Here is a 72,089-nt window from a genome sequence, read left to right as displayed (position 1 = left end):
CTGAAAACTCTAAGAAAGGAAGTTAAACAAAATGCAGGGTTTGGACACCAGTTCTTTGACTGGTTAGATAGTAAACTAGGAAGATGGGGAGCATGGCTGACCAAGATTGCAATAACCATCGGTATTATATTGCTAAGCTGTGCGGTTATTCTGTGCTGTTTTCTTCCATGCCTCAAGTCGCTTGTAGTGCGTGCTGCAATGAAACGGTTTCCAATGCTCCTGGAAATTATTGGGTCGAGCCCTACGGAGAAAGTAGCACCGATGATGTATTCGTACAGTCTACGAGATATGCAAGAACAGGAGAGAGATGAAATATGTGGGGATTAGACTGTGAAGGCTCCTGAGTCTTTTTCCCTGTCTCAAATATGAAGGGACGGGTTTTTGGCTCAGCGGCCTAGGGAGATAGGAAGAGAACACTTTGAGTCCTAAGCGCAGGAAATGATAGTTTAACCCAAATTTGGGAGTAAAATGCTGGGCTTTATTTGAGCTTTTTGTGCATGGACTCTCAGTCCTCTCTCTCTGTATGAGACCCTGTGGGTCTCAAAGGGAAAATTATATTGGAAAATGTAAATGCACACGTTGTATTTTCTATGTATTACAGTATTTACTCAAATGCACACATTGTATTCTCCACAATATTCTCTATGTAATCAATGTTAGCTCATTAGAAGGTATTCACTATGTAGCTATGACTTTTGACCTGTTCACTATGAATTCATGAAGAAAACTAGAATGAAACCAAGCAGAAAGATAACGGTGGCAGGTAGGATGATGAAATCTGTGGTAGTCTGTCAATGCAAGACCAATTAAGAAATAACTGTGGTTAGGGATGAGAAGACATATGGTCTAAAATGTAAACTGGGACATAATTAAGTTGGGGAATAAAACAATAGTGGAAAGTCGAGAGCGGATATATTGATGATATGTAATCACAGGCCGATTGGATATGATAATGTAGCTAAGATAGGAAAATTGCTATAAAAAATGCTGTGTACAAGCCTCGACGGGCAGTCAGCTACTAGCTTTCTGATTGTCTCAACTTTGATTTGCAAATTAAAGTTTAAAACGTCTTGACGGGTTTTCTGCATCTCCTTGTCGTTTGTGAGAAACGAGAAACCACGACAATGTCAGGGGTAATTTTTTTACTCAGAGAGTGATGAGTACGTGGAATGGGCTGCCGGCAGTGGTGGTGGAGGCGGAAATGACAGGGGTCCCCACCATTTTTGCACCGTGGACCGGTTTAATATTGACAATATTCTTGCGGACCGGCCAACGGTGGGGCGGGGGGGGGGGGTGTTCAAGTTCAACAGTGTGTGACAGGGAATGAGGAAGGAGCAGCTGACTCGTATCATTTCATATCGCCAAATCATATCATTTCCTCGCGGCCCGGTAGCACATGCTTTGCGGCCTGGTACCTTTCCGCGGCCTGAATGGATACATGGAGCTTAGAAAAATAGAGGGCTATGGATAAGTCTAGGTAGTTCTAAGGTAAGGACATGTTTGGCACAGCTTTGTGGGCCGAAGGGCCTGTGTTGTGCTGTAGGTTTTCTGTGTTTCTATCCTCATAATCCAATTCAGGCAACATCCTGGTAATCCTCCTAAATATTGAGGAAAAGTGATGATTCCATCGTAAGACAGATTGAAAATAGGAGGTTGTGTGATATAACACTCAAGGATATATCTAGCCAGGGTTATTGGCCCCGCATCTTGCCTGGAGGTAATCTGCCTTGATTTCAAGAAAAAGCAATAGAGTCATAGAAAAGTACAACACAGAAACAGGCTTTTTGGCCCGTCTAGTTGGTGCCAAGCCATTTAATCTGCCAAGTCCCATCAACCTGCACCCGGACCATAGCTCTCCATACCCCTCCCATCCAAACTTCTCTTCAATGTTGATATCAAAATCGTATTCACATGAGGTTACACATTGTATCGGAGGGATAGGAAGGTAGGCAGAGGGGGTGGTGTAGCTCTGCTGGTAAAGAATAGCACCAAGTCAGCAGAAAGATGTGGCATAGAATCAGAAGATGCTGAATTCTTGTGAGTTCAGATAAGAAACTGCAAGGGTAAAAGGACCCTGATAGCAGTTATATACAGGCCTCCCAATAGTAGCTGAGACATGGAGCGCAGATTACAACAGGAAATAGAAAAAGGTGTGTCAAAAGGGTAATGTTATGGTAGTCACGAGAGATTTTATCATGCAGCTCGATTGGGAAAATTAGGTTGGTAATGGATCTCAAGAGAGTGAGTTTGTTGAATGCCTAAGAGATGGCTTTTCAGAGCAGTTTGTCATTGAGCCTGCTAGGGGATCACCTATACTGGATTGGGTGTTATGTAATGAACTAGAGGCGATTAGGAAGCTTAAGGTAAAGGAACCCTTAGGAGTCAGTGAACACAATATGATTGAGTTGAACTTGAAATCCAATAGGGAGAAAGTAGAGTCTGACGTAGCGATATTTCAGTGGAATAAAGGAAATTTAAAAGATAAATAAAGTAAAGGTATGAGAGAGGAGCTGGCCAAAGTAAATTGGGAGGAGATGCTGGTAGGGAAGACAGCAGAGCAGCAATGGCGCACGTTTCTGGGAAAAAATGGGGAAGGTGCAGGATAAATGTATTCCAAAAACAAAGAAATACTCGAATGACAAAATGCTACAACCGTAGCTGACAAGGGAAGTCAAAACTAATGTAAAAGCAAAAGAGAGGGTATACAACAGAGCAAAAATTAGTGGGAAGATAGAGGGTTGGGAAGCTTTCAAAACCCTAGAGAGAGCAACTAAAAGAATCATTAGGAGGGAAAAGATGAAATATGAAAGCAAGCTAGCAAACAATATCAAAGTTGATAGAAAAAGTTTTTCAAGTATGTAAGAAGTAAAAGGGAGATGAGAGTGGATATAGGACCTCTAGAAGATGAGGCCGGAGAAATGATGATGAGGGACAAACAGATAGCAGATGAACTAAATGAGTATTTTGCATCAGTGGAGGACACTAGCAGTGTGCCAGATGTTGAAGGGTGTGAGGGAAGAGAAGTGACTGCAGTTACGATTACAAGGGAGAAGGTGCTCCAAAAGTTGGAAGACCTAAGGGTACATAAGTCACCCGGACCAGATGAACTGAACTCTCGGGTTCTGAAAGAGGTAGCGGTAGAGATTGTGGAGGCATTAGTAATGGTCTTTCAAGAATCATTGGATTGGACTCTTGCATGGTTCTGGAGGACGAGAAAATTGCAAATCTCACTCTACTCTTTTTGAAAGGAGGAAGGCATCAGAAAGGAAACTATAGACCAGTTCGCCTGACCTCAGTGGTCGGGAAGATGTCGGAGTTAATTGTTAAGGATGAGGTTATGGTGTACTTGGTGTCACAGGACAAGGTAGCACACAGTCAAAATGGTTCCCTTAAGAGAAAACCGTGCCTGATAAACCTGTTGGAATTCTTTGAGGAGATTACAAGCAGGATAGATAAAGAGGATGCAGTGGATGTTGTACATTTGGATTTTCAGAAGGCCTTGAACAAGGTGCCACACATGAGGCAGCTTATCAAGTTAAGAGCCCATGGTATTACAGGAAAGCCACTGGTATGATTGGAGTATTGTCTGATTGGTAGGAGGCCGTGAGTGTGAATAAAAGGATCCTCTTCTCTTTTCTGGTTGGCTGCCAGTGACGAGAGGTGTTCTGCAGGGGTCGGTGTTGGGACTGCTTCTTTTTATGCTGTATATCAATGATTTAGATGATGGAATAGACAGCTTTGTTGCCAAATTTTCAGATGATATGAAGATTTGTGGAGGGGCAGGTAGTACTGAGGAAACAGGACAGCTGACAGATTAGGAGAATGGGCAAGAAAGTAGCAAATGAAATACAATGTTGGAAGATGCACAGTCATGCACTTTGCTAGAAGAAATAAATGTCCAGACTACTTTCTAAATGGCAGAAAATCCAAAAATCTGAGATACAAAGGGACTTGGGAGTCCTTGTGCAGAACACCCTAAAGGCTAATTTGCAGGTTGAGTTGGTGGTGAGGAAGGCAAATGCCATGTTAGCATTCATTTCAAGAGGTCTAGAATACAAGAGCAGGGATGTGGTGCTGAGACTTTATAAAGCACTGGTGAACCCTCACCTTGAGCATTGTGAACAGTTTTCGGCCCCTCATCTTAGAAAAGATGTGCTGGTGTTGGAGAAGGTTCAGAGGAAGTTGACAAGGATGATTCCAGGAATGAAAGGGTTATCATATGGGGAATGTTTAATAGTTCTGGGTCTGTTTTTGCTGGAATTTAGAAGGATGAGGGGGGATCTCATTGAAACCTTTCGAATGTTGCAAGGCCTGGACTAAGTAGATGTGGAAAGTATGTTTGCCGTGGTGGGAGAGTCTAGGATAAGAGGGCACAGCCTCAGGATAGAGGGGCGTCCATTTAAAACAGAGATGCAGAGAAATTTCTTTAGCCAGAGGGTGGTGAATTTGTGGACTTTGTTACCACAGGCAGCTATGGAGGCCAGGTTGTTGGGTGTATTTAAGGGGGAGATTGATAGGTTCTTGATTGGCCACAGTGTCAAAGGTTATGGGGAGTGGGGCCGAGGAGAGGGGAAAATAAAGGATCAGCCATGACTGAATGGCAGAGCAGACCTCATGGGTCAAATGGTCTAATTCTGCTCCTACATCTTATGGTCCTGTGGTCTCACATGTACGTTCCAGTGGCTGTGCGCTCTGAGGCACTCCAGTGGGCCCACTTCTCACCTATCTCCAGCCATCCAGGCACAGAGATAGATACTTTATTGATACCAAAGGAAATGACAGTGTCACAGTAGCAGTACAAGTGCACAGATATACAAATATTAGAAGAGAAGTAAGAAAGAATAAAAATAAGTTACCCCAAACAGTCCAACAGGAGGGAGTCATCACTTCCCCGGCTATAAGTTGACTCATTATAGAGGCTAATGGCCGAGGGTAAGAATGACCTCATATAGCGCTCTTTGGGGCAGCACAGTTGTCTTAGTCTATTACTGAAAGTGCTCATGTGTCCAGCCAAGGTGGCATGCAGAAGGTGAGAAACATTGGCCAGAATTGCCAGGATTTTCCAGAGGGTCCTTTGTTTTACCACAGCCTCCAGTGTGTCCAGTTTGACTTCGATAACAGAGCCAGCCTTTCTGATCAGTTTATTGAGCCTGTTGGCATCACCCGTGTTGATGCCATTGCCCCAGCACACCACCGCATGGAAGATTGTACTGGTAACAATGGATTGGTAGAACTTGTGAATGACAGGCCTGCAAACTCCAAAGGACCTCAGTCTCCTCACGAAGTAGAGGCGACTCTGGCCCTTCTTGTACACGGCCTCTGTGGTGGTGCTCCACTCAAGTCTATCAACCAGGTGCACCCCCAGGTACTCGTAGCTCCTCACCGCATCCACATCCTCACCATCAATAGTAACAGGGAGCAGTCTTCCAAGAGTCCATCACGAACACCAAATGAATGACTCTGGAAGAGGGCACAAATGGGCCATCCTAGTTGCCAACTGTGCCAACTGCCACCAGGCTAACTGGCATCAGCACCCAGCCAGACCACTCCTGCCTGGGTACCGTGTCTGTCTGTCCGCCCAAGATCCGCCTCTGCACATCATAATGTAACACTCGCTTCAGCTAGCGGCTTAATATAGGGGATGATAACCCCCGGCCCGTCCAAACTTAAGAAATCTTGTTTGGGTGGATGCTGCACGATGTGTTCTCTGTTACAAATCAGCACCCCAAAATCACAAACAGTACACAATATGCGATTAAACGACTAAGCTTTATAACTCTTACTTTGACTATAGAACACAGAAGACAGAAAACATACAGCCCAATACAGGCCCTTCAGCCCACAAAGCTGTGCCGAACATGTCCCAACTTAGAACTACCAAGGCTTTACCCATAGCCCTCTATTTTTCTAAGCTCCATGTACCTATCCAGGAGTCTCTTAAAAGACCCTTTCGCTTCCGCCTCCACCACCACCGCCGGCAGCCCATTCCATGCACTCACCACTCTCCAGGGGTAAAAAACTTACCCCTGATATCTCCTCTGTACCTGCTTCCAAGCACCTTAAAACTATGCCCTCTCGTGCTAGCCAATTTAGCCCTGGGGAAAAGCCTCTGACTATCCACACAATCAATGCCTCTGACTATCTTATACACCTCTATCAGCCAACTCTCATCCTCCGTCGCTCCAAGGAGAAAAGGCTGAGTTCACTCAATCTATTCTCACAAGGCATGCCCTCCAATCCAGGCAATATCCTTGTAAATCACCTCTGCACCCTGTCCATGGTTTCCACATCCTTCCTATAGTGAGGCGACCAGAAGTGAGCACAGTACTCCAAGTGGGGTCTGACCAGGGTCCTTTCGAGCTGCAACATTACCTCTCAGCTCCTAAACTCAATCCCACGATTGATGAAGGCCAATGCACTGCAGGCCTTCTTAACCACAGAGTCAACCTGCGTAGTTGCTTTGAGTGTCTTATGGACTCAGACCCCAAGACCCCTCTGATCCTCCACACTGCCGAGTCTTACCATTAATACTATACTCTGCCATCATATTTGACCTACCAAAATGAACCACCTCACACTTATCTGGATTGAACTACATCTGCCATTTCTCAGCCTAGTTTTGCATCCTATCAATGTTCTGTTGTAACCTCTGACAGCCCTCCACACTATCCACAACACACCCAACCTTTGTGTCATTAACAAATTTACTAACCCATCCCTCCACTTCCTCATCCAGGTCATTTATAAAAATTACAAAGAGTAGGGGTCCCAGAACAGATCCCTGAGGCACACCACTGGTCATCGGCCTCCATGCAGAATATGACCCATCTACAACCAGTCTTTGCCTTCTGTGGGAACGCCAGTTCTGGATCCACAAAGCAATATCCCCTTGCAGCCCATGCCTCCTTACTTTCTCAATAAGCCTTGCATGGGGTATCTTATCAAATGGCTTGCTAAAATCCATATACACTACAACTTAATATCCAGGGATGGATATTAACTTTGCCTCCAACTTTCACCCTGCCCTCAAGTTTACCTGGTCCATTTCCAACACCTCCCTCCCCTTTCTAGATCTTTTTGTCTCCAGATCTGGAGACAGCTTATCTGCTGATGTCTACTATAAGCCGACTGACTCTCACAGCTATCTGGACTATTCCTCTTCTCACCCTGTCTCTTGCAAAAATGCCATCCCCTTCTCGCAATTCCTCCGTCTCCGCCGCATCTGCTCTCAGGATGAGGCTTTTCATTCCAGGACAAGGGAGAGGTCCTCCTTTTTTAAAGAAAGGGGCTTCCCTTCTTCCACCATCAACTCTGCTCTCAAACGCATCTCCTCCATTTCACGCACATCTGCTCTCACTCCATCCGCCCGCCACCCCACTAGGAATAGGATTCCCCTGGTCCTCACCTACCACCCCACCAGCCTCCGGGTCCAACATATTATTCTCTGTAACTTCCGCCACCTCCAACGGGATCCCACCACTAAGCACATCTTTCCCTCCCCCCCCTCTCTGCATTCCGCAGGGATCGCTCCCTACGCGACCCCCTTGTCCATTCGTCCCCCCATCCCTCCCCACCGATCTCCCTCCTGGCACTTATCCTTGTAAGCGGAACAAGTGCTACACATGTCCTTACACTTCCTCCCTTACCACCATTCAGGGCCCCAGACAGTCCCTCCAGGTGAGCCGACACTTCACCTGTGAGTCGGCTGGGGTGATACACTGCATCCGGTGCTCCCGATGTGGCCTTCTATATATTGGCAAGACCCGACGCAGACTGGGAGATCGTTTTGCTGAACACCTACGTTCTGTCCGCCAGAGAAAGCAGGATCTCCCAGTGGCCACACATTTTAATTCCACATCCCATTCCCATTCTGACATGTCTATCCACGGCCTCCTCTACTGTAAAGATGAAGCCACACTCAGGTTAGAGGAACAACACCTTATATTCCGTCTGGGTAGCCTCCAATCTGACGGCATGAACATTGACTTCTCTAACTACCGCTAATGCCCCACCTCCTCCTCGTACCCCATCCGTTATTTATTTATATACACACATTCTTTCTCTCACTCTCCTTTTTCTCCCTCTGACTATACCCCTTGCCCATCCTCTGGGTTTTCCCCCCTCCCCCTTTTCCTTCTCCCTGGGCCTCCTGTCCCAAGATCCTCTCATATCCCTTTTGCCAATCACCTGTCCAGCTCTTGGTTCCTTCCCTCCCCCTCCTGTCTTCTCCTATCATTTCGGATCTCCCCCTCCCAATTTCAAGTCTCTTACTAACACTTCTTTCAGTTAGTCCTGACGAAAGGTCTCGGCCTGAAACGTCGACTGTACCTCTTCCTAGAGATGCTGCCTGGCCTGCTGCGTTCACCAGCAACTTTGATGCGTGTTGCTGGAAGTTCTGCCGGTGCTTGATCACGCCCTGCCCCCTTAGTTACATACCACAATGCTTTGCGCAAAAGAAAAGGAATATAATTCCTTTTTGTAGTTCGTTCGTGTTGAGACGAAATGAACTTTGTGCTGCTGGGAGAAGGAATGTTCCTGCACTGTGATTTTGGTTACAAATGTAGCTGGTCGTATTTACTTTAGAAGGGTAAGGGATGTGTGAGGAGAGAATGGATGAGCTGGTTGCGGATCCAATCTGGGGTTCCGTTCAACACGTGATGTCGGGATCCATGGAAGTACAAGTGTTCGCACGTTTTGGACAGGTGATCCCCTGGTGGAACGGTGATCCATTTTCTGCTCCTGCTACACTTGCTTGACTTTGCTGCTGTTCTGTGTTGGTGAACAGAATCACTCTTCATCATCACTGCCCGGATTCTGTTCTTCGGTCCAGTCTTCACATGTCGGAAGGGACACCCACAACAAATCAATCCTGGCAGTGGCCGGAATGAGTTCCTCCAGTGTCTTTGCCATTATCTACATTACTCACAGCTAACTTTCTGTGACCACACCCCCCACCAGCTCTTCCTGTACAGTAACATTCTGTGATGTCTCTCTCTCTTTCTTGCTCTCTCTCTCTCTCGGATATTTTACTTTCCTGCACCTTTCACCATCATCATTATGTGTCATGTCATATGATGTGGGCAATCATGGTCTTTGGCACTGTGGGCAATGGCAAACCTCTTCTGGGCCAGTGTCTTTACAAGACAGGTGGCCCTAGCCATTATGAATTCTCTTCAGAGACTGTCTGCCTGGCGTCCGTGGTCGTATAACCAGGACTTGTGTTATGCACCGGCTGTTCATAGAACCAACCAACACCTGCTTCCATGGTTTGATGTGACCCTGATCGGGAGGGCTAAGCAGGTGCTATCCCTTGGCCAAGGGTGACCTGCAGGCTCGTGGAGGGAAGGAGCACCTTACACCTCCCTTGGTAGAGATGTATCTCCACCCCACCACCCAACTACACCTTTAACCACACATTATAGTCCAGCTCCCCTGTGGCATTTACCCTTCAGGGAAATATCTAAAATAACTCACACAAAATGTTGGAGGAACTCAGTAGGCCAGGCTACAGTGAATTCTAAATCACAACTGTCTATGTTAAAAAGAAATTACTTCATTGCCCCTCTGACCCAGGCCTAGGCTGAGTCCAGACTGAACAAGAGGCCTGAGCGGAAACCCAGGAACTGGAATCTCAGGAACCAAAGTGAAGAGATTTATGGCAACTTAAGAATTATCCTCAATCTCTTTCCTCCAGTTATGGACCCTCCTGCCGCTGAAAGCAGTTTCTCTTGACCCACCCTCCATTATTTGATTGCCTCTAATAAATCTGCCTTTATCACCTGTCTCAAAGGGGAGTAGCACTGGGGCTTCTCACATCTCACCGCATTAAATGGTCCCTTCTCCCTGGGCCAGCTGCTCACTGACCTATTCCGGTATCAGGAATGGCATTATTAGTGTCATGTTATTCTATAATATCATGGAAATAAATCTTTGACTACATCGTGTTCTTGTCACTGGTGCCATTGTCATGGATTCTTCTGCACGCCTCTCTGAGTCTCTGAGGCGAAACTGAATGGTATTCTGAGCGTCACAAGTTCAGGAAGTTCATCTGACACTGGCTGCCAAGATTTTCAAAGTTTTTTTTCTTCTGTCTCCTTCAGACCAGCCAAGTGCTAGAAATTGTCTCCAGCCCAAGCCAGCGAGCAGGCGGCTGGGAGGAGAAGAATGTGGGCCACAGCTGTGAGTTGTCTCCAGGCAGAGCACCTGACAGTGTCAGAATGCTCTCCACGGAAAGATTACGAGTGTATTGGTTGACATACCAAATCCCTTCATACTCCTGCTCTGTAGTTCTCAATTCTGTACTGCTGCCATGAAGAATTAAATTTCACCACATATGTGAGTGACAATAAACCTGATTCTGATGTGGGTGTTTATTGTGGACTGAGAGTAAGAAGGGGGCAGGGAGAGGGGAATCATGGTTGAGAAAAGGGAAAGGGAGAGGGGAGGGAGTGGGAAACACCAGAGGGACATTCTGTAATGATCAATAAACCGATTGTTTGGAATCAGATGACCTTGCCTGGTCTCTCAGGGCTGGGTGTGTTTGCACCTGCCTCCAGCACTCCTTCTCTGCCACCTGTCCCACACCCCTCCCGCAGTGCTCCGTCCTCACCATTCCCAACGTCCTTTACTCCCATCGGATTTACAAACTCACTCTCCGTTCCACATCGACAAATACAGTACTGTGCAAAAGTCTTAGGCACCCTACCTATATACAGTATATATACATATGTATGTGTGTGTGTGTGTGTGTGTGTGTGTGTATGTGTACATATATATACACACACACCTAAGACTTTTGCACTGAATTGTAGTTAAGCAGCATTTGTAAAAAAAGACAAAACTAGTCAATCCAGATTATTTCATCCTCTCCCCTCCCATCAGACAGATGGATAAAGTGCCACCCGGTTCCAGGTCAGTTTTTAATCTGCTGTTATAGGACTACTGAATGATTCCCTAACAGGATAACATAGACTCTTAACCTCACAATGTACCTCATTGTAACTATTCACTTTATTATCTGCTGGCATTGCACTTTCTGAGTAACTGTAATATATTCTGCATTCCGTTATTGTCTTCTCTCAAATGTGGTGTTGGAATGAAATATCTCTGCGGAGGCATGCGAAGAAAAGATTTTCACTGTCTCTTAGTTCATTCGTTATGTGCCGCGTCACATGACATCATCATCATGCGCCGTGTTGCATGACGTGGGCGATCACGGTCTTTCCATGACCAGGATTGTTCTTGGCAAATTTTTCTACAGAAGTGGTTTGGCATTGCCTTCTTATGGCCAGTGTCTTTACAAGACGGGTGACCTCACCCCAGCCACATTATCAATACTCTGAATTCAGAGATTGTCCGCCTGGCGTCAGTAGTCACATGACCAGAACTTGTGATCTGCACCGCCGCTCATACGACCATCCACCACCTGCTCCCATGGGTTCACGTGACCTTGATCGGGGGGTGGGGGCTACGCAGGTGCTGCACCTTGCCCAAGGGTGACCAGCAGGCCAGCAGAGGGAAGCAGCGCCTCACACCTCCTTTGGTAGAGATTCATCTCCACCCCGCCACCCACATGTCCCTCAGTACATGTGACAGTAGTAAGGGGTGGGACTCCACAGTAGTGTAGTGGTTCGTGTGAGGCTATTACAGCTCAGGGCATTGGGATTGGTGTTAAAATCCGGTATCCTCAGTCAGCACGTTTGTGTAGTCTTCCTGTGTGCTCGTGGGTTTCCCCTTGGTGTGCCGGATTCCTCACACAGAACAAAGACGGGTCAGTTAATAAGTTAATTCCCATTCCCACATGTCGATCCATGGCCTCCTCTCGTGCCAAGATGAGGCCACCCTCAGGACCCCCAACACTCATATTCCGTCTGGGTAGCCTCCAACCTGATGGTATGAACATCAATTTCTCCTTCCAGTGAACAAATTCTACCCCCCCCCCACACCCCCCTCATTCCCAGCTCTGACCTTTCACTTCTTCTCACCCGCCTTCCCTTTCTCCAATGGTCCACTCTCCATCTCCAGTCAGACTCTTCCTTCTGCAGCCCCCTTGACCTTTCCCACCCACCTGGCTTCACCTAGCACCTTCCAGTTAGCCTCTCCCCCCTCCCTCCCACCCCAACCCCACCATTTTATTCAGGCGTTGTCCCCCTTCCTTCTCAGTCCTGAAGACGACTCTCCGCCCAAAGCATCACCAGTTTTACTCCTTTCCATGGGTGCTGTCTGATGTGCGGCAGTTCCTCTAGCATTTTGTGTGTGTTGAGAGGTTGGGTTTAAAATTGGTGGGGGCTGCTCGAAGGGCCTATCTCGTGCTGTATCTCTAAATCGATAAACCGATTACTATTTTGTATTTGCGGTCGGGGGGTGCGGATTCTTACCTTGAAAATTCCAATCCAGTCGTTCTTATGGGGTGTGATCCTGGGGTCAAGGTGGAATTGCATTTTACAGCAACGTCTCTCATGTACAGCTTTTCTACGTTGACAGAGATTACTTGGGCGAAGGTGCTGGAGTACAGTGAAGACGTGCCAGTCAATGACTCTTCGTTCATGGTGTCCGGACTGAGCAACAAAGAGAGAAACAAAGTGTATTTAGCCACCGTGGCTGAGATCTCCTTCATAAGGGGAAAAAACACCTTTATGATGCAAGACCACAGATGTAGGAACAGAATCAGGCCATTTGGGACTGCAGTTGAGAAGGTGAGTACTTTCACGTTCCTCGGTATAAACATCACCGGAGATCTCACCTGGGTTGTACACACCGGCTGTGTGGCAAAAAAAAAGCACAACAGCGTCTCTTCCACCTCAGGCGACTGAAGAGGTTCAGCACGAGTCCCCAAATCCTCAAGACGTTCTGCAGGGGCATCATTGAGAGCATCCTGACTGGCCGTACGGGAACTGAACCAACCTTGATCGCTGGTCACTGCAGAGAGTGGTACGGACAGCCCAGCACATCTGTGGATGTGAACTTCCCTCCACTGAGGACATTTACAGCAGCAGGTGCAGGAAGGAAGATCATTGGGGACACCAGTCACCCCTCCCCCCCGCAACCATAAACTGTTTCTGCTGCTTCATTACCGCAGCATTAAAGCCAGGATCAATAGGCTACGGGACAGCTTCTTTCTTCAAACTGGTGGTGGCATCCGTTAGTCTCGCAAGACTACGGATCCGCACCTGGAAGGTTTCCAGGGCGCAGGCCTGGGCAATGTTTTATGGAAGACCGGCAGTTGCCCATGCAGCAAGTCTCCCCTCTCCACGACACCGACATTGTCCAAGGGAAGGGCAAGCACTGATACAACTTGGCACTGGTGTCGTCGCAGGAGTTGCCAGAATGAGGTTGAAGGCAGTGTCAGATTGCCTTAGGGACTCCAGCTCCGGATTTGTCCTCAGGGTTTACTCCCGAAGCCTTTCCCATGAGTGGGTATGGCTGCAAGGCAGCGGGGGTTTTCCCTCTCTTAGATGGACTGCCTTCCCAGGCTGATGAGCTCGATCTACCTGAAGCACTGGTTTTAAGGCGCCAGGACCCACCTTCGCCCCTTCTCCTGTCAGTAGAAACAGTTCCACTGGGCTTAGAGGCTAAGCCACACAAGAATGCCAGGAGTTGATCTTGGTTGTCAGAGGCTATTTGAGTCACATGCTGTAAGGAGCACCTTTAGGTAGTGAGAGCTTGTCCCCACTACCACTCTTCGGCTTGACAACCTGAGGAACCAAACTTCTTCAAACTGTTGGACTTTTAAATTCACATTGAGAACAACAGATCTTACAACACATAAGGAGTACATTATATATGTGTGTGTGAGTGTGTGTGTGTGTGTGTGAGAGAGAGAGAGAGAGTGTGTGTCTGTCTCTCTCTCTCACACACACACACACACACACACACACACACACACACACACACACACAGCTAGGGAGCTTAAAAATTTGCAGAGCACTGTAGTAATTTTATGTATTGTACTGCACCGTAGCCACACAAAATAAAACAAATTTCATGACATATATGAGTGACGATAAACCTGATTGCAATATGGGTCTCCATTGTGGACTGAGAGTGGGAAGGGGGGCAGGGAGAGGGGAATCATGGTTGGGAAAAGGGTGGGAGTGGGAGGCATCGGAGAGACATTCCGTAATGATCGATAAACCAATCGTTTGGAATCAAATAACCTTGCCTAGTGTCTCAGGGCCGGGTGTGTCGGTACCCCCGCCAGACACACCTTCTCTGCCACCTGTCCCCACACCCCTACGGCGGTATTCCACACACAAAATTCCCAACATCCCTTTGCTCCCGCCGGATTTAAAAGCACGCTCTCAGTGCACACTATCAAACACAGTACTGCGTGCAGAAGTCTCGGGCACCCCAACTATATAAAGGTGACCGAGACGTTTGCACAGACTGTAAACAGCAGAATTCAGCCATTCAGCCCATCGAGTCTGCTCTGGAAGAGGAGAGAAAACAGGGGTACAGTTGAGCAGGGATAGGATCAATGTTCATGCTGTGACACAAAAAAAGGGTGTACATTTCACAGTGTGCCCAACCTGCTGGAACACAGATGGAAAAATCATACAACTCCCATGAACGGAAAATCCACCAGGGTGGGGCAGTAAAACCTGTTAGCAGTAAAATATTATCTCAACAACTGCCCAACACATTAACCAAAGAGAATAAATGAAATGTCCAAATCACTTCTACTGTGGTTTTTGTGTGGGGGGGGGGATTGTGGATTGATGTTCAATCTGACGTTTCCCTATGCACAATCAGTTAGTTTTTGTGTGAGGGAGGGGATTGGGGTTTGATGGTCAATCTGACGTTTTTGTGCAGACGATCTGTTAGTTTTTCTGTGAGGGAGTGGATGGGGGGGGTTGGGATTTGACGGTTAATCTGACGATTCCCTGTGGACGATCTGTTAGTTTTTGTGTGAGGAAGGGTTTGGGGGCATTTGGGGTTTGATGTTCAATCAGATGTTTCCCTGTGGACGATCTGTTAGCTTTTGTGTGAGGGAGGGGATTGGAGGGGGGTTTGGGATTTGTTGGTCTATCTGACATTTCTGTGTGGACGATCTGTTAGTTTTTGTGTGAGAGAGGGGATTAGGGGCGGGGTTTGGGGTTTGAGATTTCTGTAATCCAACAAACCCCTCACATTCTTTCTCCTAGTTCTCCAACCTCACCTTCCAACAAACTCCCTCTACCTATGAATGGGCATTCTAGCTATGCCCAGGGTTTGGTCTCCTACCCGATGTATTCACCGAGAGGCCACCTCCTGTGTCAATACGTGTATACATACAGCACTCTATCTCCTCACTATACCAGACATGCATTGCCTAAGTATTCACATGGATTCAATGGCCTTCATCTGCTCGGCAGCCCAGCCACTTTGAACAATATGAACAACCTCAGCGTGTTTGGCAAGATGCCTCCAGTTTGTGGTGGATTCGTTGTGGGAAACTGCCTCTCCAATGCCATGATGAGTCGGACTGTGTTGCCCGTCGTGCTGCCTCCAGAAGAAAGGCAAAGGGATCAGGTTTCAGAACAGCCAAAAGATGTTCCTATCCCTGCTCCCACCCAGGGCCTCCTCGCCCATGCCTCCAGGGGTGGGCTGAAGGAGATGCCCCTCGCCTAGCCATCAACTTCAGGGACCTCAATAAACTCAGAACCACCAATGCATCTGAAAGTGGCCTCATGTGCTCCAGGGAGTGAAGAGGTGATGAATCTGAGCAAACCAAAGACCTCTTCTGCAGATCTCCCTGGTTTTCAGTCACTTCCTTACCCAGTGAAAAAACAGAATGGGAGGACTTCCGGGTCATCAAGGGAATGGCGGCGTAAGGAAAAGGTCTCTCGACAAAAAAGAAGGTAAACTGCCCCAAAATCGAATTTAGACAAATACTTAATATTGCATAACTATATTAATAAAAGGGGCAAGGATGATGTCTAAGAACAAGAATAAAAAGTCCGCTCCGAAGGCTGATAAACACAAAGAGATGCAGCAAGGCGACGGGCCTAGCTCCCCCACGGCAAGCCAGGATGGAGATAATGAGGGGGAATCGGTGACTCTGTCTTTGATTCTCGGAGAGATTCGCGAGTTCCGACAAGATAACAGCAAGCAGCTGGAAGATATTAAAGGAGAAATAGTAAAAACTAACTCGCGGATAGATGAAGCCGAAGCGAGGATTGTTGGAATTGAAGAGAAGCTACAAAATGCAGAGGAGGTGATAGCAGAAATGCTGAAGCTACAAGACCAACTCCAGTGGAAACTAATAGATCAAGAAGGCCGCTCGAGAAGGGAAAATGTGAGGATCTACGGAGTTCCCGAAGGAACGGAAGGTAAACCCGGATTGATGATTCCCTTCGTGGAGAAGCTGCTTAGAGAGAACCTTGATATACCGGCCGCAAAAGACCTACAGATAGAAAGGGCTCACCGCACGTTGGCACCACAGCCTCCAGCAGGCGCCCAGCCCAGATCGATTCTGATCAGATTTCTCAGTTACAGAACGAAGGAAGGGGTGCTTAAAAGAGCATGGCAAAAGAAAGGTTTCATGTGGAACAACTGTAAAATCAGTTTAGACCACGACTACGCACCGGGGATTCTTGCCAGACGGAAGGAATATACGGAAACACGGAGAGTCCTGAAGGAAAACAACATCAGATTCCAGACCCTGTATCCAGCTCGGCTGAGAGTCTTTTACGATGAAGGGACAAAAACTTACGCTACGGTGGAGGAGGCAACATCGGACCTGGCGGACCGGGGACTACCTATTAAAGTTATCACCCAACCGGAGTCGCTACTGGAGAGGATTCGGCAGAAGTCGTGGCAGTTAGTGGGGCGAGGACGCTCCACTTGAAACAGAGTGTCAAACTACAAGGAAAAGCTGCAAATATTCAGACGCGAATGTACAGAGAATACAGATTAATTAAGAGAAATGACTGAAAAGAGTAAATCGGACTTAAAAGTAAAATGAAAACTGGTAACTGAAAATAATCTAGGCGGAATAACTTGAATGATAGCAATATGGTCGAGACATAAATAGGAGAAAATTCTCTATGATTATTCAAACTGCTGAGGGCCCTCTAACACAGGGTGAAGATAGAGGTTATCCCTCTGAACTGAGGCGGGTCGGTGCTCAGGCCTCACTGTGGGAAGTCGGGGAAAATTTTCAAATGTTATACGTTCAGAAATGTCTAGGGTGTGGTTATATGTCTTGGTTTACTGTTGAGAAGGGATTGCTTACTGTTTGGTGAGAAAAGGAGAGTGCTTTTTTTCTACTAGAGAAAAATGCAAACTGAATTGGTAAAAATAATTTCCTATATAAAAAAAAGAAAAAACAGAATGGTGAGATCAAATATGAATGCAACGTGTGTTCGAAGCCCTTCGGTCATCCATTTAACCTAAAAGTACGTACTTTGTTTACAATCTTTCTACTTGTAGGAACTTGCACAGGCTTGCACTCTCAGCTGGAGCTACTCTTTGCATTGGAACTCCCATGTGCTTCCTCACTGCTGACAGGAGTGGGACATGCAGAAGTACATAACTACTTGTGTGAAGGGCATTGTTCATCCTTCCCTCCTCCAAGGAAGGGATTATTTGGGCCTGTTACACTACTGCCATTCAAACCCACCATTCCAGTGGGACTCAACTGTCAAACTGCTGGACATCAGTTCCCAGTTGTGGAGTCTTGGCTGTCAATGTGACAGGGGGTGGCTCGTCAAGAATCCTGTCAGGGCTCTCTCTCTCTCTCACACTCTCAATCTTTTCTTCAGAGGGAAAACGCTGGAAAACTCGGGTCTGACGTGGAGATTTCTCTCTCTCTCTCGCTGATCTTTCAGCAGAATGAAACGCTCCCTGAACGGGCTGTCCCAAGGCTCCTCAAAGGAGGGTCTTACAAAAGCGAGCTCGGGGTGCTGCGACTGTCAGCCACAGGGAAGATGGCTGCGAGATGCCACAAGATGCTTCCCAAACCGACACTGTAATTCTCTGCCATGCCCGTGAAGCACGGGCCAAGATGATTAGGCAGAAGAGGTAACGACCGAATAAATGGCAGGCAATCTGGTACTGGGTGGGTGGGGGTGCGTCCATTGCTGGTAGTGTTGTGGGCGGGTGGGAAGGTGTTTGTGAGTCAGTGCACTCCTCATCCAAGTCGAGTTCTTAAATTTAGCTTCAGAATAGACGGTCGACCCTTGGGAGCAGAGAAGAAGGAAAGCATTTCCACCATGGACTAGATGGGCCAAAGGGCTCGCTTATGTACTACAGTTCATAAGGAGGGGGGGTTTGGGGTTTGATGTTTAATCTCACCTTTTCATGTGGATGATCAGTTCGTTTTTGTCTGAGGGAGGGGATTCGGGGGGGGTGGCGTTTGGGGTTTGATCTTCAATCTGATGTTTCCATGTGGACGATCTGGTCGTCTTTCTGTGAAGGAGGGGATTCAGGGGGGCGGTTTGGGGTTCGATGTTCAATATGACGTTTCTATGTGGACAATCTGTTAGTTTTTGTGTGAGGGAGGAGATTCGGGGGGGGCGGGGTTTGGGGTTTGATGTTCAATCTGAAGTTTCCGTGTGGACGATCTGTTAGTTTTGTTTTTGTGTGAGAGAGGGGATGGGGGGGGGGGTTTGGGGTTCGATGTTCGATGTTCAATCTGACATTTTGTGCAGACGATCTGTTAGTTTTTCTGTGAGGGAGTGGATGGGGGGGTGTTGGGATTTGACGGTTAATCTGACGATTCCCTGTGGACGATCTGTTAATTTTTGTGTGAGGAAGGGTTTGGGGGCATTTGGGGTTTGATGTTCAATCAGATGTTTCCCTGTGGACGATCTGTTAGCTTTTGTGTGAGGGAGGGGATTGGAGGGGGGTTTGGGATTTGTTGGTCTATCTGACATTTCTGTGTGGACGATCTGTTAGTTTTTGTGTGAGGGAGCGGATTGGGGGTGGTTTGGGATTTGATGTTGAATATGACGGTTTCGTGTGGACGATCAGTTAGTTATTGTGTGAGGGAGGGGATTCGGGGAGGGGAGCTTGGGATTTGATGTTCAATCTGATATTTCTGTGTGGACGATATGTTAGTTTTTGTGTGAGGGAGTGGATTTGGTTGGTTTGGGATTTCATGGTCAATCTGACATTTCCGTGTGGACGATCTGTTATTTTTTGTGTGAGGGAGGGGATTGGAGGGGGGTTTGGGATTTGTTGGTCTATCTGACATTTCTGTGTGGACGATCTGTTAGTTTTTGTGTGAGGGAGCGGATTGGGGGTGGTTTGGGATTTGATGTTGAATATGACGGTTTCGTGTGGACGATCAGTTAGTTATTGTGTGAGGGAGGGGATTCGGGGAGGGGAGCTTGGGATTTGATGTTCAATCTGATATTTCTGTGTGGACGATATGTTAGTTTTTGTGTGAGGGAGTGGATTTGGTTGGTTTGGGATTTCATGGTCAATCTGACATTTCCGTGTGGACGATCTGTTATTTTTTGTGTGAGGGAGGGGATGGGGGGGTTGGGATTTGATGTTCAATATCACATTTCCGTGTGGACGAAGTTAGTTTTAGTGTCAGGGAGGGGATTTGGGGGGTGCTTGGGGCTCGATGTTCAATATCACATTTCCATGTGGACGATCAGTGAGTTTTTGTTTGAGGGAGGGGATGTGGGGTGTTGGGGTTTGATGTTCAATCTACCGTTTCCATGTGGACGATCAGTTAGTTTTTATGTGAGGGAGGGGATTGGTGGGGTTTGGGATTTGATGTTCAATCTCAGGTTTCCGTGTGGACGATCTCTTAGTTTTTGTGTGAGGGAGGGGATTTCGGGTGTTGAGGTTTGATGATCAATCTGACATTTCCGTGTGGACGATCTGTTATTTTTTGTGTGAGGGAGGGGATTCAGTGGGGGGGGGTTGGGATTTGATGTTCAATGTCACATTTCCGTGTGGACGAACAGTTAGTTTTTGTGTGAGGGAGGGGATTCAGTGGGGGGGGGTTGGGATTTGATGTTCAATATCACATTTCCGTGTGGACGAACAGTTAGTTTTTGTGTGAGGGAGGGGATTCAGTGGGGGGCGGTTTGGGATTTGATGGTCAATCTACCGTTTCCGGTCGCGAGGTGAACGCGAGAACAAAATGTCCGTTCAAACCGCCGTTCCAGGGGGACGGACTCAACCGTCAGACTGCTGGGCATCGGTTCAGTTCCCCGTTGGGGGGTCGGGACCCGTCGGTCGGTCGGTCAGTCAGTGTGACCGGGGGCGGCCCCATTCGGACCGAAACCGCAGCCGATCTGCTGCTTCGCCTCTCCGCCGCCGGCTTCACCCTCGCGGCCTCTGCGCGGGATTCCGCCGGCCTCGCTCTGACGGGAACGGCGTCTTCCAACGCCCCGGGGATGGAACCCTGAGGTGTGACCGGGGTCGCGAGGTGAACGCGAGAACAAAATGTCCGTTCAAACCGCCGTTCCAGTGGCACGGACTCAACCGTCAGACTGCTGGGCATCGGTTCAGTTCCCCGTTGGGGGGTCGGGACCGTATGTCGGTCGGTCAGTGTGACAGGCGGGGCGGCTCGTCGTCAAGGATCCCCTCAGGGCTCCCTCTCCCTCCCCCCTCTCCCTCTCTCCCTCCCTCCCCCCTCCCCCCTCTCCCTCCCCCCTCCCCCCTCCCCCCTCTCCCTCCCTCCCTCCCCCCTCTCCCTCCCTCCCTCCCCCCTCTCCCTCCCTCCCCCCTCTCCCTCCCCCCTCTCCCTCCCTCCCTCCCTCCCCCCTCTCCCTCCCTCCCTCCCTCCCCCTCTCCCTCCCTCCCTCCCTCCCCCCTCTCCCTCCTCCCTCCCCCCTCTCCCTCCTCCCTCCCCCCTCTCCCTCCTCCCTCCCCCCTCTCCCTCCTCCCTCCCTCCCCCCTCTCCCTCCTCACTCCCTCTCCCTCCCTCCCTCTCCCCCCTCCCTCCCTCTCCCTCCCTCCCTCTCCCCCCCCCCCCCTCCCTCTCCCCCTTCCCCTCTCCCCCTCCGTCTTTTCTCCAGAGGAGGAGAGACCGATCGGAGAACTTGGGTCTGACGGGGAGATTTCTCCCCCTCCCCCTCCCCCTCTCTCCCTCTCTCCCTCTCCCCCTCCGTCTTTTCTCCAGAGGGGGAGAGACCGATCGGAGAACTTGGGTCTGACGGGGAGATTTCTCCCTCCCCCCCTCCCTCTCCCCCTCTCTCTCTCTCCCCCTCTCCCTCTCCCCCTCCGTCTTTTCTCCAGAGGGGGAGAGACCGATCGGAGAACTCGGGTCTGACGGGGAGATTTCTCCCTCCCCTCTCCCCCTCTCCCTCTCCCTTCTCCCCCCTCTCTCTCACCCCCCTCCCCCCTCTCTCTCACCCCCCTCTCTCTCACCCCCCTCCCTCTCACCCCCCTCCCTCTCCCTCCCTCTCCCTCCCTCTCCCTCCCTCTCCCTCCCTCTCCCTCCCTCTCCCTCCCTCCCCCTCCCTCCCCCTCCCTCCCCCTCCCTCCCCCTCCCTCCCCCTCTCTCCCCCTCTCTCCCCCTCTCTCCCCCTCTCTCCCCCTCCCCCTCCCTCCCCCTCTCCCTCTCCCTCTCCCTCTCCCTCCCCCTCTCCCTCCCTCCCTCTCCCCCTTCCCCTCTCCCCCTCCGTCTTTTCTCCAGAGGGGGAGAGACCGATCGGAGAACTTGGGTCTGACGGGGAGATTTCTCCCCCTCCCCCTCCCCCTCTCTCCCTCTCTCCCTCTCCCCCTCCGTCTTTTCTCCAGAGAGGGAGAGACCGATCGGAGAACTTGGGTCTGACGGGGAGATTTCTCCCTCCCCCCCTCCCTCCCCCCCCCCCTCTCCCCCTCTCTCTCTCTCCCTCTCTCCCTCCGTCTTTTCTCCAGAGGGGGAGAGACCGATCGGAGAACTCGGGTCTGACGGGGAGATTTCTCCCTCCCCCTCTCCCCCTCTCCCTCTCCCCTCTCCCCCTCTCCCTCTCCCCTCTCCCCCCTCTCTCTCACCCCCCTCCCCCCCTCTCTCTCACCCCCCTCCCCCCTCTCTCTCACCCCCCTCTCTCTCACCCCCCTCTCTCCCCCCTCTCTCTCACCCCCCTCTCTCCCCCCTCTCTCTCCCCCCCTCTCTCTCCTCCCTCCCTCTCCCTCCCCTCCCCCCTCTCCCCCCTCCCTCCCCCTCCCTCTCCCCCTCCCTCCCCCTCTCCCTCTCCCTCTCCCCCTCTCCCTCTCCCCCTCCCTCCCCTCCTCCCTCCCCTCTCCCTCCCCCTCCCCCTCCCCCTCTCCCCCTCCCCCTCCCTCTCTCCCTCTCTCTCTCCCTCTCACTCTCGCTCTCTCCCTCTCCCCCTCCGTCTTTTCTCCAGAGGGGGAGAGACCGATCGGAGAACTTGGGTCTGACGGGGTGATTTCTCCCTCCCCTCTCCCCTTCCCTCCCTCTCCCTCTCTCTCTCCCTCCTCCCTCCCTCTCTCTCTCCCCCCTCCCTCTCTCCCTCTCACTCTCGCTCTCTCCCTCTCCCCCTCCGTCTTTTCTCCAGAGGGGGAGAGACCGATCGGAGAACTTGGGTCTGACGGGGAGATTTCTCCCTCCCCTCTCCCCTTCCCTCCCTCTCCCTCTCTCTCTCCCTCCTCCCTCCCTCTCTCTCTCCCCCCTCCCTCTCTCCCTCACTCTCTCTCTCCCTCTCCCCCTCCATCTCTCTCTCTTTTCTCCAGAGGGGGAGAGACCGATCGGAGAACTCGGGTCTGACGGGGAGATTTCTCTCTCTCTCTCTCTCGCTGATCCCTCTCCAGAATGAAATGCTCCCTGAACCGCCTGTCCCAAGGCTCCTCAAAGGAGGGTCTTCCGAAAGGGAGCTCGGGGGCTGTGACTGCCGGTCGTGGGGAAGACGGCTGCGAGAGGCCGGGAGACGCTTCCCAAACCGGTACCGTCATTCTTCGCCATTCCCGTAAAGCCCGGGCCGAGATGATGAGGCAGAAGAGGTAACGACCAAATCAATGGCGGGCAATCCGGTGTTGGGCGGGTGGGATCCGTCCGTCCGTCACCAGTAGTGTTGTGGGCGGCTGGGGAGGAGTTTGTGGGTCGGTCCGCTCCTCATCCAAGTCGAGTTCTTAAATTTAGCCTCAGAATAGACGGTCGACCCTTGGGAGCAGAGATGAAGGAAAAGATTTCCACCATGGACTAGATGGGCCGAAGGGCTCGCTGATGTCCTGCAGTGCTGCCTGAGGAGGGCCCTCCTCGGCCAGAGGGCGCCGAGTCTGGGGAATGCGCTGTCGCCACAAGATGGCGGAGGAGGCCGAGACCTCGGGTGTGTCCGAAGCGGGGTTGGTGCCGTCTTGTTGGGTCAGAGCTTCAGGGGTTATGGGGAGAAAGCTGGAGAACGGGGTTGAGAGGGAAAATAAAGGATCAGGGGTTAAAAATTACCTTTACCTGTACTAGCAACTTGTTTGTCAGGACTCAACATATCAAAACATTCAACGATTAGAAAGGATTGACTTTATTTCTTACATCCTTCACATACTTGAGGAGTAAAATTCTTTATGTCTCTGTCTAAATGTGCCATGTGCAAACTATACTAATTTATAATAAATAGTATGCACAACAATATAAAATGGAAATATTGGGGATCACTGGGGACCCAAGCCATCCCAACCACAATCTATTCCAGCTGCTACCATCCAGGAAGAGGGACTGCAGTATCAAAGCCAGGAACAACAGGTTCCAGGACAGCTCCTTCCACCAGGCTATCAGACTGATGAACTCACGCTGATTTGAGTATACTCTATATTACATTGACTGTTCTATTTATTATGAATGATTATAAATTACTATTATTGCACGTTGCATATTTAGATGGAGATGCAATGTATAGATTTTTACTCCTCATGTATGTGAAGGATGTAAGAAATAAAGTCAGTTTCATTCAATTCAATACACTTGTGTTATCATGAATTACACACCTGTCGCTGTAAATGACCTCTATAGTGGGAAGTTCACACGTACAGATGCACTGGATGTCAATAGACAATAGGTGCAGGAGTAGGCCATTCGGCCCTTCGAGCCAGCACCGCCATTCACTGTGATCATGGCTGATCATCCACTATCAATATCCAGTTCCTGCCTTATCCCCATAACCTTTCATTCCACTATCTTTAAGAGCTCTACCCATCTCTTTTTTGAAAGCGTCCAGAGACTTGGCCTCCACAGCCTTTTGGGGCAGAGCATTCCATGTATCCACCACGCTCTGGGTGAAAAAGTTTTTCCTCAACTCCGTTCTAAGTGGCCTACCCCTAATTCTTAAACTGTGTCCTCTGGTTCCAGACTCACCCATCAGCGGGAACATGCTTTCTGCCTGCAGCGTGTCCAATCCCTTAATAATCTTATATGTTTCAATAAGATCCCCGCTCAGCCTTCCAAATTCCAGAGTATACAAGCCCAGTCGCTCCAATCTTTCAACATGTGACAGTCCCCTATCCCGGGAATTCACCTTGTGAACCTACGCTGCACTACCTCAATAGCAAGAATGTCCTTCCTCAAATTTGGAGACCAACACTGCACACAGTACTCCAGGTGTGGTCTCACCAGGGCCCTGTACAGCTGCAGAAGGACCTCTTTGCTCTTATACTCAATTCCCCTTGTTATGAAGGCCAGCATGCCATTAGCTTTCTTCACTGCCTGCTGTACTTGCATGCTTGTTTTCAGTGACTGATGTACAAGAACACCTAGATCTCGTTGTGCTTCCCCTTTTCCTAACTTGACTCCATTTAGATAATAATCTGCCTTCCCGTTCTTATCACCAAAGTGGATAACCTCACACTTTTCCACATTAAACTGCATCTACCATGCATCTGCTCACTCACCCAGCCTGTCCAAGTCACCCTGCATTCTCATAACATCCTCCTCACATTTCACACTGCCACCCACCTTTGTATCATCAGCAAATTTGCTAATGTTACTTTTAATTCCCTCATCTAAATCATTAATATATATTGTAAACAGCTGCGGTCCCAGCACTGAACCCTGCGGTACCCCACTGGTCACCGCCTGCCATTCCGAAAGGGTCCCGTTAATCACTACTCTTTGTTTTCTGTCAGCCAGCCAATTTTCAATCCATGTCAGTACTCTGCCCCCAATATCATGTGCCCTAATTTTGCCCACTAATCTCCTATGTGGGACCTTATCAAAGGCTTACAGAAAGTCCAGGTGCACAACATCCACTGGCTCTCCCTTGTCCATTTTCATAGTTACATCCTCAAAAAATTCCGGAAGATTAGTCAAGCACAATTTCCCTTCGTAAATCCATGCTGACTCAGACCAATCCTGTTACTACTATCCACATGTGTTGTAATTTCATCTTTTATAATTGACTCCAGCGTCTTTCCCACCACCGACGTCAGGCTAACGGGTCTATAATTCCCTGTTTTCTCTCTTCCTCCCTTCTTGAAGAGAGGGACAACATCAGACACTCTCCAATCCACAGGAACTGATCCTGAATCTATAGAACATTGGAAAATGATTACCAATGTGTCCACGATTTCTAAAGCCACCTCCTTAAGTACCCTGGGATGCAGACCATCAGGTCCCGGGGACTTATCAGCCTTCAGACTCAACAGCCTATCCAATACCATTTCCTGCTTAATATAAATTTCCTTCAATTCATCCAGTATCCTAGGTCCTTTGGCCACTATTCCATCTGGGAGATTGTTTGTGTCTTTCCTAGTGAAGACAGATCCAAAGTACCTGTTCAACTCGTCTGCCATTTCCTTGTTCCCCATAATAAATTCACCCGCTTCCGTCTTCAAGGGCCCAATTTTGGTCTTAACTATTTTTTTCCTTTTCACATACCTAAAGAAGCTTTTACTATCCTCCTTCATATTCTTCGCGAGTTTACCTTCGTACCTTATTTTTTCTCCACGTATGCCCTTTTTAGTTATCTTCTGTTGCTCTTTAAAAGTTTCCCAATCCTCTGGCTTCCCACTCATCTTTGCTATGTTATACTTCTTCTCTTTTATTTTGATACTGTCCATTACTTCCCTTGTCGGCCACGGCCTCCCCTTACTCCGCTTTGGATCTTTCTTCCTCTTTGGAATGAACTGATCCTGCTCCTTCCACATTATTCCCAGAAACACTTGCCATTGCTGTTCCACTGTCATCCCTGCTAGGGTATTGTTCCATTGAACTTTGGCCAGCTCCTCCCTCATAGCACCATAGTTCCCTTTGTTCAACTGCAATACTGACACTTCCGAGTTTCCCTTCTCCCTCTCAAATTGAGAATTAAAATTTATCATATTATAGAAACATAGAAGATAGGTGCAGGAGTAGGCCATTCGGCCCTTCAAGCCTGCACCGCCATTTATTATGATCATGGCTGATCATCCAACTCAGAACCCCGCCCCAGCCTTCCCTCCATACCCCCTGACCCCCGTAGCCACAAGGGCCATATCTAACTCCCTCTTAAATATAGCCAATGAACTGGCCTCAACAGTTTCCTATGGTCACTACCTCCTAATGGCTCCTTTACCTCGAGGTCCCTGATCAAATCCGGTTCATTGCACACACTAAATCTAGAATTGTGTTCTGTCTGGTAGGCTCCAGTACAAGCTGTTCTAAGAATCCATCTCAGAGGGACTCCACAAACTCCCTTTCTTGGGGTCCAGTACCAACCTGATTCCTCCAGTCTACCTGCATGTTGAAGTCCCCCATAACAACTGTAGCATTACCTTTGCGACATGCCAATTTTAACTCTTGATTCAACTTACACCCTGCATCCAGACTACTGTTTGGGGGCCTGTAGATAACTCCCATTAGGGTCTTTCTACCCTTAGAATTTCTCAGTTCTATCCATACTGACTCTATGTCTCCTGATTCTATGTCCCCCCTCGCTGGTGCCCCGCTTATTAATGTGCAACCCGTCCCTTTTGTACAATTCATCCTTACCCCGAAACATACCCCAGTGGTCCAAGAATGTAAATCCTTGCTTCCTGCACCAGTTCCTCAGCCACACAGTCAGATCCATTATCTCCCTGTTCTTGACCATTCCAGCACGGGGAACTGGAAGCAAACCGGAGATCACCACCCTGGAAGTCCTGCTTTTCAGTCTTCTTCCGAGTTCTCTGAAGTCGCGCTGTAGAATGTCTTTCCTCTTCTTCCGCACATCATTTGTGCCGACATACACCACCACTTCCGAATGTTCACCTTCATTCTTGAGGATTCCCTGCAATGGGTCCGTGACATCCTGGAAATCAGCACCAGGGAGGCAACACACCATCCTTAAATCTCGCCTGTTGCCACAGAAACCCATTTCTGTACCTCTCACTATGGAGTCCCCTACGACCACGTCTCTGTCTGACGTCTGTCTCCTTGACTTTGCCTCAGCGCCAATTGTTGACTCGCAGACCCATCCGCCTCTCAGACTGGCACTGTCTTCTGTCCCGACAGCTTCCAAGAGGGAGAACCTGTTTACGAGACACACATCTCCCGGGGTCTCCTGTACTTCAAGTATCCTTTCGTTACTCATCGTCGTCCTCCTTCTCCCTTCCTGTATCCTGGGTGTAACGACCTCACTGTAGGTCCTGTCCAGAAAACTCTCGTTCTCCCGGATTAACCTAACGTCATCCAGTTTCCTCTCCAGTGCTGCAACACGGTCCTTCAGAAGCTGAATCTGGACACATTTTCCGCAGGTGTAGGATCCAGAGGCACCGTCAGTGTCCCTGACCTCCCACATCATGCACGCAGCCCACTGAATCAGCCTAGCAGTCATCTCTTCTCCACTTCTCACCCTCTCCAACTGTGGCGTAGTCTCCACTCTCAGCCTCCTCGCCGAAGACTCCTGAGCCAAAGACTCGCATTTTTCTCGCAAGGCACTTCCCTCAACAAGGCCGCTCCCCTAGAGCGAGCCTTGCATATATTAGCTGATAATTTAAAATCAGCCGCTCCTTCTCAGCCAATCCCCGCACTTGCTCCTTCACCTGCTGTGCCTCCTCCGACCTGGAAGGTGCCAGGGTCCGGGATATTTCTGATCGCGTCCAAGATATCCTGAAGTGGGAGGGTGAGGAGCCGGAGGTCGTGGTACATATAGGTACCAGTGACATAGGTAGGAAAAGGGAAGAGGTCCTGAAAGGAGAATATCGGGAACTAGGATGGCTCCCAGTCCTCAGGTGAGCCACTTTTTCTGGCTAATTTGTATGCTTCTTCTTTGGAATTGATACTATCCCTAATTTCCCTTGTCAGTCACGGGTGCACTACCTTCCTTGATTTATTCTTTTGCCAAACTGGGATGAACAATTGTTGTAGTTCATCCATGCGATCTTTAACTGCTTGCCATTGCATATCCACTGTCAACCCTTTAAGTGTCATTTGCCAGTCTATCTTAGCTAATTCACGTCTCATACCTTCTGATGTTGTGCAGAACTCCCCAATGGAACGACCATCCTCTTCCACTGCTGTATTTGAACAGTTTCGGGTTCCACTCCTATGCCTAAACGTGAAGATGACGAAGAGACCAGTGCTGATAATACAGCTCATGGTCAGGATGAGTCTTCAGAACATCAGTCAAAGAAATTGAAACTCACCCAGCGATCAGCAAAGCATGTACAGGAGATGGAAGAAAACACAGACGCAGGCAACGAAATGCAGATCCAGTCTGAGAACCCAGATTCACAGGACTCTATCACCCAGGTGGTTATTGAAGAATACCCACCTGTCAACTAATGGAAGATAATGAAGAGGCATCTCACCCTTTGGATTTAGACCCTCAAAAGTTAGAACATCAGCTAAGTACTCAGTACTCACAAAGTTCTCAAACACCAAGTGAATACATTATTATTGAGAGTGATGAAGATCCAGACAATGAAGAGGACGATGATGATGATACTGGTATTGAGGATGGTGATGGTGTAGATAGTAATGAGGGTAGTCCTGAGGGAGAAGATAATTATGATGATGGCAATGTTGAGGCTGCTGATGGGACAGATCCTAGTACAGATGAACAAGCTACAAAAGAAAGTACTCAAGTTTCAGAGGATAATTCTGGAGTTGAAGGTTGTGTCACCACCACGGAATCCTACACACCAGAAACTCCAAGAGAGCAACAGGCAGTTGTTGAAAGACCAGCTTCACGAGCTCGACGCTCACCAAGGAGACCAGCACATCCTCTTCCGCCAAGACTTACAATACAACCGCCAGCCCCAGAACTGGGACCACCTGCACAGAGATTTCCACCAGCGAGGCGACCTTCATCAAGTCGAGGGGGAACTCAGCTTACTCCAGGCATTGGAGGTGTGCAGCAACATTTTTTATATATAATTTTTATTGAGTTTTCAAACTTGATTACATGAAATAATAATATCTACCCTCCCCCCTCCCCTTAACCCTTCCCCCGATATATACCCCTACCTAAAAGAAAGAAAAAAAAAAGAAAGAAAGAAAGACTGCCTGGATTTTGGAAGGTCTCCACATGCTCCATGGGATTCAAAATAAATTTAATATATTTATTTGTTACTTTCCCCAAAGGCCCAACATCTTTATCATCGGAATACCTAGATATGCCAACCTATCTTTTGTAAAAAAAAAAGGGCGCCAAATATTCAAAAATATATCATATTTATCTCTTAAACTACAAGTAATTTTTTCAAGTGGAATTCAGCTAAAAATATCATTATTCCAACGATCCATACTTAAATACGAATCCGATTTCCAAGTAACTGCTATAGCCTTCTTGGCTACTGCCGGTGCAATTTTTATAAATTCTTTCTGGTATTTATTCAATTTAATTTTCGGTTTTATCCCTTCAATGTCACCTAATAAAAATAATATCGGGTCATGTGGAAGTTGAGTTCCAGTAATTTGTTCCAATAAAACTCTTAAATTTATCCAAAAAGGTTGAATATTGGAACAGGACCAAGTAGAATGTAAAAAAGTACCAATTTCTTGATGACACCGAAAACATTGATCAGGTAAGTTTGAAGTTAATCTATTTATTCTTTGCCGTATAATATATAATTGGTGTAAAAAATTATATTCTACTAATCTGAGTCGAACATTTATTGTATTTGTCATACTGTCAAGACACAGTCTTGACCAATTTGTTTCATCAATATTAATACTCAAATCCATTTCCCACTTTTGTCTTGACTTGTGAATTCCTTGTTTAAGTGTCTGTTTTTGAATCAGATTATACAGAAAAGAAATAATTTAAAAAATTTTTCCTTTTTGAATTAAAATTTCAATTTTATTAGGTTTCGGCAAAAACATTATTTGACCCAGTTGGTCTCTTAAATAAGCCCTTAATTAAGAGACGTCGGGCAGTGCAGCGCGGCAGATTTAAAAGGGCAGAAATCCTGCTTCGAGTTTGATTCGAAGAAGGAGTCTTAGAGTCTGAGTGGGAGTGCCGAGAAAGACATTTTTGAAATTTTCGTTATTTTTTTTTCTCCAATGGCGTTCTGAGAGGCGGGACTGCGCAGGCGTGTGACGTCGGGCAGTGCAGCGTGGCAGATTTAAAAGGAACAGAGCCTCATAGAACGGGCAGCGTAGTTTGCGGGCGGCGGAGTGAGCAGGGAGCAGAGTGAAGACTTAAGGGCTTCGGCTCAACGGGCAAGGCGAGGAAAGTTTGGCATTCATTTTCTGTTGTTATTTGAGGAGAGGGGCAGTATGAGTGTGAGGGCAGCTTGCTGTTCTCGGTGTCGGATGTGGGAGGCCCTGGAGTCTCCAAGCCTCCCGGACGTCTACATCTGCACCAAGTGCATCGAGATGCAGCTCCTAAGGGACCGCGTTACAGAACTGGAGCTGCAGCTCGATGACCTTCGTCTGGTCAGGGAGAGTGAGGAGTTGATAGAGAGGAGTTGCAGGCTGGTGGTCACGCCGGGGCCACGGGAGGCAGACAAGTGGGTCACGGTTAGGAGGGGGAAGGGGAAGAGTCAGGTAATAGGGAGTACCCAGGTGGCTGTGCCCCTTAACAATAGGTACTCCTGTTTGAGTACTGTTGTGGGGGACAGCTTACCCGGGGGAAGCGACAGTGGCCGTGCCTCTGGCACAGAGTCTGGCCCTGTAGCTCAGAAGGGTAGGGCAAGGAAGAGGAGGGCAGTTGTGATAGGGGACTCGATAGTAAGGGGGTCAGACAGGCGATTCTGTGGACGCAGTCCAGAGACCCGGATGGTAGTTTGCCTCCCTGGTGCCAGGGTCCGGGATATCTCTGATCGTGTCCAAGATATCCTGAAGGCGAGGGTGAGGAGCCAGAGGTCGTGGTACATATAGGTACCAATGAAATAGGTAGGAAAAGGGATGAGGTCCTGAAAGGAGAGTATTGGGAGCTAGGAAGGGAGTTGAGGAAAAGGACCGCAAAGGTAGTAATCTCGGGATTACTGCCTGTGCCACCTGACAGTGAGAGTAAGAATGCAATGAGGTGGAGGATAAATGCGTGGCTGAGGGATTGGAGCAGGGGGCAGGGATTCAAGTTTTTGGATCATTGGGACCTCTTTTGGCGCAGGTGTGACCTGTACAAAAAGGACGGGTTACACTTGAATCCTGGGGGGACCAATATCCTGGCGAGGGATAAGCGAGGGCTACTGAGGTGACTTTAAACTAGAATGGTTTGGGGGGTGGGAATCAAATTAAAGAGGCTGGGCGTGAGGAGGTTAGTTCACAACAGGGGGATGGGAACCAGTGCAGAGAGACAGAGGGGTGTAAAGTGAGGTTAGAAGCAAAAAGTACTTAGGAGAAAAGTAAAAGTGGCAGGCCGACAAATCCAGGGCAAGCATTAAAAAGGGCCACTTTTCAACATAATTGTATAAGGGCTAAGAGAGTTGTAAAAGCGAACCTGAAGGCTTTATGTGTCAATGCAAGGAGCATTCGTAATAAGGTGGATGAATTGAAAGTGCAGATTGTTATTAATGATTATGATATAGTTGGGATCACAGAGACATGGCTCCAGGGTGACCAAGGATGGGAGCTCAACGTTCAGGGATATTCAATATTCAGGAGGGATAGACATGAAGGAAGGGGAGGTGGGGTGGCGTTGCTGGTTAAAGAAGAGATTAATGCAATAGAAAGGAAGGACATAAGCCGGGAAGATGTGGAATCGATATGGGTCGAGCTGCGTAACACTAAAGGGCAGAAGACGCTGGTGGGAGTTGTGTACAGGCCACCTAACAGTAGTAGTGAGGTCGGAGATGGTATTAAACAGGAAATTAGAAATGTGTGCAATAAAGGAACAGCAGTTATAATGGGTGATTTCAATCTACATAAAGATTGGGTGAACCAAATTGGTAAAGGTGCTGAGGAAGAGGATTTCTTGGAATGTATGCGGGATGGTTTTTTGAACCAACATGTGGAGGAACCAACTAGAGAGCAGGCTATTCTGGACTGGGTTTTGAGCAATGAGGAAGGGTGAATTAGCAATGTTGACGTGAGAGGCCCCTTGGGCAAGAGTGACCATAATATGGTGGAATTCTTCATTAAGATGGAGAGTAACATGGTTAATTCAGAAACAAAGGTTCTGAACTTAAAGAGGGGTAACTTTGAAGGTATGAGACGTGAATTAGCTAAGATAGACTGGCAAATGACACTTAAAGGATTGACGGTGGATATGCAATGGCAAGCATTTAAAGGTTGCATGGATGAACTACAACAATTGTTCATCCCAGTTTGGCAAAAGAATAAATCAAGGAAGGTAGTGCACCCATGGCTGACAAGAGAAATTAGGGATAGTATCAATTCCAAAGAAGAAGCATACAAATTAGCCAGAGAAAGTGGCTCACCTGAGGACTGGGAGAAATTCAGAGTTCAGCAGAGGAGGACAAAGCAAGGACATGGCAGACCAATTGAATAATTACTTTGGTTCTGTCTTCACTAAGGAGGACATAAATAATCTTCCAGAAATAGTAGGGGACAGAGGGTCCAGTGAGATGGAGGAACTGAGCGAAATACATGTTAGTAGGGAAGTGGTGTTAGGTAAATTGAAGGGATTGAAGGCAGATAAATCCCCAGGTCCAGATGGTCTGCATCCTAGAGTGCTTAAGGAAGTAGCCCAAGAAATAGTGGATGCAATACTGATAATTTTTCAAAACTCGTTAGATTCTGGACTAGTTCCTGAGGATTGGAGGGTGGCTAATGTGACCCCACTTTTTAAAAAAGGAGGGAGAGAGAAACCGGGGAATTATAGACCGGTTAGCCTAACGTCGGTGGTGGGGAAACTGCTGGAGTCAGTTATCAAAAAGATGTGATAACAGCACATTTGGTAAGCGGTGAAATCATCGGACAAAGTCAGCATGGATTTGTGAAAGGAAAATCATGTCTGACGAATCTCATAGAATTTTTTGAGGATGTAACTAGTAGAGTGGATAGGGGAGAACCAGTGGATGTGGTATATTTGGATTTTCAAAAGGCTTTTGACAAGGTCCCACACAGGAGATTAGTGTGCAAACTTAAAGCACATGGTATTAGGGGTAAGGTATTGATGTGGATGGAGAATTGGTTAGCAGACAGGAAGCAAAGAGTGGGAATAAACGGGACCTTTTCAGAATGGCAGGCGGTGACTAGTGGGGTACCGCAAGGCTCAGTGCTGGGACCCCAGTTGTTTACAATATATATTAATGACTTGGATGAGGGAATTAAATGCAGCATCTCCAAGTTTGCGGATGACACGAAGCTGGGTGGCAGTTTTAGCTGTGAGGAGGATGCTAAGAGGATGCAGAGTGACTTGGATAGGTTGGGTGAGTGGGCAAATTCATGGCAGATGCAATTTAATTGTGGATAGATGTGAAGTTATCCACTGTGGTGGCAAAAATTGGAAAACATTATTATCTGAATGGTGGCCGATTAGGAAAAGGGGAGGTGCAACGAGACCTGGGTGTCATTATACACCAGTCATTGAAAGTGGGCATGCAGGTACAGCAGGCGGTGAAAAAGGCGAGTGGTATGCTGGCATTTATAGCGAGAGGATTCGAGTACAGGAGCAGGGAGGTACTACTGCAGTTGTACAAGGCCTTGGTGAGACCACACCTGGAGGATTGTGTGCAGTTTTGGTCCCTTAATCTGAGGAAAGACATCCTTGCCATAGAGGGAGTACAAAGAAGGTTCACCAGATTGATTCCTGGGATGGCAGGACTTTCATATGAAGAAAGACTGGATGAACTGGGCTTGTACTCGTTGGAATTTAGGAGATTGAGGGGGGATCTGATTGAAACATATAAAATCCTAAAGGGATTGGACAGGCTAGATGCAGGAAGATTGTTCCCAATGTTGGGGAAGTCCAGAACGAGGGGTCACAGTTTGAGGATAAAGGGGAAGCCTTTTAGGACCGAGATTAGGAAAAACTTCTTCACACAGAGAGTGGTGAATCTGTGGAATTCTCTGCCACAGGAAACAGTTGAGGCCAGTTCATTGGCTATATTTAAGAGGGAGTTAGATATGGCCCTTGTGGCTGCGGGGATCAGGGGGTATGGAGGGAAGGCTGGGGCGGGGCTCTGAATTGGATGATCAGCCATGATCATAATAAATGGTGGTGCAGGCTCGAAGGGCCGAATGGCCTACTCCTGCACCTATTTTCTATGTTTCTATGTTAATTGAAGATAACAAAAGAAAGTGTTATTTGACATTTTATATTTATTCTTTAATTGTTCAAATGACATCAATATACCTCCTTCATAATGGTCTCCAATACATCTAATGCCTTTTTGGTACCAATATATAAAAGTTGATTATCCATTGAAAAGGAATAATCCGTTTTGGATCAAAGGTCTTCTTGCTGGTAAAGATTTCTTCATTTCATCATCAACATTTATCTTATTCCATAGATCAATCAAATGTTTTAATATAGGAGATTCTTTCTTTTCCCGTAGCCATTTAGATTCCCATTTATATATAGAATCTTCGGGTATATTTTCTCCTATCTTATCCAATTCTATTTTAATCCATGCCGGTTTTCGTTTGACAAAGAAAGTTGCAATAAATCTAAGTTGATTTGCTTTATAATAATTCTTAAAAGTTGGAAGTTGTAACCCTCCTAACTCAAATTTCCATGTCAATTTTTCCAATGATATTCTTGACATCTTACCTTTCCAAAGAAATTTCCTCACACATTTATTTAACTCTTGAAAAAATTCTGTGGCAGTTGTATTGGTAGTGTTTGAAATAAATACTATGATCTAGGAAATATATTCATTTTTACAGCATTGACTCTACCCACTAATGTTATTGGTAATATCATCCATCTTCTTGAATTTTTTTCAATAGTGGTAAATAATTCAACTTATATAAATTCTTTATATCATTATGAAGTCTTATTCCTAAATACTTTATCCCATTTATCGGCCATCTAAATTGGGTAGCTAATTGACATTGACTATAATCTCCTTTAGTAAGAGGTAAGATTTCACTTTTATCCCAATTTATTTTATACCCTGATACTTTCCCATATTCTTCCAGTCCAGAAGGTAGTTTACGTAACAAATGCAGTGGGTTTGTTAAATAAATCAAAACATCAAAACATCAAAATCAGCAAATAAATTAATCTTATATTCCTCCTGATTAACTCTAAAACCCTTAATATCTGAATCAATTCTAATTAGTTCTGCTAATGGTTCTACTGCTAATACAAATAAAGCAGGTGATAATGGAAAACCTTGTCCAGTTGACCTTTTCAACTGGAATGGTGTTGAAATTTGCCTATTTGTCACTACTTTAGGGTTAAGATTAGTGCTTAAGGTTTTAATTCAGTTTATTAAAGGTACTCCTAACCCATATTTTTCTAATACTTTAAATAAAAAATCCCATTCCAATCTATCAAGTGCTTTTTCTGCATCCAAGGCTACTACCATACTTATTTCCTCCCTTTTTTGTGCCAAATGAATTATACTAAGTAGCCGAGTTACATTATCTGCCAATTGTCTATTTTAATAAATCCTGTTTGATCGATATGTATTAATTTTGGTAAATATTTAGATAATCTACTAGATAAAATTTTTGCTATTATTTTATAATCCGTGTTCAACAAAGAAATAGGCCTATATGATGCTGGTTTGAAAGGACCTCTACCTTTTTTTTGCAATACTATTACAATCACTGTTGAGAAAGATTCTGGGAGTTTATTTTTTCCACTTGACGTATTAACTCCATAAAAGGAGAGATTAATAAATCTTTAATCTTTTTATAAAATTCAGGTGGAAAACCATCCTCTCCTGGAGATTTATTACTTTGAAGTGATCCTAAAGCTTCTTCAACCTCTTTTAATGTAAAAGGCATTTCTAATCCTTTCTGTTCTTCCAAATTGAATTTTGGAAGAGTTATTTGTGATAAAGATCTTTCTATCTCATTAACATCGTTTTGTGATTCCGATAGATATAATTCAGAGTAGAAACTTTTGAAGGTTTCATTAATTTCTAAAGGTTTATACTTTTGTAATTTTATTTGCACTTGTTCTAATTGCATTTATCATTTTGGAAGCCTGTTCTGTTTTCAACTGCCAAGCAAGAATTTTGTGTGATCTCTCACCTAACTCATAATACCTTTGCTTAGTTCTCATGATTTGTTTTTCCGTTCGATGTGACTGAAGCGTATTATATTGTAACTTCTTATTGACAAGTTGTCTTGGTTTTTCTTCTATCATATGTCTTTGAGATTCTTTTTCCAATTGATCTAATTTTACCATATATTCCTTCTTAATTTTAGACGTATAACTTATTATCTGACCCCTCAAATATGCTTTCATCACATCCCATAATACAAATTTATCATCAACTGAATGACAGTTTATATCCAAAAAAAATTGGATCTGTTTTTTCATAAAATCACAAAAATCTTGACATTTTAATAATATTGAATTAAATCTCCATCTATAAGTTGCTTCTTCCTTTTCCGTCATTATTATTGTCATTAATAAAGTCATAGTCATACTTTATTGATCCCAGGGGGAACTTGGTTTTTGTTACAGTTGCACCATAAATAATAAATAGTAATAGAACCAGAAATAGTTAAATAGTAATATGTAAATTATGCCAGGAAATTATGAAATAAGTCCAGGACCAGCCTGTCGGCACAGGGTGTCTGACCCTCCAAGGGAGGAGTTGCAAAGTTTGATGGCCACAGGCAGGAATGACCTCCTATGACGCTCTGTGCTGCATCTTGGAGGAATGAGTCGCTGGCTGAATGTACTCCTGTGCCCACCCAGTACATTATGTAGTGGATGGGAGACATTCACCAAGATGGCATGCAACTTAGACAGCATCCTCTTTTCAGACACCACCGTGAGAGAGTCCATTTCCATCCCCACAACATCACTGGCCTTACAAATGAGTTTGTTGATTCTGTTGGTGTCTGCTACCCTCAGCCTGCTGCCCCAGCACACAACAACAAACATGATAGCACTGGCCACCACAGACTTGCAGAACATCCTCAGCATCGTCCGACAGATGTTAAAGGACCTCAGTCTCCTCAGGAAATAGAGATGGCTCCGACCCTTCTTGTAGACAGCCTCAGTGTTCTTTGACCAGTCCAGTTTATTTGTCAATATGCATCCCCAGGTATTTCTAATCCTCCACCATGTCCACACTGACCCCCTGGATGGAAACAGGGGTCACCGGTACCTTAGCTCTCCTCAGGTCTACCACCAGCTCCTTAGTTTTTTTTACATTAAGCTGCAGATAATTCTGCTGACACCATGTGACAAAGTTTCCTACAGTAGCCCTGTACTCAACCTCATCTCCCTTGCTGATGCATCCCACTATGGCAGAGTAATCAGAAAACTTCTGAAGATGAGAAGACTCTGTGCAGTAGTTGAAGTCCGAGGTGTAAATGGTGAAGAGAAAGGGAGACAAGACAGTCCCCTGTGGAGCCCCAGGGCTGCTGGTCATTCTGTCGGACACACAGTGTTGCAAGCACACGTACTGTGGTCTGCCAGTCAGGTAATCAAGAATCCATGACACCAGGGAAGCATCCACCTGCATCGCTGTCAGCTTCTCCCCCAAGCAGGGCAGGGCGGATGGTGTTGAACGCACTGGAGAAGTCAAAAAACATGACCCTCACAGTGCTCGCTGGCTTATCCATGTGGGCGTAGACATGGTTCAGCAGGTAGAAGATGGCATCCTCAACTCTTAGTCGGGGCTGGTAGGCGAACTGGAGGGGATCTAAGGAGAGTGATCTGACAATATTCTCGCTTTATATTCCATATTTTTCACTCTGTCTTGAATATTCATTCATAATAGAAAAAGATCTATCCTTGAGTAAGTTTTATGTCTGTTAGAATAGAACAAATAGTCTCTTTCTTTGGGGTTAATTTTTCTCCATATATCAAGCAAATTTAAATCTTTCATCGATGATAAAGTTAGTTTTACTGCTTTCGATTTTGTAACAGCCTTGGTTGATCTATCTAAGACTGGGTCTAGGTAAAAGTTAATCTCCACTTATTAATATTTTATCATGTGCATCAGCTAAATTCAAAAGAGCTTCTTGTATAAATTTTGCATCATTTTCATTTCGTGCATAAATATTGATGAGGGTCCATAATTTGGAAAAAAGTTGGCAGTGTATAATCACATATCTCCCCACAGAATCAGTTATTACATTTTGTATTCTAATTGGTAACGTTTTATTGATCACTATTGCTACTCCCCTCACTTTTGAACTAAATGAAGCTGCAACAACACTTCCCATCCAGTCTCTCTTTAATTTCTGATGATCTGTTTCTGTTAAGTGTGCTTCCTGCAAGAAGGCTATATCTACCTTCATTTTCTTAATGTGTGTTAAAATTCTGTTTCTTTTCACCGGTCCGTTAAGCCCATTAACATTAAAACTCAAAAAATTAAATAAGTTAGTCATTATTCCTAACAAAATTACTCCAATCTGAAACATTACTTAACATGTCAACTCTCACAGTTCCTTGGGGAATCTCTTTAAACTTCACCATTTTGCTATGTGTTCCACCCCACCCCCATCATCCAGGCAAAAAGAAATAAAGGATAGATACGATATAAAAAGAAAAATAAGAAAATGCCCCCCTAGTAATGTTGTGAGTGAAAAAAACCACAACGTTACCCCCCTGCATTTTGCGGGTCATGGCTGTCGCCACGATTGCACACATGAATCCCGTAGCGATTGGTCAGTATTTCTTCCAGCTCCCCGTAACAAAAAAAATTATATATATATATATATTAAAAGAAATTTAATGTCACTATTCCCAACTAATATTCTTCAAACTTTTACAGTTCTTCCCCTCTATCACATAATTAATAATATATTTATATATTTTTCCACCTTTAAAAATCCACCAAGTGTATTCCCTGTCCCAGCCTTCATCTTTAATCCATCTCGCTCCCTTAGATTTCTTCTTGTGTCTGGTGAATATTCAAAGATTCTCGCACAAACTCTTCTGCTTTCCGGTAATCATCAAAAAATCTTCTTTCTCCGCCAGGCAGAAAATCTTCAAGGTTGCAGATAGCGCAGAATAAATTGATAACCATGATCGCATAGGACTATTTTCACTGGGTTGAATTTCTTCCTTCTCTTCAAAAGTTCATAACTTACATCAGGGTAGAAAAAACTTCTGTTCCCTTCTATCATCAATGACCCTTTTCTATTCTTGGCAGCCTGGGCTGCCGCCTGTGGAATACTTTCTTTGTCTTGAAATCTTAAACAATTTATTAAAATTGATCGTGGATTTTGGTCATGTTGTGGTTTTGGTCTTAAAGCTCCATGTGCCCATTCAATTTCAATTGGCCGATATCCCTTTTCCATTTGCAAATTTTCCGGGATCATTCTTTGAAAAAATTCTATTGGATTATCTCCCTCTGTACCTTCTTTAAGACCAACAATCTTACTATTATTTCGCCTACTAAAATTTTCCAACACATCCACTTTTTCCAACAGCTGATCTCTTTCCGTTTTCCAGGCAAGAATGTCATTTTCTGTTTTTCCACTCTATCATTAATATCCTCCATTGTTCTTTCCAACTTTTGAAGTTTCTTATCCGTTTTCTCCTGTCTTTCCATAGCTTCATCATACCTAATCTTCATGTTTTTAACCTCTATTTTTATTCCTTTCAATTGAAGCATTATTTGCACTAAAGTCTCTCTCATGTCTCTACGATATCCTTTACTTTTAATCTCTTCTTGTTCTTCTTCCTCCTCTTCATCATCTGTATTTTCAGATATAACTGAGCATGCCTCCCAGTCTGTTCCTATGGTTGCAACATCCACGAGCAATCTGTCCAGCACAGTTGAATCTGGAGGTGGTGATGATGACCCAAGACCCTAAGCCTCGAGGATCCCAAGCCAAGCTCAAGAATCAAGTCCCCAGCCTCAAGCCATGTCATGTTCTTGCCTGGTTTTGGGGTCAGAGCCCGAGGCAAGACCCAGGTTCTGGGTCCTTGTCCAGTCTCGGGCTCGGAGTCCAAGCCTAGTCCATGGTTCCTAGTCCTAGTCCCACTTTCCCTAGCCCAACTCTGCATTCTTGTCCCTGCTCCTTGCCTGAATCGTGTCACGTCCCTACTCTAGTCAAGTCCTGTTCCTTGTACTTCAGTGTCTGTGTCTTGCATTTGGGTTCGTTCCCAGCACCCCCATTGTGACAGAAGGAGTAGATCAAGAAGGGCTTAGTTCAGATGTTGTGTTAGAAATTGAAGGACCTCAGGAGGAAGAATCTGCCCAGCCTTCAGACGAAGCCGATATTCCATCCACTAGCCAGGATCCTCCTGGTTCAGCTGATGCTGCCATCACACAACCTAAACCTTTGTGAAGAGTACGGCTTTATCCACAGATGGAGAGAATTGCAGCTGGAGGACGACAATTCATTAGCCAAAGAGGTATGAACCTTTCAAAGGGAGGAAGAATAGGCATAAACAGAGGGAATCGTAGTTGAAGAACATGTACCCAGGTGAAGCGTATTGATCTTTGGTCATTGGTTTGGCTCCTTGCTAAATAAAACACATTTTTGAACTTCGAAAAAAAAAATCGGAGGTGCCAAGGGACTTGGGAGTTGTTGTGCAATACTCCCAGAATGTGACTTCACAGGTTGAGCGTGAGGTAAAGAAGGCAAGCGCAATGTTGGCATTTATTTCAAGGGGAACAGAATATAAAAACAAGGAGATAATGCTGAAGCTTTATGAGACACTAGTCAGGCTGCACCTGGGGTGTTGTCAACAGTTTTGGGTCCCTTATCTCAGTAAGGACATATTGTCACTGGAGAGAGTCCAGAGGAGGTTCATGAGGATGAGTCTGGGAATGAAGGAGTTAACATATGAGGAGTGTTTGGCAGCTTTGGGCCTGTGCTCACTGGAATTCAGAAGAATGCGTGGGGATCTCATTGAAACCTTACTCAATGTTGAATGGACTAGATAGGGTGGATGTGGAGAGGATGTTTCCTCTAATGGAAGTATCCAGAGGTACAGGGCATGGCATTAAAATTGAAAGGCAACCTTTTAGATCAGAAGTAAAGAGGAATTTTTTTAGCCAAAGTGTGAATCTGTGGAATGCTCTGCCACAAACTGTGGTGGAGGCCAAGTCCGTGGGTATATTTAAAGCAGAAGTTGATAGATTCCTGATTGGTCAGGGAATCAGGGAACATGGTGAGAGGGCAGGTGTATGGGGTTGAATGGCATCCGGGATCAGCCATGATGAAATGTGGAGTGGACTCGATGGGCTGAATGGCCTAATTCTGCTCCTTTGTCTCATAGTCTTACGAAGGTGAATGTGACATATGGAGGCCAAACACAGCAGTTATGTATTGAAAAGTGGAGGGCCAGCACTTTTTGGGAATGAATGTTTGAGAAAATCCAACTAGACTGGCACTCAATTAAGGCTCTTACTGTGGCACCAAAAGGCAATGGCAGTATGTAGGTAATAGTTAAATTAATTAAGTAGTGCAGAAAGAGGGAGAGAGAAGTAGTGAGCTGGTGTTCATGGTTTCATTGTCCATTCAGAAACCTGATGGCTGAGGGGAAGGAGCTGTTCCTGAATCATTTAGTTTGTGCCTTCAGGCTGCTGTACCTCCTCCCTGACGTTTGAAATGTGAAGAGGGTATGCTCTGGGCAACGGGGGTGCTTAATGATGCATGCCGTCTTTTTGAGGCATCGCTCCTTGAAGATGCCCGGATGCTGGGGAGGTGAGTGCTCATGATGGAGCTGACTGAGTTCACAACTTTCTGTAGCTCCTTTCGGTCCTGTGCAGTGCCCACCCCACCACCACCATACCAGATGGCCATGCAGCCCATTAGAATGCTTTCCATGGTACATCTGTAGAGATTTTCCATTGTCTTTGCAGACATACTAAATCACCTCAGCCTCCTCATGATATATGGCCGATGTTGTGCCTTCTTTGTAACTGCATCAATATGTTGGGCCCAAGATAGATCCTCAGAGATGTTGGCACCCAGGAACTTGAAATCACTCACCCTCTCCACTTCTGATCCCTCTGTGAGGATTGACATGTGATCCCTCGTCTTACCCTTTGAGATCTGCAATCAGTTCTTTGGTCTTACTGACGTTGAGTGCAAGGTCAGGTACACTTCCATTCCTATGTCAAAGAGCACCCCACCCCCCTCACTGTTAGACTCACGGGTGATTCTTGCCCCCGGTACTGCTACCTCTGGAACAGCTGAGTGTGTTGTCCCTACTGGGCATAAGGTTGGAACATTGAAGGGGTGGGAGAGGGCATTGTTAATATTGGCACAATGGCTTAGTATTAAAAATCACTGGTGGGAGTTGTCAATCAGCCACCAAATAATAACATTACAGTGGCACAGGCAATAAACAGAAATATCTCAGGCATGTAAGAATGGAACAGCAGTTATCATGGGGGACTAACTTGCACATAGATTGGGTGAATCAAGTTGCTCGAGACAGTATTGAGGAGGACTTCATAGAATGCATAAATGATGGCCTTCTTGAACAGCAGGTTACTGAACCTACAAGAGAATGTGTTATCTTAGATCTGGTCCTCTGCAATGAGAAAGGTAGAATTAGTGATCTTGTAGTTAGGGATCCTCTTGGAAAGAGTGATTACAGTATGACTGAGTTTCCCATACAAATGGAGGGTGCAAAAGTTTGATCTAAAACCAGTGTATTATGTCTAAGCAATGGAGACTATAATGGGATGACCAAGTGTAGTGTAGTCTGGGAACACAGGCTATATGGTGGGACTATTGAAGAGCAGTGGAAGACTTTCAAAGAGATTTTTCACAGTGCTTAATAAAAGTATATTCCAGTTAAAAGCAAGGACAGTAAGGTTGGGTAGAGCCAGTCTTAGATAATTATGGAAATTAAAGAAGGCGTCAAACTAAAAGCTTGTGAATAGAAAGCCTCCAAGAGTAGTGGGAAACTGGAAGACTGGGAAAACTTTAAAAAGCAACAAAGAACCATCTAGCAAGTAATAAAGGGAATGGATTCTTCTGCACGCCTCTCTGAGTCTTTGAGGCGAAACTGAATGGTATTCTGAGCGTCACAAGTTCAGGAAGTTCATCTGACACTGGCTGCCAAGATTGTTTTTTACTGAGTGTTTTAAAATGCCAGCTGTTTTCAAAGTTTTTTTTTCTTCTGTCTCCTTCAGACCAGCCAAGTGGTAGGAATTGTCTCCAGCCCAAGCCAGCGAGCAGGCAGCTGGGAGGAGAAGAATGTGGGCCACAGCTGTGAATTGTCTCCAGGCAGAGCAGACATTGAGCCAGAGCTGGTTGCCGTGGAGCCTCTATCAACAGGAAGCTCAAGGCCTTGAGCAACAGCAGGTCCAAGGCCTAGAATTTGAAGGCAGATTACAAAGTTAATGGCACTATTCTTAGCAGCGTGGAGAAACAGAGGGTTCTTGGGATCCAGGTCCATAGATCTCTTGAAATTACCAAGTAAGTTGTTAAGGTGGTTAAGAAGGCGTATGGTGTGTTCACCTTTGATAGGCAGGGGATTGAGTTCAAGAGGCGCGAGGTAATGTTGCAGCTCTAACAAAACCCTAGTTAGACTACACTTGGAGAGTATTGTGTTCAGTTCCAGTCACCTCATTACAGGAAGGATGTGGAAGCTTTAGGTAAGTGCAGAGGAGATTTACCAGGATGCTGCCTGAACTAGAGGACATGTCTGGTGAAGATAGGTTTTGCCAGCTGAGGCTATTCTCTTTGGAGCGAAGGAGGATGAGGGGTGACTTGATGGAAGTGTATAAGACTATAAGAAGCACAGATCAACTGGACAGCCAGAGTTTTCTTCCCAGGCAGAAATGGCAAATGCCAGGAGGCATAATTTCAAGGCGATTGGAGGGAAGTATTTTCTATGTTTCTATGTTAAGTATAGAGGGGATGGTAGAGGCAGAGAGTAGTGGGTGCATGGAACGCCCGGTCATGGGTGGTGCTAAGGGGCATTCAAGAAATGCTGAGATGGGCACATGATAATGGAAAAATAGAGGGTTAAGTAGGAGAGGAGGGTTAGATTGATCTTAAAGTAGGTTAAAAGTTGGTACAACATCATGGGTGAAAAGGAATGCATGTGTGCCCAAGGCACTGACATAGAACAGAACAGGAGAATTCCCCACCCTCAGGAACGTGCGAAAACTGGGTGAAAGTGGAGTCAAAATTAAATGCAGAGTCAAAGGTCAAGAGAAGGCCACCAAGGAGATGGGTGGAGGGGCTGGAACCAATAGTACAATAAAACATATGGCGTTCACCTTTTTTTTACCTGCCATGATTGTTGAGGTCCCTTTGTCTTATCCTGGGTTTTGTGCAACAGGTAGAGCCACGGAGGAGCAAAGCTGGGGGCTTGGAGGACATGCACAGCTTCCCTCTGCTCCTGTCCTCAGTCACCCTCTCGGGATAGGCTGATGCATTGGGAAACCTCTCGGCAACTTGATTCTGCTGGTGCTCGGGCCGGTTCCTACAGTCCGGTTCCATGACACTGTCCCGTAACCAACTCATGCAGCAGATCCTGTCTGGGGTATGAACTGAATACTTCAGCTATCGAAAAACATTCAAGATTGTTTAGTGTCACTTAGTGCCGGTACTGTAAATTATTGCGCTAACCACTACGCTACAGTATTGCCCCACGGAATCCCCATGCAGTCTAGCAGAGTTTGGGCAGTTTTGTAAAGAAGGAAGGGGAAGAGGAAAAATTGCAGTGTCCAGATGTGCAAAGCTGATGGAGACCTGTCCACACAGACTCAAGGCTGTAATTGCTGCCAAAGGTGCATCTGTTAAATAGTGACTTGAAGGGGAAAAATACTTATGCAGTCAATTGTTTTGTGTTTAATAATTGTGATTAATTTAGAGCACTTTGTAGAGATCTGTTTTCACTTGGTTTTACTTCATCCCGCTCCCCCACCCAGGAGGTCGTTCGTGGAAGGATCAGGGAGGTGTGAGCTCCAACAACTTAATTTGGTGCACAAAACTGACAAATTTACTGAGTGGCACCTTTTTTTTTTGTGTCCACTAACCACACCACCAAAAAGAGTTATAAAGTGTAACTTAACTGTACATTGTGTATTGACTGATATTTTACAGTGTGGGCTTGTATCGAGGTGCATTATGTAGCATCTACGCAAACGTGAGTACACAGTTTGGTAGGGCCTACGGCAGTTCCCCGAGACGGACGTGAGTTGATCGAGCCGAGCATTACATATCTATCCAGCTAGGGTGCCTGAGACTTCTGCACACAGCCCTGTAGTTGTCAACATGGAGCGGAGAGCGAGATTGTAAATCTGGCAGGAGCAAAGAATGGCGAGGGTGGAGCACCGCGGGAGGGGTGTGGGACAGGTAGCAGAGGAGGAGTGCCAGTGCACTTGGATGGTGTGGTTGCAGACACACCCAGCCCTGAGACACCAGGCAAGGCCATGTGATTCCAAACAATTGGTTTATTGATCATTACAGATGTCTCTCTGGTGCTTCCCACTCACTGCCTCTCCCTTCCCCTATTCCCAACCATGATCCCCCCTCTCCCAGTCCACAACACAGACCTACATCAGAATCAGGTTGATCATCACTCACATACATAATGAAATTTGTATTTTTTTGCAGCAGCAGTACAGTGTAATCCATAAAATTACTACAGTGCTCTGCAAAAGTCTTTGGAATGCTATTTATATATATGTGTGTGTGTGTATGTGGGTCTGTCCCTAACAATTTGGCCCAATACTGTGCATACTTGGATAGAAAATCTTTCAAAGTTCCAAGTTCAAAGTAAACTTTCACTTTTCATCTTGCAGGCGGTAACAGTCCACGTTGGCAATGATCTGCAGAAAAACCGCTTCAGCTGTTCCTAGGCGATGCAACGCCTCTACAGCGCACTGATGCCCCGTCCACTTACACTCCAGTCTCTTCCGTCTTGGACATGATACAATGCTGCTTAAATTTGAGAAGAAATCATTTTATAACTTATTCATCTACTGAGTGGAAATTTTAGTCCTTAACTTCCTGCTTTTTGTAAATCCAAAACGTATTAAATATATTTAAAGGTTGCAAACCACTGTCATGTTGCATCAGTTCTTTTGCCTCCCCAATAGATAACATGTTGATGATATTTTACCTGTGTGGTTGAGGGAGGGAGAGACAGCGGTGGGAACATTGACACATGGAAACAGAAAATCTACAGCACAATACAGGCCCTTTGGCCCACAAAGCTGTGCTGGACATGTCCCTACCTTAGAAATTACACAGGGTTACCCATGGCCCTCTATTTTTCTAAGCTCCATGTACCTACCCAGGAATCTCTTAAAAGACCGTTTTGTTTCCACCTCCGCCGGCAGCCCACTCACCACTCTGCATAGAAAAACTTACCCCTGACATCTCCTCTGTACCTGCTTCCAAGCACCTTAAAACTATACCTTCTCGTGCTGGCCAATTCAGCCCTGGGGAAAAGCCTCTGACTATCCACACAATCAATGCTTCTGATTATCTTGTACACCTCTGTCAGCCACCTCTCATTCTCCGTCACTCCAAGGAGAAAAGGCTGAGTTCACTCAATCTATTCTCACAAGGCATGCCCTCTAATCCAGGCAACATCCTTGTAAATCTCCTCTGCACCCTTTCTGTGGTTTCCACATCCTCCCTGTAGTGAGGCGACCAGAATTGAGCACAGTCCTCCAAGTGGGGTTTGACCAGGGTCCTATAGAGCTGGAACATTACCTCTCAGCTCTTAAACTCAATCCCACGATTGATGAAGGCCAATGCACCGTATGCCTTCTAACCACAGTCAACCTGCGTAGCAGCTTTGAGTGTCTTACGGACTCGGACCCCAAGATCCCTCTGATCCTCCACACTGCCGAGTCTTACCATTAATACTATATTCTGCCATCATATTTGACCTAACAAAATGAACCACCTCACACTTATCTGGATTGAACTACATTTGCCATTTCTCAGCCTAGTTTTGCATCCTATCAATGTTCTCTTGTAACTTCTGACAGCCCTCCACACTATCCACAACACACCCAACCGTTGTGTCATCAGCAAGTTTGCTAACCCATCCCTCCACTTCCTCATCCAGGTCATTTATAAAATTCACAAAGAGTAGGGGTCCCAGAACAGATCCCTGAGGCACACCACTGGTCACTGGCCTCCATGCAGAATATGACCCATCTACAACCACTCTTTGCCTTCTGTGGGAAAGCCAGTTCTGGATACACAAAGCAACGTCCCCTTGGATCCCATGCCTCCTTACTTTCTCAATAAGCCTTGCATGGAGTATCTTATCAAATAGCTTGCTAAAATCCATATACACTACAACTATGGCTCTGCCTTCTTCAATGTGCTTAGTCACATCCTCAAAAATTCAGACTCGTAAGGCACGACCTGCCTTTGACAAAGCCATGCTGACTATTTCTAATCATATTATGCCTCTCCAAATGTTTACAAATCCTGCCTCTCAGGGTCTTCTCCATCAACTTGCCAATAACTGAAGTAAGACTCACTGGCCTATAATTTCCAAATATATTTCTACTCCCTTTCTTGAATAAGGGAACAACATCCGCAACTCTCCAATCCTCCGGAGCCTCTCCTGTCCTCATTGATGATGCAAAGATCATTACCAGAGGTTCAACAATCTCCACCCTTGCTTCCCACAGTAGCCTGGGGTACATCCCGTCTGGTCCCGGTGACTTATTCAACTTGACGTTTTCCTGAAGCTCCAGCACATCCTCTTTCTTAATATCTACACTCTCAAGCTTTTCAGTCCACTGCAAGTCATCCCTACAATCACCAAGATCCTTTTCTACCAAGACTATATGGTTAGTAAAGAAACGAGAAAAAAGAAAACAAGGGCCCAATCTTATTGAACAGTCTGTTGCGTAAAGTTGGAACTCACTGGGGGGCAGGGAGGTGGGGGGGGGGTTGGTGATGATGGATACTGGTTCCCTGTCACATCGGTCTGTGTGGATGTAATCTGTAGGGGTGTCTCTGATGATAGACAGTGATTCCCTGTTACATTGCATTTCAGCACACAGGGAGAGTTGGCAGGGGAGCGGCCTCAGGCTGACACGGGGTGGAGTGTGCAGGGCATTGGCTCCGAAATCTGGCCCTTTCCCCCTGTGCAGCGGCGATGGAGGGAAGGATGACTGGAGAGACGAGTGCATCAGAGAAGAGGAAGGCTGGACAGACCAGCGCTTCGATTCGTGGGGCTGGGGTCAAGGAGACGGTCAGACTAAGCGTTCGAGGTTTGAAAGAAGGCAACGGTTTCAGTAGGAGACCTTCATTCGCCAGGTGCTACCGGATTGCCGTGGCTGTAAGGTGTTCGATCTTCACTGCGTCCAGGATTTCGCCGGTTACTACGGCGTCACCTTCGGGCTTGCCCCAGGGTGGCAGAAGTTACATGACTGCTTCAGTGAGAAGGGGAGCGAGGCACCGCTGTCACGACTAAAAGTGTAGCCCCTCTTCGCCGACGTAACGCAGCAAGAGAGAACGGTTATGGTACAAATGTTCAACCCCTATGTACCGGTCGTTGGCATCCTCACATTCCCAGCGTGATATGTGGAGAGCGTGGGCAAGTGTGAGAACGTCAGCGACAGTCTGGGAGTATGGACAAGTAAAAGGCAGGTCAGGGTGAAGCTGGGGGTGGACACCAGCGGCTGTGTCATCCACCCATCCTCGGCGTTTGCAATCGCAGGGAACCGGGGCTTCCTGGTTTACGCCGGGCAACCCAAGGTGTGCCGGAACTGCGGCAAGACAGGGCACATCGCAGCCCAGTGTAACGCTGTGGTGTACAGAAACTGGAAGGTGGAGGGACACCTCGCCAAGGACTGCACGGAGGCCAAGTCCTGCCACCTCTGCGGGCAGGCGCACCTCCTGTACAGGGCGTGACCGAAACCGGCGGGCTCCTACGCACAGGTAGCCGGGAGAGATGATAACATCGGAAAGGCCCGGGATGAGGAAGAGGCACAAAGATCTTTCTTTCTTTTTAAATCTTTTTATTGAATTAGTACACAAAGAGTAAAACATATAGCAACCAATACATTGTTAGGATATAAATATAAAAGTAATATTAATACAAAAGAAAACAATACACACAACGTATATTAATTGTGGAATAACAAGGTAATTGAAACCAGATACGTAAGGTATGTTTAACTATCAGGTTGCAAACCTGCTTATACCGTTTCAAATGGGAGGGAAGAGGAGATCCTAATATAGAGCCAAGTGCATAGCCTTGAACAGAATGTAATTCCAATACTACCCATTTAGGAATGGATAGTGTATCTTGGTCAAATAACCCAAATTTCATGTGTCGAATATTAATTGCACAGTAATAAAATCTAAGGTTAGTTAACGCCAAACCTCCATCTCTCTTATCTTTCTGTCGATGTATTCTACCCAATTTCGTTTTTTTATTTTGCCAAATAAATGAAGAGATTTTAGAGTCTACTTTAACAAAAAGGATCTTGGAACAAAAATTGGTAATGTCTGAAATATATATACAAATTTTGGCGGAATAATCATCTTAATAGCATTAATACGACCAAAGTTAAATACAGTAAAGTGGAGACCATTTAAAGGAAAGTTCTGTGATATGGTCAATTAAGGGTAAATAATTAGCCTTAAATAAATCCTTATGTTTACAGGTAATTTTAATCCCAAGATATGAAAAATGATTATTAACCAATCTAAACGGCAGGTTCTGATAGAAGGGAACTTGCTTATTAATAGGGAAAAGTTCACTCTTATTAAGATTTAATTCGTTTCCTGAAAAAAGACTAAATTGGAAAATAAATCTCGAGCTGCTGGGATAGATGTTTGAGGATTGCAAATATATAAGAGTAAGTCATCAGCGTAAAGTCATACTTTATGAGACTTTAACCCACGAGTTATACCAATAATGTTAGGAGATTCTGGAATAGCAATTGCTAGTGGTTCTAATGTTATATCAAGTAATAAAGGGCTAAGAGGACACCCTTGTCTGGTACTTCGAAATAGAGGAAAAAGGGGTGAGTTTTGAGTATTAGTACGAACTGACGCCATAGGAGAATGGTATAACAATTTAATCCAGGATATAAATTTCGGGCTGAAGTTAAAGATTTCAAGCACCTTAAATAAGTAGGGCCATTCAACTCTGTCAAAGGCTTTTTCAGCGTCTAGGGAAATGACGCATTCAGGATTGGTTTGTGACGGGGTATAGACAATTTTTAAAAGTGTACGAATATTATATAAAGAATAGCGATTCTTAATAAAAACCTGTTTGATCTTCCGAAATAATACAAGGAAGTGCTTTTTCTAGTCTATTTGCTAATAATTTAGAAAAAATCTTGGAGTCAACAATTAACAAGGATATTGGTCTATAAGATGCACATTGAGCGGGGTGTTTATCCTTCTTTAATATTAAAGAGATCGATGCTCTATAAAAGGATTCTGGTAGTGTAGCAAGTTTTAATGAGGCCTCCAGAACCCTGGATAACCAGGAGACTAACGAGGGTGCAAAAGATTTAAAAAATTCCACGGTAAACCCATCAGGGCCAAGAGCTTTCCCCGAGTTCATCGAAAAAATAACATTCTTAATCTCATCAGTAGTGAAGGAAGTTTCTAACATAGAGCATATATCGTGTGATATCTTAGGGAAGTCTAGGTTATCTAAAAAGTCACACATATGTTTAGAATCTCGTGGAGATTCTGATTGATGTAAAGAGGAATAAAAATCAAAGAAGGATTGATCAAATGTCAGTTGATCTTTTTGATCATGAATCTGATTAATTTGAAGTTTAATAGAGTTAGTCTTCAACTGATTCGTCAACAGTTTACCAACTTCGTCACTATATATATAAAATTCACTTCTTGTCTTCATTAATTGGTTTGCAATAGAGGAGGAAAGTAATAAACTGTGTTCCATTTGAAGTTCAGTTCTTTGTTTATACAGCTTCTCAGAAGGAGCTGTAGCATATTTCTTATCTATTTCCTCAATCTTGTCCACAAGAGCAAGCTCTTCCTTCTTCAACCTTTTCCTCAAAGCAGCAGAGTACGAAATAATCTGGCCAGGAATATAAGCTTTGAAGGAATCCCAGAGGGTGTTCATGGATATATCCTCTGTACTGTTAATTGTGTTACATGCTGAAGGAGATCTCTTTTTTTTTGTGAGAATGCTGTAATGGTCTTTCGGAGGTCACCTGATGTGATGTTCCCGCCGATGTGAGGTCACGTGATGACATGTGCCCCCCACCCCCCCGTGACTATAGCGACTATATAAGGATCGACTCAGGTGACGCAGGGGGATTGGGGGAAGGGGGACTGGGGGAAGGGGGAAGGGAAAAGGGGAAAGGGGATTGGGGGAAGGGGCATTGGGGAAGGGGGATTGGGGGAAGGGGAAGGGGAAAGGGGATTGGGGGAAGGGGCATTGGGGGAAGGGGGAGGAGGAGGCCGGCTGAGTTGGCTCGACTGGAAGCTGGCTGTGTTTTGCTTGATGCGTGAATGTGGTTTGGAACCTGTTGAGGGAAAGAGAGTGGGGAAGGAACGGAAATTGCTGGGAGGGGGTCGTGTGGGTCTGGTAATGGCGGACAAGATAAAAGGCGGGGTTGAGGGAAAGAAAGTGGAGAAGGAGAGGGATAGAGACTTGGGACCAGAGGTAGGCAGCTGGGGAGAGGTGGATTATTGTGAAGGGAGAAGCAATTCTCTACCACCACTCTCTGGCTTCTTCCATCGAGCCAATGTCTAATCCAATTTACCACCTCTCCATGTATACCTAGCGACTGAATTTTCTTAACTAACCTCCCATGCGGGACCTTGTCAAAGGCCTTACTGAAGTCCATGTAGACAATATCCACTGCCTTCCCTTCATCCACTTTCCTGGTAAACTCCTCGAAAAACTCCAACAGATTGGTCAAACATGACCTACCACGCACAAAGCCATGTTGACTCTCCCTAATAAGTCCCTGTCTATCCAAATGCTTGTAGATTCTGTCTCTTAGTGCTCCCTCCAATAATTTACCTACTACCGACGTTAAACTTACCGGCCTATAATTTCCCGGATTATGTTTCAATCCTTTCTTAAACAACAGAACAACATGAGCCACTCTCCAATCCTCCGGCACTTCACCAGTAGACAGCGACATTTTAAATATTTCTGCCAGGGCCCCCACAATTTCAACACTAGTCTCCTTCAAGGTCAGAGGGAACACTCTGTCAGGTCCCGGGGATTTATCCACTTTAATTTTCCTCAAGACAGCAAGCACCTCCTCCTTTTCAATCTGTACAGTTGCCATGGTCTCACTACTTGATTCCCTCAATTCCATAGATTTCATGCCAGCTTCCTTAGTAAATACAGACGCAAAAAACCTATTTAAGATCTCCCCCATTTCCTTTGGTTCCGCACATAGCCGACCACTCTGATCTTCAAGAGGACCAATTTTATCCCTTACAATCCTTTTGCTCTTAATATACTTGTAAAAGCTCTTTGGATTATCCTTCACTTTGACTGCCAAGGCAACCTCATGTCTTCTTTTAGCCCTCCTCATTTCTTTCTTAAGTATTTTCTTGCACTTCTTATACTCCTCAAGCACCTGATTTACCCCCTGTTTCCTATACATTTCATACAACTCTCTCTTCTTCTTTATCAGAGTTGCAATATCCCTTGAGAACCAAGGTTCCTTATTCCTATTCAATTTGCCTTTAATCCTGACAGGAACATACAAACTCTGCACTCTCAAAATTTCCCCTTTGAAGGCTTCCCACCTACCAATCACATCTTTGCCAGAGAACAACCTGTCCCAATCCATGCTTTTTAGATCCTTTCTCATTTCTTCAAATTTGGCCTTCTTCCAGTTCAGAACCTCAACCCTAGGACCAGATCGATCCTTGTCCATGATCAAATTGAAACTAAAGGTGTTATGATCACTGGAACCAAAGTGCTCCCCTACACAGACTTCTGTCACTTGCCCTAATTCGTTTCCTAACAGGAGATCCAATATTGCATCCCCTCCAGTTGGTCCCTCTAGAAAACTCTAGATTTAGAAACCTTTCCTGAACACATTTTACAAACTCTAAACCATCTAGACCCCTAACAGTATGGGAGTCCCAATCAATATATGGAAAATTAAAATCCCCTACCACCACAACTTTATGTTTCCTGCAGTTGCCTGCTATCTCTCTGCAGATTTGCTCTTCCAAGTCTCGTTGACTTTTGAAGGGAGAGTGAAGAATTCATCGAAGTGAGGGATGAGAGAAGTCGGCATCGGTTGGCAGTTTAATAAAGGATCGACCTTATTGAGTCTTTGTTGGAGAGAACCTGCATTGAGATAACTCTTGCAATAGTGCAATGAGTTCATGCACAAAGGCTCTCTCGCTCTCTCTCTCTCTGAAAGAAATTTAATGTCAGTTGATTTAAACTGTTTATTTCCGGCATCGGGAATCCTGTGACAGAACCGGCAGTAAAGGTGCGTCGGTGAAGAAATCCTTCTGCAGAGAAGTCGCTCCCAATTGAATGTGTAAAAGTGTTGGACTTTTGCAGTTATCGCTTTAAGAACTGTATCTGACTGTATCGCTTTAAGAACTGTTTCCGCATTTAACGCTTTAAGAACCAGAGCTGAGTGGCGAGTTGGTGAACAACTGCATACTTGTTAACCTCCGGTTAAAGTTTTCTTTTGTGTTTTTTGCCCCTTATCGTTCATATGTGTTTAATAAATGTTTGGTTGTTTTTATAAAACCAGTCTCGATTAATATTCATTGTTGCCGGTTACGTAACAATTGTGGAAAAAGATCAATCTGTTCATTCATGAAGTTAACAAAATCCAAGTCCTGAAGCAACAGCGAATTCAAACACCATTGTCTATTGTTATGAGCATTGACCAATAATTTAATAGAAAGTTTAAGTGGAGCATGGTCCGAAATGATCATAGAGTCGTATTCACATTTAACTACTGAAGAAATAAGACGTGAGTCAATAAAAAAAAATCAATTCTCGCTGGACCAAGTCTTCCCCCTGTGGAGCTCTCAGTATTTATTGTAAGCCGCCCTCTCTTCGGTTCAGCCTACTCTGTATGCTCCTGTTTCTCCCTGGATTTTGATTTGGGAAGTGCTTCTTTTATTGGTTTATACTCGTTCTCGCTGCTCCTTCAATCACTCACACACCTTCAAGTAACTCGTATCCTTGGTGGATAAAACCAGTCGTAAACCAGAGTACATCTTACGCTCTAGACTGCTTTTGCCGTTCTTTACAGATTTATCATTGTTGCTGTAAAATGCCCTCTCATCTACCATTTCCATTTGCCAGATTAGTTCACTACTACGCCATCTCACAAAGGCAAACCAGACTGCAGGTGCTGGAATCTGGACAAAGTACAAACTGCTGGAAGAATGCAGTGGCTGAAGGTTCAAGATACAAGTTTCTTTATCACATGTACATGAAAGCATACAGTGAAACGTGCCGTTTGCATTCACAAGCAACAACTAATGGTACGCTGGGGGCAGCCTGCAAGTGGCGCCACACATGCCAATGACAACATATCAAACCCACAATGCTCGGCAGAACAACACGGAACACAACAAGCAACAAAACAACAACAGCAAAACAAGCCCCAACCTCCCTCCCTCACACATACATCATGACAGGCTATCTTCCAGCAGACTGAGTCTCGGATTCGGGCTCGCAGATATTGGGCTTCGACTTCCCTGGTGATCTGAGCGATATACTCAGACTCGGGCCTCCGACCAGCTTCCGGACTTCTGACTCGATCCTTATCCTCGACCCCCAAGGACCTGCTGATCACCGAGCACGAGGCCTCGAACTCTGAACTCGTCGAAGACGGCGTCCTGAAATCTGAACGGATTGCCCGAGTCCTTCAGTCCAAGGTAGCGGTGGGTTAGAGGCTGGTGGAACTGGATAAAGCAGGTGAACTCTCTCTGCATCCCAGGGTGAGGGAAGTGGATTTATGGTCTGTAGGAGAATGAAGGGTTATACCCAGCAGGAAGGAAAGAGGAGCTGAGGTCAGGTCAGAGTAGCCAAGAGTTTATTGAAGGAGGTCAGGCACGAGGGGCCAGTCGCCCTCCGCATTTTATGGTCTGAGTGTTGCCACCATTTCCCATCTCGGTCCGACCCAGGTTTTGTTCTCCGGAACACACAACACACCGGAAAGAAAACCAGGAAGTTCAGCCTGTGCTTGATCACGCCCCGCCCCCTTATTTACATACCACAATGCCTTGCGCAAAAGAAAACGAATATAATTCCTTTTGTAGTTCGTTCGTGTTAAAAGGAAATGCAATTTCTGCTGCTGGGAGAAGGAATGTTCCTGCACTGTGATTTTGGTTACAAATGTAGCTGGTCGTATTTACTTTAGAAGGGTAGGGGATGTGTGAGGTTGGAATGGATGAGCTGGTTGGGGATCCAATCCGGTTTTTCGTTCGACACGTGATGTAGGGATCCATGGAAGTGCAAGTGCTCGTGCGTCTGGGGCAGGCGATCCCCTGGTGGAACGGTGATCCATTTTCTGCTCCTACTACACTTCCTCCGGTTTGCTGCTATTCCGTGTCGGTGAACAGAGTCATTCTTCATCATCACTGCCCGGATTCTGTTCCTCGGCCCGGTCTTCACGTGTCGGAACGGACACTCACAACTAATCAAACTTTACAGTGGCTGGGCCGTGATCGGGAGCTCGGCGAAAGACGGGTGACCGGTCCCGTGTCCCCTCGCCGTCAGGTCAGCTCCGACCACCGGAAGGTGTTGGGGATCTGGTTCGGAGGAGCCGAGGCGTGCGGGAACAACTGCCTACAGCGGACTGCACTGCCAAGGTGAAACGGAAACAGCGCGATTGTGGACCAAACCTGTGTTGTACCGGGCAGGAAGATCTCAGACACTTAAGTCTTCTCAGTGAGAGCAGGGGATAAGAATAATCATGACGGGTGGGTGCTGCATCTACGTAAACACGAGGAATCCTAGGTGCTGTAACTACTTGGTTTCGCTTGAACAAATGGAGCCAGACTTGGTACAGTAGTTCCTCCAAGACTCACTTTATTGTTACGTGGCCAGCCTCAGGGTCGCTCAGCTCGCTGTCGTCTAGGGGATACAGACCTCAGCCCCGGCCAAACTGGGTAATTAGTTTGTGTGGATGCTGTGTGATGTACCCCACCCCGCCCAAATAACAGACAATACACCAGAAATGATTAAAAGTTTTACAGTTTATAGATATTACCGCAACTATATAATTAATAGAGAATAAAACATGAAAGGCGCCACACTTAACAAAGTTCAATCTCTTCGTGCAGAAACACTTAAAATACAGAGTTGCGAGAAATGCTTTATATTGTACAGCACCTACACCACTAATAGGAAGGGCTAACTTAAACAACCACTGGTGGTCGACACCGCCGAGTATTCTTAGCAACGTCTGCGTGGTCCCTGAATCAGGCAATCGACCGTGGACTGGCTAGGGTGGAGGTCCTTGGCGCCGGTTCAGCTGCTCGGCCCGAAGGTGAGACCCAGGCGAGTGGTCTGCCCAAGAAAGAACTTGCCCACATTTATAGCACTATCACCACCTCCCAATCCAGCTGGAAGGGGCCAAGCATCCAATCTGACGTTTACACGACCCTAACCTCTCGGTCGGGTGACCCTCAACAATCAGCCTTTGCCTTCCCAGGGACAATGCAGCCTATTAAGCTTACAACTAAACAAGATAAAAAAAAACATTCTTTAAAGACAAGGTGATTAATTACTTTTACACAATCCGCACTTTTAGCTTGCTTTCAGGCCATGTTATCCGGCAAACCAGAGTCACATTGTTCTCCCCTTATCTCGTATCAAGGGTCAATTTGCCCAACACGCGAGTAGACCTTTAAAAGAGGACAGACCCACGATTTCCTACTTGTTAACCATTTCCTTGCCGTACCAATTTTCAGACCCACACACTTACCTGCACACTCCACTCCGACTCTGGTATGGCGGATCACAGACGCCTGAAAGCAATTACAGCAGCACACATTGACTTAACCGCATGCACAGTAACTATTATAACGACTAATCCATATTACCCATTGAACACACCCAACACTTTGATACCTTCAATCGTACAGCATATTCATAACTCAGTCTCAAAAACATATTTCGATGCTCGATATGATCATCAAAGTCCTCCATCCTTCGATGTGGTCGCACTGTCCAGACCTCCTCCTCCCAAACTATTCGACGGAGGGGAACAGCAGAGGGAATCCGCGACTCTGGACAGTGACCCATGGACCGAGGGTGTTTTCTTCGCGCCTCAGAAAGAGCATCTGTATCACTCATTGATCTGGGAGATGGCCTATATTGATCGTGTAAGGTTCTGCTTTCTGTTATGATTGGCTGGGGAGGGGTTCCAATCTCAGACCCTAGGGTCTTCCCCTGAAGTGCCCCTAATAGACGAATGTACCAGAGCAGCACTCCAGCCATCGTCTGCAATACACAAGAAAACATTAGTTCTAGTTCCGAGCTGTCAGGCGTTCGGAATTTAAACCTTGCAATTCCTCCTGTCCTTCTATTGCGACCCACCGAGTGTTTCCCTGTGCGGGGGCTACTACTTCCCCCTTCTGTCGTTCCCCTCTTGGCCCTGTCACCCATACTTTACTAGCTACCTCACTTATCTCACTCGTGGGAGCCCCTCGAAAGCCACAGGATAAGTCTGAATCAAACGGGAAATAGGGGAACCCCCCGTTTGTGGTCGATTGTTCAGAACGTTCACTGCTTGTTGCAGTACTGAATGCCATCCCTTCATAGTGTGGGTGGGGGTCATCAGTCGAATCTGCTACTTCAAAAGTCCATTCAATCGGTCAATCAAACCAGCTGCCTGGGGTAATAAGGAATATGGTTGACCCAATAAATACCTTGCTCTTTCGCCCGATCCTGGATCTGTTGCCCTGTAAAATGGGATCCATTACAGTATCTGACTGTACTTCCTCGGCTGTGTCATAAGCTGACGTCAGGTTCTCCACCTCTCGGATGGTGGGTTCCTGACCGGCACTGGGGAAGGGTCTGGCCAGCAGGAATGCGGAATAGGTGTCCACCATTGTCAACACAGATTTATCATTCTTATGTGGGGGCAAGAGTCCAATGTAATCAAGCTGCCATACTTTGTCCGGTACAGAGCCTCTCTTAGTGTGTGTGAAAGGCTCACGTGGGACAGAGTGAGGCTAAACTTGCTGGCAAATAGGACACTCTGACACAATAGTCCGACAGTCATCCACTGTCAAAGATATCCCATGGTCTCGTCCCCACTCTCACGTCCCCTTCTCTCCGAGATGGCCGGACTCTTCGTGGGCCCATCTAACTACAGGCACTGTCATTGCAGATACCGCAACCAATCCGTCTACTTGATTATTGTGGAGCGTCGTAGGGATAATGTCCTTTTGGTGAGCATTCACATGATACACATAAATGTCGCACCTTTGCGCCTCCTGCCATATCTGTTGCCAATATTCCTTGCCCCAGATAGGTTTATTATGAACTGTCCACTGGTGCATCTGCCAACTCACCATCCAGATAGCCATTCCATTGGCCACTGCCCACGCGTTGGTCGAATTTCCTTGGTGGGGAGTGAAAAGGAAAGGGTAACCGCTACAAGTTCTGCCAGCTGACTGGATCCGCCCTCTCCTTCTTGTATTAACTGAGTCCTGTCCGAGGGTCGCAGAGCAGCGGCCTTCCACCGTTGGCACCCCGACACCCAACGGCTCCAGCCATCCGTAAACCAGGCACTAGCCATTTCATCCGATGTCAGTTCCTCGTACGGACGGCCCCTTCGACAGGGGGAACCACCTTCTCTTCCTCGGTTCCCGCTGTCATAGGTAATCTGGCTACTTGTTCATGAAGACGGCTGAGTCCTTCAGATCATTTAACGGCCCGGTCCTGTTTATACCTTTTCCACCTCACTATGGATGACTGCCGTGTGCGCCCCTGTCTCACCTTCGTATCTGGGGCGAGCACCCAGGACGTAACAGGCAAATCGGGTCAAAACACCGTGGGGTCCGATCCAGTGATGGGCTCTGTTTCCACCAGGGCCCAGTACCAAGCCAAGAGCTGTCGTTCAAACGGGGTGTACTGTTCCTCATCTCCCCATGTGAATTCGCTCTTCTTATGAGTGACTGCGTACAATGGTTTCAGTAAGAGAGTCAAATGGGGAATATGTCTTCTCCAATGTCCCAATACCCCCACAAAGCGCAGGGCTTCTTGCTGATTAGTGGGGGTAGCTGTGGCTTGTATTTTATTTTGTACCTTCTCCGGTATAATCCTCTCCCCAGCATGCCGGTGGCTCCCCAGAAACGTCACGGATTGACTGGGGCCTTGAACCTTATCTTCATTCACAGCCCATCCCCTCTCTCACACACACTGTAACAGGGACCGCAGTGCCTCTGCCAAACTCTCCTCGTCCGGTCCCTGTAACTTAACATCTTCGATATAGTGGTGTATTCTGACGTTAGGGGGCAGTGCGCAGGTCTCCAAATCACCTGCTACTATCCCGTTGCATAAGGTAGGACTATGAACATATCCCTGTGGCAAACGAGTAAAGGTATATTGCCGACCGTTCCAGGTGAAGGCGAACTGCTCCTGTGATTCCTCCTCCAAGGGGATCGAAAAGAAGGTGCTGGCCAGATCAATAACAGCGTACCATCGACCATCTGCATCATCGGAAATATCACCTACCAGCGTCACTATGTCAGGCACAGCAGAGCTCAACGGGGAAGAGTATCGATTCAATCGTCGATAGTCAACAGTCAACAGTCATTCGCCAGGACCCGTCTGGTTTCTTTACCGGCCAGACCGGGCTGTTGTATGGGGACGTGGCGAGTTGAATAACCCCAGCTTGCTCCAAGGAGGCAATAGTATCGGTTATTTCCTTGTGACCTCCCAGGATCCGGTATTGTGGAACCGACACTTTCTGCATCGGTGGAGGGATAAACAGGGGCTCCCACTTAGACCTTCCGACTACCACCCGCATGCTCCGGATCCCAAACCTGAAGGTCCCTTTCGAGGTCTTCACTTGCATTCCCCGTAACACATTCATTCCTAAAATACACTCGGTGGTCACAACAATCAGGACAGATACAAAACGCGGGACGTTTTTGTCGATCGTTACAGGCACTGTTACTTCCCGGGCCCTGGTAAGGGCAGCCCACATCCCTTCAATGTTATACTCGGGGCCCCTCCACTTGTCGGGATCGCCGGGACCACAGTATGTTCTGCTCCCGTATCCACCAGAACAGCAAACCGTTGATCATTTCCCTTAGCCCAGTGGACCACTATAGGTACATACGGTCTAGGGTCTCCCCCACCCCCGGGTTCACATCGAAGTGATCTTATACGTCGAGGGAACCCGGTCACCCCCCTAGGTCCGGGAGGGGTTGGGAGGCCGCCATTTCCCTGTCTCCTCCTGTATGGCCTTTTTCACTATGTCCTGCAATTCAGTTAACGATGGGTAGACTGAGGAGGCAGGAGGAGCAGAAAGGGCAGCCGGCATCTTCCCATGCAAGAGTCCATGTGCTCATGATACATAACATGCAATACACCAGTCGGGACACCGTCAATCTTCTCCTTACTGACGCCTGCTTTCAAAAGGGTAGTGAACATCTCCCTGCGCCTCAGGGCAGGTTTCCTAGTCCCATTGGTACCATTAGTACCTTCCCCTCCAGCATTCGTTAGCCATGTCGAACGGACTCAGGTTTCAACCACCTGCAAGTCTGAAAGGTTCGCCAAGGCATTAGTCACGCCCTCCACATCCTCCTGAACTAAGGGCCCCAATATAGCGAGAACCACACCCCGAATAGAGGAAGCGACTGACCACACCAATCTCGTGTACATCCCTCCGGTGAATTCCTCTTGGTCGGGACCCCGACCCAGTCGCCACTGTGCGTCCCAGTCTCCATACATCCTGTTGACCAGAGCCTGTTGTCTTAAACGGTAAATGCCTTCAGCGGCAGTCTCCCACTTCCCCTGAACCAGTGAATCCCAATCAAGAGGGTGCAGGAATATCTTCTTAACAGCCTCCAACACTTTAAAAAAGAACCTACGTGCGTGGGGAAATTGGCGTAACTCAGTATTACCATAGAACCATAGAACATTACCGCACAGAAACAGGCCTTTTGGCCCTTCTTGCTGTGCTGAACCATTTTTCTGCCTCGTCCCACTGACCTGCACCTGGACCATATCCTTCCACACACCTCATGTACCTGTCCAAGTTTTTCAATGTTAAAAGTGAGCCCGCATTTATCACCTCGTCTGGCAGCTCATTCCACACTCCCACCACTCTCTGTGTGAAGAAGCCCTCTCTAATGTTCCCTTTAAACTTTTCCCCCTTCACCCTTAACCCATGTCCTCTGGTTTTTTCCTCCCTCAGCCTCAGTGGAAAAAGCCTGCTTGCATTCACTCTATCTATACCTGTCATAATTTTATAAACCTCTATCAAATCTCCCCTCATTCTTCTGAGCTCCTGGGAATAAAGTCCTAACCTATTCAACCTTTCTCTGTTACTCAGTTTCTCAAGTCCCAGCAACATCCTTGTAAACCTTCTCTGCACTCTTTCAACCTTATTAATATCCTTCCTGTAATTTGGTGACCAAAACTGCACATAATACTCCAAATACAAGAATATCAATATTAATACGAGAATTCGAGGTTAAAGACCCTAGCCTTGCTAGTTCTTCAGGATAAAAGGTTATACTAGCACCTCCATCACCCCACAAGCAGAGGAACTATTCGGTCAGTGATTCCCCAGACCTTCGTTTAAAACGAGCAGCCATCTCAGATAGCTCCTTATCATTATACTTCTTGTACTCGAGCGTCTGTACTCCCGGCTGCCCATGGACATTTTTCTGAGAAGTCACCACAACAGGCCGAGCCTGCAATGGTTCTGGGGCAAAAGCAGTTTCCCCCTCACCAAAGGACCCATTATCATTATCATCATACCATATATCCCCATCCCAGGTGTCTGGGTCTCCCCTGGATAGCAACTTCGATCTTATCTTCATGGGATCGCGGGGTATAATTCTGGCAGTGGGCCGCCTCCTGATGTTTGATTTGCACTAGCCTACATGCCATCTTAGTTCCCTTATCCTCAGCTTCCTGTGCCCTATTCTGACTGGTCCTCACCACCTCAGTCATTACTGAGCACCTCTCCTTCATAGCATTCCCTTCATACCATGTACAATCCTGATTTGATGGAGACAGACGTGAGAAGCACAGAGGAACATCCAGAGAAGCTTCTGAAATGCCTACTTCGCTGCTGCTGCTACTGTGCAATCGAGAATCTCCGGAGGGGAAGGTCCCAAATCCTCGGCTTTGCCTATTGCCGGGGCTGGGGTCGAAGCGCTCGGCAGAGATGGTGCTCGGTGCTCGGTGTCGGAGGCTCAAAGTTTTTGGACGGGCTCAAGAGTCGGCTGTGGCCGGGTGCTTCCAGGCTGCTGCATCGGCAAGTTTGCGGCGCTGGAAGCTCATGGCAGGGAAAGTTTCTCTTCCTTCTACCATCTGCGTGAGATGATGGGACTTTCGAGAGACTTTGAGACTTTTTTTTACCGTGCCCATGGTCTGTTCTTTATCAAATGATGGTATTACTTTGCACTGATGTAACTGTATGTTATAATTATGTTGTTTTTGTCAGTTTTTCAGTCTTAGTTTGTCTTGTGTTTCTGTGATATCATTCTGGAGGAAAATTGTATCATTTCTTAATGCATGCATTACTAAATGTCAATAAAAGAGGACCGCACGTCCTCATAATCGAATCTAATCTAATTTAAATCCCTCAATTTATCCTTTTCTTGTTCCACTTCACGGGTCCTTTCTAACTGTTGGCGCAAGGCTGTGGCCAGCAGCCAACAGCCAACAGCCATCAGTATGAGAACCTCATTTCGATGGAAAATTTATTTCTCACAACAATCTAGCCATCTTACTTCCCCATTTCTTGCCAGGATTATCTAGGCGATCATCCCAATTTATGGCAAGTCCCAATTTAGCAAGGGTGTTAGCAAGTGCAGCAAACCCATCAGTATTGCCTGTCCACCCAGGTATGCGATATTGTTCCGGGGCAACCTCTTTGTTCCAGCGAAACATTGTCAGCAATCCACGAATCCTGCCAACTACACCAAGTGTTCCACAAAACTGATACCCAGTAAGAATAACTGTGACGGGTGGATGCTGCGACTATTTGGTTTCGCTTGAACAAATGGACCCAGGCTCGGTAGTTCCTCCGAGACTCACTTTATTGTTAATACAGAGACAACAATAGAGAGTTGTGAGAAATTACACCACTAATAGGTAGGGCTAACTTAAACAACCACTAGTAGTCGACACCGCCGAGTATTCTTAGCAACATCTGCGTGGTCCCTGAATCAGGCGATCGACCGTGGACTGACTAGGGTGGAGGTCCTTGGCGCCGGTTCAGCTGCTCGACCCGAAGGTGGGACCCAGACGAGTGGTCTGCCCAAGAAAGAACTTGCCCACATTTATAGCACTGTAGCCACCTCCCAATCCAGCTGGAAGGGGCCAAGCATCCAATCTGACGTTTACACGACCCTAACCTCTCGGTCGGGTGACCTTCAACAATCAGCCTTTGCCTCCCCAGGGACAATGCAGCCTATTAAGCTTACAACTAAACAAGATAAAAAAAACATTCTTTAGAGACAAGGTGATTAATTACTTTTACACAATCAGCACTTTTAGCTTGCTTTCAGGCCATGTTATCCGGCAAACCAGAGTCACATTGTTCTCCCCTGATCTCGTATCAAGGGTCAATTTGCCCAACACACGGGTAGACCTTTAAAAGAGGACAGACCCACAAATTCCTACTTGTTAACCATTTCCTTGCCGTACCAATTTTCAGACCCACACACTTACCTATGCAGGAGGCAAGAGTTGATTGCCACCACTGGAAAGTGATGCTGGTTAGGTAGTAATGGGGAACAAAGAAATGGCAGATGAACTTAATAAGTACTTTGCTTCAGTCTTTACTGTGGAAGACACTAGCAGTGTGCCAGAAGTCCATGAGTGTTAGGGAGCAGGAGAGAGTGTCATTGCTGTTAAACAGGAAAAAGTGCTACGCAAACTGAAAGGTCTTAAGATGGATAAGTCACCTGGATCAGGTGGACTACATTCCAGAGTCCTGGAAGAGGTTGCTGAAGAGATAATGGATACATTGGTCATGATCTTTCAAGAACTACCTGATTCTGGCATGGTCCAGGAAGCCTGGAAAATGGCTAATGTCACTCCACTCTTTAAGAACGGAGGAAGTCAAAAGAAAGGAAATTATAGGCCAGTTAGCTTAACCTCAGTGGTTGAGGTTTGGGGATACTATTTGGAGACTAATGATAAAATAATTCAAAGTCAGCATGATTTCTGTAAAGGGAATCTCGCCTGACAAATCTGTTGGAATTCTTCAAAGAAGTAACAAGCAGGGTGGACAAAGGAGAGGCAATGGATGTTACTTACTTGAATTTTCAGAAGGCATTTTGTAACGTGCCTCACACGAGGCTGCTTAACAAGATAAAATCCTATGATGCAATATAGGAGAGATACTGGCATGGATAGAGGAATTGCTGGCAGGTAGAGGGTAGCAAGCAGAAATAAAAAGGACCTTTTCTGGTTGGCTGCCAGTGACTAGTGGTGTTCCTGAGGGGTCAGTGTTAGGATCGCTACTTTTCACACTGTTTGCCAATGACTTGGATAATGGAATTGATGGCTTTGTGGCAAAGTTTGCGGATGATACGGAGATAGGTGGAGGGGTTAGGTAGTGCTGAGGAAGCAATGCCATTACAACAGAACTTAGAAAATTGGAAGACTGAGCAAAAAAGTGGTAGATTGAGTACAGTGTTGGGAAATGTATGATAATGCATTTTTGTAAAAGGATCAATAGTTCAGACTATTATCTAAATGGGGAGAAGGTTCAAAAATCAGAGGTGCCTATTAAGACTTTTGAGCCACAGAGACAGCTGGATCCTGTGGTAAACCATATATATGTTGTAACTGGGTTAACTGTGTGGACACGGCCCTCTGCTGACTGCCCCTGTGGCTCCTCGCACAGGTCCTGAATAAAGGTGATTTCGTCTTGCCCCTCCCCCTCAGTCCAGGGGCAGGCAGTCAGCATGGAGGTCGTATTGTTGTACAGCGAATAACAGCCTTTCAATATTTTACCCAACCTCAACCTTTTGGAGTTATTGAAGGTGCTTCAATTTCATTCGCTGTACATTTTAAAGCATAGAACACGCTCTGAGACCCGACAGGTTAGACCTTGATCCGCAAACGCCTGAAGCCGGAAACGCTTTTGAACTCTGGCTGCCCTGCTTCGAAGCGTACCTAGAGGAGATTAAAGTGACTGATCTCGTAGCGAAGCGCAGAGTTCTACTCTCCAGGGTCAGTCCACGGGTCTATTCGCTGATTAGAGACCAGCTGACCTACGACGGTGCGATGAGCGCACTCAAAGGCCAATACCTGTGGCCGATAAACAGCGTCTACGCGCAACATTGCTTAGCGACACGGCAACAACGGCCCGGGGAATCAAGTGCTGAGTTTGTCCAGGCCCTACTGACACTCATGCGAGCCTGCAATTGCCAGGAGCTGACGGCGGCGCAGCATGCAGAACTCCTAGTGAGAGACGCCTTCGCCATGGGGACCAGGTCAGTGTATGTGCGCCAGCGGCTGTTGGAAAAAGCCGATCTTACCTTAAGTTCGGCGATCGAACTGGCCGACACGCTGGAGGCCGCTCTGCATAACTCTGAGGTTCTCCAGGCATGCGATCCCCCGACAGCCTCGTGGGCGCCGCAGACCCCGCAACCCACCGGCGAATCGACCTCGGCTGCTGCCAGTCGCGAATCCGCGAAGTGCTACTTCGTCAGACTCGAGAAGCACCCCCGGAAACGCTGCCCGGCCCGAGAAGCTACCTATTCCAGCTGCGGAAAGAAGGACCACTTCGCCAAGGTCTGTAAACCTTTGAGAAGAGTACGACTTTATCCACAGATAGGGAGAATTGCAGCTCGAGGGCGACAATTCATTAGCTGAAGAGGTATGAACCTTTCAAAGGGAGGAAGAAGAGGCATAAACAGAGGAAATCGTAGATGAAGAACATGTACCTAGGTGAAGCGTATTGATCTCTAGTCATTGGTTTGGCTCCTTACTAAATAAAACAAAATTTTGAACTTCCAAAAAAAAAATCAGAGGTGCCAAGGGACTTGGGAGTTGTTGTGCAATACTCCCAGAATGTTACTTCACAGGTTGAGTGTGAGGTAAAGAAGGCAAACGCAATGTTGGCATTTATTTCAAGGGGAACAGAATATAAAAACAAGGAGATAATGCTGAAGCTTTATAAGACACTAGTCAGGCTGCACCTGGGGTGTTGTCAACAGTTTTGGGCCCCTTATTTCAGTAAGGACATATTGTCACTGGAGAGAGTCCAGAGGAGGTTCATGAGGATGAGTCTGGGAATGAAGGAGTTAACATATGAGGAGTGTTTGGCAGCTTTGGGCCTGTACTCACTGGAATTTAGAAGAATGCGTGGGGATCTCATTGAAACCTACTCAATGTTGAAAGGACTAGATAGGGTGGATGTGGAGAGGATGTTTCCTCGAATAGAAGTATCCAGAGGTACAGGGCATGGCATCAAAATTGAGAGGCAACGTTTTATATCAGAAGTAAAGAGGAATTTTTTTAGCCAAAGTGTGAATCTGTAAATGCTCTACCACAGACTGTGGTGGAGGCCAAGTCTGTGGGTATATTTAAAGTGGAAGTTGATAGATTTTTGATTGATCAGGGAATCAGGGGATATAGTGAGAGGGCAGGTGTATGGGGTTGAATGGCATCCAGGATCAGCCATGATGAAATGGTGGAGTGGACTCGATGGGCTGAATGGCCTAATTCTGCTCCTTTGTCTCATAGTCTTACGAAGGTGAATATGACATATGGAGGTCAAACACAGCAGTTATGTATTGAAAAGCGGAGGGCCAGCACTTTTTGGACATGAATGGTTGAGAAAATCCAACTAGACTGGCACTCCATTAAGGCTCTGACTGTGGCACCAAAAGGCAATGGCAGTATGTAGATAATAGTTAAATTAATTAAGTAGTGCAAAAAGAGGGGGAGAAAAGTAGTGAGCTACCTCTGGAACAGCTGAGTGTGTTGTCCCTAGTGGGCATAAGGTTGGAACATTGAAGGGGTGGGAGAGGGCATTGTTAATATTGGTACAATGGCTTAGTATTGAAAATCTCGCTATCTCTCCAAGCAGATGCGCAGGGAAATTCAGCAGAGGCAGGAGCAGAAGGAAATGCTCCTCAAAGACCGGGGGTTCCCCGAAGAGAACCTGTGAGGAGAATCCCAGTTGCAGAAGAATCCGACCCCGTTGGTCTTGGTGAAGAAGGGCTGCAGACATCACCATCCTCCACTCCTGTAAGAGTTTCTCTTGGTTGATGTGCTAAGTCGCCTTAGGTGGGACTAATAATTTAATCTAAGAGATGTAGATGATCTGAGCTGAGCTGACATCTTGTCGATGATTTGCAGCTCAGCTCATAGCCACATCTCAGCTAAGTCAGAATTGGGAATTAAATATCCAAGGATATCAGGTAATATGGAAGGATAGGCAGGAAGGTAAGGGAGGTGGGGTAGCGCTCTTAATTAAGGATGAGATCAGGGTGACAGTGAGAGACGATATAAGATCTAAGGAGCAGAATATTGAATCCATCTAGGTAGAGATTAGGAACAGTAAAGGGGAAAAAAATCACTGGTGGGAGTTGACGATCGGCCACCAAATAATAACATTACAGTGGCACAGGCAATAAACAGAAATATCTCAGGCATGTAAGAATGGAACAGCAGTTATCATGGGAGACGAACTTGCACATAGATTGGGTGAATCAAGTGATCGAGACAGTCTTGAGGAGGACTTCATAGAAGGCATAAATGATGGTCTTCTTGAACAGCAGGTTACTTAACCTACAAGAGAATGTGTTATCTTAGATCTGGTCCTGTGCAATGAGAAAGGTAAAATTAGTGATCTGGTAGTTAGGGATCCTCTTGGAAAGAGTGATCACCGTATGACTGAGTTTCCCATACAAATGGAGGGTGCAAAAGTTTGATCTAAAACCAGTGTATTATGTCTAAATAATGGAGACTATAATGGGATGACCAAGTGTAGTGTAGTCTGGAAACACAGGCTATATGGCGGGACTATTGAAGAGCAGTGGAAGACTTTCAAAGAGATTTTTCACGGTGCTCAACAAAAGTATATTCCAGTTAAAAGCAAGGACAGTAAGGTTGGGTAGAGCCAGTCTGAGATAACTATGGAAATTAAAGAAGGCGTCAAACTAAAAGCTTGTGAATAGAAAGCCTCCAAGAGTAGTGGGAAACTGGAAGACTGGGAAAACTTTAAAAAGCAACAAAGAACCATCTAGCAAGTAATAAAGGGAATAAAGAAAGAAAATAAACTGGCACAAAATATAAAAATGGATAGTAAAAGTTTTTATAATTATATAAAGTGGAAGAGGGTGGCTAAAATGAACGCAGGTTCCTTGGAGGATGAGAAGTGGGAATTGATATTGGGTAACGAGGAAATAGCAGAAACTTTGAGTGACTATTTTGTGTTGGTCCTCACGGTAAAGCACATGTTTAACATGCCAAAGGGAGATGTTATGGAAGTGATGGGAGGTGAAGACCTCGATATTATAGCTATCATTAAAGAGGTAGTGCTGAGTAAACTTGTGGGCCTGAAGATACATAAGTCCTCTGGTCCTGATGGAATACATCCCAGGGTACTGAAAGAAATGGCAGAAGTTACAGTAGAGGCTTTGGTGATAATTTACTAAAATTCTCTGGACCCTGGGCAGGTTCTGGTGGATCAGAAGATGGCGAATATCACGCCACTGTTCAGAAAATGATGTAGGCAAAATCAGGTAACTACAGGTCAGTTAGTTTAACATCTGTAGTTGGGAAAATGCTTGAACGCTATCATTAAAGAAGAAATAGCAAGACATCTGGCAAGAAATGGACCCATCAGGCAGATTCAATTCTTTTTTTTCCCTTACTGGTTTACGTGTTAATAAACAGCCAGTAGGTGGAGGTTGTGTCTCTCTCAGTCCATCAGGGTCAAGCATATTTAGCTTCCAACCCACAACACACACACCAAGTGCTGGAGGAACTCAGCAGGTCAGGCAGGAACTCTGGTGAGGAATAAAGAGTCGATGTTTCAAACCCAGACCCCCTCATCAGGACTGGAAAGGAACTGGGAAGAAGCCAGAATAAGACTGGGAGGTGGTGGGAGCGTGGAGGGAAGGAGTACAAGCTGGCAGGTGATAGGTGAGACCAGGTAAGGGGGAAGATGGATAAACTTAGAAGCTGGAAGGGTTTAGGTCAGGAGTTCCCAATATCATAAAGCCACAAGATATGGGAGCAGAATTAGGCCATTAGTCTGCTCTGCATTTCATCATGGCTGATCCATTTTCCCTCTCAGCCCCAATCTCCTGCCTTCTCCCTTTATCCCTTCATGCCCTGATCAACTTCTGCCTTAAATATACAAAAATACTTGGCCTTCACAGCTGACTGTGGCAATAAACGCCACAGATTCACCACTCTCTGGCTGAAGAACTTTCTTCTCATCTTCCTATTCATCTCTAAAAGGACACCTCACTATTATGAGGCTGTTCTCTGATATTAGACTCCCCTACCATAAGAAACTTCCTCGCCACATTCAGTCGGAGACCCCTTGCTTAATTGTACTGGTCCATGGCAAGTAAAAGGTTGGGAACCCCTGGGAGGGGTGGAAGAGTTAAAGGGCTGAAGAAGGAGGAATCTGATGGGAGAGGAGAGTGGACCATGGGAGAAAGGGAATTAGGAAGGGAAGAGGGTTAAGATGGGGATGTCTTCATTGAGTCCTCAACATCCAATCTGCTCTGGTACCACAGTATTTATGTGGGCTGTCCTGCTGAGACTCTGGACAATGGTGACCCCTCCAGGACATTGACAGTTGGGTCTTAACAACTGTTGGGTCTTTGAATATCAGGGGTAAGCAGTTAGATGCCCTCTTGCTGGAGATATCATTACCTGGTGTACTCGTGGCATGATAACTTGGCTTCCTGGTGTCTGGCTATAACACTGAAGAGTCCCAAGCCTACTCTCTCCCCTGTACCACTGGGACCTTTCTCACCTGTCTGCTGTCTGCTGTGGTAGTGAAATCTGCCCCAATACCTTGTAAATTATAATTCTTTGAGGACAAAGAAATCTGGCTGTGGGAAACAAGATTTCATTGTGTAGAGCTTTTCATTGATGGCATGAACCTCTGTTTTTTCGACTACCAGTAATTTTTTCCCTCCTGCTTCCCTCTTCTTCAATTCCCCATTCTGGCCTCTTCTCCACATCTCCCTATCACCTCCTCTGGTACCCCTCTTCCTTCCCTTTCTCCTGTGGTCCACTCTCCTCTCCTATCAGATTCCTCCTTCTCCAGCCCTTTTACCTTTTCCACCTATCACCTTCCAGCTTCTTACTTCATCACGCTCCCCCACCCACCTGGCTCCACACATAATCTTCCAGCATGTCCTCCTTCCCTTCTCCCTACCTTTTTTATTCTGGCTTCTTCCCCCTTCACTTTCCAGTCCTGATATAGGGTCTTGGCCTGGAAACGTCAACTGTTTATTCATTTCCATAGATGCTGACTGACTTGCTGAGTTCCTTCAGTATTTTGTGTGTAGAATTCCATTTGTCTTTGTCGTTATCTACATTACTCACAGCTAACTTTCTGTGACCCCCCCCCCCAGCTCTCCCTGTACAGTAACATTCTGTGATGTCGCTCTCTCTCTCTCTGTTTAAAGGATAGTTTACTTTCTTACACCTTTCACCATCATCATTATGTGTCATGCCATATGATGTGGGCAATCATGGTCTTTGGCACTGTGGGCAATGGCAAACCTCTTCTGGGCCAGTGTCTTTACAAGACAGGTGGCCCTAGCCATTATGAATTCTCTTCAGAGACTGTCTGCCTGGCGTCCATGGTCGTATAACCAGGACTTGTGTTATGCACCGGCTGTTCATAGAACCAACCAACACCTGCTTCCGTGGTTTGATGTGACCCTGATCGGGAGGGCTAAGCAGGTGCTATTCCTTGCCCAAGGGTGACCTGCAGGCTAGTGGAGGGAAGGAGCACCTTACACCTCCCTTGGTAGAGATGTATCTCCACCCCACCACCCAACTACACCTTTAACCACACATTATAATCCAGCTCCCCTGTGGCATTTACCCTTCAGGGAAATATCTAAAATAACGCACACAAAATGCTGGAGGAACTCAGAAGGCCAGGCGACAGTGAATTCTAAATCACAACTGTCTATGTTAAAAAGAAATTACTTCATTGCCCCTCTGACCCAGGCCTAGGCTGAGTCCAGACTGAACAAGAGGCCTGAGCGGAAACCCAGGAACTGGAATCTCAGTAACTAAAGTGAAGAGATTTATGGCAACTTAAGAATTATCCTCAATCTCTTTCCTCCAGTTATTGACCCTCCTGCCGCTGAAAGCAGTTTCTCTTGACCCACCCTCCATTATTTGATTGCCTCGAATAAATCTGCCTTTATCACCTGTCTCAAAGGGGAGTAGCACTGGGGCTTCTCACATCTCACCGCATTAAATGGTCCCTTCTCCCTGGGCCAGCTGCTCACTGACCTGTTCCGGTATCAGGAATGGCATTATTAGTGTCAAGTTATTCTATAATATCATGGAAATAAATCTTTGACTACATCGTGTTCTTGTCACTGGTGCTATTGTCATGGATTCTTCTGCATGCCTCTCTGAGTCTTTGAGGCGAAACTGAATGGTATTCTGAGCGTCACAAGGTCAGTAAGTTCATCTGAC

At 46.4% G+C, this 72,089-nt stretch overlaps 2 long non-coding RNA genes across 2 annotated transcripts; both read left to right on the top strand.

The window, feature by feature from the left end:
- The first annotated feature begins 22,542 nt into the window (after positions 1-22,542).
- Positions 22,543-40,168, top strand: LOC134340846 (uncharacterized). Its single transcript, XR_010016647.1, has 4 exons — positions 22,543-22,890; positions 28,317-29,185; positions 29,788-29,862; positions 40,044-40,168. It is a non-coding gene; the product is annotated as an uncharacterized LOC134340846 (long non-coding RNA).
- A 138-nt stretch (positions 40,169-40,306) lies between these two features.
- LOC134340847 (uncharacterized) lies at positions 40,307-46,263 on the top strand. The gene is made up of 3 exons (XR_010016648.1): positions 40,307-40,694; positions 43,435-43,720; positions 46,060-46,263. It is a non-coding gene; the product is annotated as an uncharacterized LOC134340847 (long non-coding RNA).
- The last annotated feature ends 25,826 nt before the right edge of the window (positions 46,264-72,089 follow it).

The sequence above is a fragment of the Mobula hypostoma genome, chromosome X2 (genome assembly GCF_963921235.1).
Source record: "Mobula hypostoma chromosome X2, sMobHyp1.1, whole genome shotgun sequence".
Lineage (NCBI taxonomy): Eukaryota > Metazoa > Chordata > Chondrichthyes > Myliobatiformes > Myliobatidae > Mobula > Mobula hypostoma.
Note: the sequence above shows the minus strand (reverse complement) of the source record. Positions and strands in the feature narration are given on the sequence as shown.